Source organism: Anolis sagrei, chromosome X, assembly GCF_037176765.1.
Source record: "Anolis sagrei isolate rAnoSag1 chromosome X, rAnoSag1.mat, whole genome shotgun sequence".
NCBI lineage: Eukaryota > Metazoa > Chordata > Lepidosauria > Squamata > Dactyloidae > Anolis > Anolis sagrei.
Genome location: NC_090034.1, coordinates 105,628,361 through 105,700,112, shown reverse-complemented (window position 1 = coordinate 105,700,112; position 71,752 = coordinate 105,628,361). Strand labels below are relative to the sequence as shown.

Sequence of the window (71,752 nt, the reverse complement as noted above, 5' to 3'; positions counted from 1 at the left end):
AAGTTTCGATTTCTTGTCCAGGTTTCTCACGTCTTCAAGGGCTACGGCCCCGGCGCTCGCTACGTCCATTTTCTGCACAAGACCAAAGACGTGGAAACAACGGACGGACTTCTCCGAACCCGAGTGACGGACAGCAGCGTTTCGGTGCAGTTGAAGGACTGAGCAAAGAGCATCATTGCACCTCGTTTAAATATGTTTTGTTTAGTGCCTTAAAATGACATTTATAACCCAATGGTGACCCTTGAGCTTGAAATCTGGATTAAAAGCAAGACACCAAACTGGAATTTTCCAGCCATATCTTTGTGTGTGTTTGTGTGTGTGTGCAGGATTGATATGTGTGTGTATTGTGATCCCTTCCAACTAACCCTTCCCCTCTGCAAATTGGAAAACTAGAGCAAAATGTGCTATAGCAGGATGTCATGAAGTTTTTGCAGTTTGATAAACTTTTCCCATTTTTATGGGGGTGAAACGTCAGGAGAGAATGCTTCTGATACATGGACAGACAGAAAATTCACTACTCACATTTGCATGTTTTTGAACTGCTAGGTTGGCAGAAGCTGGAGCTGACAGTGGGAGCTCACCCTGCTCCCCAGTTTCGAACCTTTCACCTTTCAGTCAGTGGCTGGCATGACTGCATGGAGCTCCCTTACCTTCCTATCAGAGCGGTATCTATTTATCTACTCACATTTGCATGTTTTCGAACTGCTGGGTTGGCAGAAGCTGGGGATGACAGTGGAAACTCACCTCACTTCGCAGATTTGAACCTGCCACCTTTTGGTCAGTGGCCGGCATGACTGCATGGAGCACCCTTACCTTCTCATTGGAGAGGTATCTAATGATCTACTCACATTTACATGTTTTCGAACTGCTAGGTTGGCAAAAGCTGGGGCTGACAGTGGAAGCTCACCTCACTCCCCAGATTCGAACCTGTGACCTTTCAGTCAGTGGCTGGCATGACTGCATGGAGCACCCTTACCTTCCCATCGGAGCGGAATCGATTCATCTATTCACATTTGTACATTTTCGAACTGCTAGGTTGGCAGAAGCTGGGGCTGACAGCAGGAGCTCACCCTGCTCCCTGGATTCGAACCTACCACCTTTCAGTCAGTGGCCGGCATGACTGCATGGAGCACCCTTACCTTCTCATTGGAGTGGTATCTAATGATCTACTCACATTTGCATGTTTTTGAACTGCTAGGTTGGCAGAAGCTGGGGCTGACAGTGGAAGCTCACCTCATTCCCCAGATTCGAAAATGCCACCTTTCAGTCAATGGCCGGTATGACTGCATGGAGCGGAATCAATTCATCTATTCACATTTGCATGTTTTCAAACTGCTAGGTTGGCAGAAGCTGGGGCTGACAGCAGAAGCTCACCCCACTCCTCAGATTCGAACCTGCTGCCTTTCAGTCAGTGGCCAGCATGACTGCATGGAGTGCCCTTATCTTCCAGCCGGAGCAGTACCTATTGATCTACTCACATTTCCATGTTTTTGAACTGCTAGGTTGGCAGAAGCTGGGGCTGACAGCGGGAGCTCACACTGCTCCCCAGTTTTGAACCTGCCACTTTTCAGTCAGTTGCCAGCATGATTGCATGGAGCGCTATTACCTTCCTATCGGAGCGGTATCTATTTTTCTATTCACATTTGTATGTTTTCAAACTGCTAGGTTGACAGAAGCTGGGGCTGACAGCGGAAGGTCACCTCACTCCCAGATTTCAACCTGGCACCTTTCAGTCAGAGGCCGGCATGACTGCATGGAGCACCCTTACCTTCTCAACGGAGCAGTCTACTCACATTTGTATGTTTCATATTCGTTATGTTATCATATTTGTATGATCTACTCACATTTGTATGTTTTCAAACTGCAAGGTTGGCAGAAGCTGGGGCTGACAGCAGAAGCTCACCCCACTCCCGAGATTCGAACCTGCCACCTTTCAGTCAGTGGCCAGTATGACTGAATGGAGCACCCTTACCTTCACATTTATTCACATTTACCTGTTTTTGAACTGCTAGGTTGGCAGAAGCTGGGGCTGACAGTAGGAGCTCACGCCTCTCCCTGGATTTGAACCTGCTGCGACCTTTCGGTCAACAAGTTCAGCAGCTCAGCAGTTTAACCCACTGAGCCACCGTGTTGTGTTGTGTTGCATAGTGTAATTAAAGGAGACGCTCCCATCATAACCAGCCAATATTTTTCTGCACAGAATATTCTGTTTTCCCAGTGCGGCGTTTGCGCAGAACGAACCCCAAACTGTACTTATCTGCACAGAATATTCTGTTTTCCCGGTGCGGCGTTTGCACAGAACGAGCCCCAAACGGTATTTTTCTGCACAGAATATTCTGTTTTCCCAGTGCGGCGTTTGCGCAGAACGAACCCCAAACTTGCACAGAATATTCTGTTTTCCTAGTGCGGCGTTTGCGCAGAACGAACCCCAAACTTGCACAGAATATTCTGTTTTCCTAGTGCGGCGTTTGCGCAGAACGAACCCCAAACTTGCACAGAATATTCTGTTTTCCTAGTGCGGCGTTTGCGCAGAACGAACCCCAAACTGTACTTATCTGCACAGAATATTCTGTTTTTCCAGTGCGGCGTTTGCACAGAATGAACCCCAAAAAACAAAGTGTCCCCACTGTTTCTACGTTTCCCTTCTTTCTTTGGATGAGAAAAGGGAGCAAAGACCGACCTCCCGCCTTCCCAAAGCGCTTCCGACGGAGAAGAGTGGCTCCTTCTTGGCCCCGATCCAAACCCCCCGCCCTTCCCTTCCCTTGCCAAATTTGGCAATGCCTCTGAGGAACGAGAAGCAAATTGAAAAGCGTTTTGCTTGGTGGGGATTATTGTATTCCGCTCTCGGGCTTGTTGCAAAAAAGCTCTTTCCAATTAAATGTTTACAAGCGGCGGGAGGAAAAAAAAACAAAACTACCCGTTTGCCGACCGACCTTGAGCTACATACAAAACAGAGAGACACGTTTCCAAAGTCATGTTGCTTCACTTTTAATTACGTTTAGCGGCTACAATAATAGCCGAGAATGGAGGAGGTGGAGAAAGGGGAGGTGAGTTTGCAAAGAGAATTTGAAGAAGGAAGGCCCGTCCTCAAACAGCCCCAGAAGAGAGGTGGAAGGAGGTCAAGACGGCTCAAAGCATTCAAGAAAGGTGGCCAGACTGGGCTCCTTCAGATGGGGAAAAATCCCCATCCGATCGTGCATATTGTTTCCATTTGGGAGGAGAATAAACACACCCTTACTTGTATATTTTGGCAGTGATGCGTTCTGTTCTGCAGTGGGTACCGATGGATTCTTCACTGCTGAGAGAGACGAAAGATGTAGTTTTCCATCTGTATCGCACCATCTTGGAATGGATCTGACTTGAGAAAGATGGGCTTTCTGGAGAAGTTGAGAGAAAGGTTTCATGTTTGAGATGTTACAAGGTCTGGGTGCAAATCATGACTTAGTAGAGGAGGAAGAAGATGAGTAGTTGCTCTTGTTTCTGGGAAGACAGGAGAAAGGTTTGATATTCAAGATGTTCTGGGTGCAACTCATGATGGATCAAAAGAAGGTCCCTCCTTGGTCGCCACATATTAGAAGTCTTAGTTATTAGTATATTGCACTGGGCCAGACTTTGAAGAAGAGGAAAAGAGGAAGATTAGTAGTAGTAGTAGTCGTCGTCGTCGTTGTTGTTGTTTCTGGGAAGACAGGAGAAGGATTTGATGTTATGCGTGCAAATCATGATGGATCCAAGGAAGGTCCCTTCTTGGTCACCGCACAATGGAAGCCTTTGTTATTTGTATATTGCACTGGGCCAGACTTTGAAGAAGAGGAAAAGGAGGAAGAGTAGCTGTAGTAGTAGTAGTAGTAGTAGTAGTAGTTGTTGTTGTATCTGGGAAGACTGGAGAAGGATATGATGTTCAAGATGTTCTGGGTGCAAATCATGATGGATCCAAGGAAGGTCCCTTCTTGGTCGCTGCACAATGGAAGACATAGTTATTTGTATATTGCACTGGGCTACTTTGAAGAAGAGGAAGAGGAGGAAGAGTTGTTGTTGCTGTTTCTGGGAAGACAGGAGAAGGGTTTGATGTTCAAGATGTTCTGGGTGCAAATCATGATGGGTCCAAGGAAGGTCCCTCCTTGGTTGCCACATATTGGAAGCCTTAGTTATTTGTGTATTTCACTGGGCCAGACTTTGAAGAAGAGGAAGAGGAGGAAGAGTTGTTGTTGTTGTTGTTTCTGGGAAGACAGGAGAAGAGTTTGATGTTCAAGATGTTCTGGGTGCAAATCATAATGGATCCAAGGAAGGTCCCTTCTTGGTTGCCATGCAATGGAAGCCTTAGTTATTTGTGTATTGCAATGGGCCAGACTTAGAGTTGTTGTTGTTGTTCCTGGGAAGACAAGAGAAGGTTTGATGTTTGAGACATTACAGGATCTAGGTGCAACTCATAATGGATCCAAGGAAGGTCCCTTCTGGTGGCCGCACAATAAAAGCCTTCGTTATTTGTATATTGCAATGTGCCAGACAAAGAAGAAGAAGAGTTGTTGGTGTCATTTCTGGGAAGATGAATTTAATATTTGAGACATTGCAGGGTCTGGGTGGCAAGTCTTCAACAATCCAAGCAAAGTCACTTCTTGGTTTCTGCAGGAGGAAAGCCATGGTTATCCATCTGTATCTTGCAACAGGCTTAGCTTTGGAGAAGAAGATCTCTCCATCTTGGAATGGACCAGACTCCGGAGAAAGAGGAGACTCTGGGAAGAGCTTTCCATGAGAGAAGGGTTGAATGTTCAAGATATTGCAGGGTCTGGGTGCAACTCATGATGGATCCAAGCAAGGTCCCTTCTTGGTTGCCACACAATGGAAGCCTTAAGTTATTTGTATATTGCAATGGGCCAGACTTAGAAGATGAGTTGTTGTTGTTGTTGTCGTTTCTAGGAAGACAAGAAAAAGGGTTGATGTTTGAAATATTACAGGGTCTGGTGTGACTCATGATGGATCCAAGGAAGGTCCCTTCTTGGTTGCCACACAACAGAAGCCATTGTTATCTGTATATTGCAATGGGCCAGAATTTGAAGAAGAAGAGTTGTTGTTGTCATTTCTGGGAAGATGAGATAAGAGTTCAATATTTGAGACATTGCAAGTTCTGGGTGGCAAGGCTTCATTGATCCAAACAAAGTCTCTTCTTGGTTTCTGCAAGAGGGAAGCTGTGGATATTCATCTGTATCTTGCAACAGGCCTGGCTTTGGAGAAGAAGATCTCACCATCTTGGAATGGACCAGACTCTGGAGAAAGAGGAGACTCTGGGAAGAGCTTTCCATGAGAGAAGGGTTGAATGTTCAAGATGTTGCAGGGTCTGGATGCAACTCATGACGGATCCAAGCAAGGTCCCTTCTTGGTTACCACACAATGGAAGCCTTAGGTTATCTGTATATTGCAATGGGCCAGAATTTGAAGAAGAAGAGTTGTTGTTGTCATTTCTGGGAAGATGAGATAAGAGTTCAATATTTGAGACATTGCAAGTTCTGGGTGGCAAGGCTTCATCGATCCAAACAAACTCTCTTCTTAGTTTCTGCAAGAGGAAAGCTGTGGTTATCCATTTCTATCTTGTAACAGGCCTGGCTTTGGAGAAGAAGATCTCACCATCTTGGAATGGACCAGACTCTGGGAAGAGCTTTCCATGAGGTTTAATGTTCAAGATGTTGCAGGGTCTGGGTACAAATCATGGTGGACCCAAAGAGGGTCCCTTTGTGGTTTCCAAAAGACAAAAGCCATGGTTATCCATCTATATGTTGCAGTGGGTCAGATTTCAAAGCAGAAGAGCTTTCTGCGGAAGACGAGATGTGGAGATGTTGCAGGATCTGGGTGCAAATCATAGCCTGAGGTATGATGGATGCAAGCAAAATTTCTTCTTGGTGGCTTCAATCTGAAAGCACTCTATATCTCGCAATGACTGTGAAGAAGAAGAGGGCATTTGGAGAAGGAGCTTTCTGGACAAGCTGAGAGAAGGAGTCAACGTTGGAGACATTGCAAGGTCTGGATGCAAATCATAGTGGATCCAAGCAAGGTCTCTTCTTGGTTGCTTCAAGCTGAAAACCAGAGGTACCAATCCAGCAATGGGCCAGACTTCAAGAGCATTTGGAGAAGGAGCTTTCTGGACAAGAGGAGAGAAGTTTGCAATGTTACTGGTTCTGGGTTGGGGTCGTGGTGTCCTACCTGATCCAAGCACGATCTCTTCTAGATCAGACTCAGCACCATTCCGGCCCCCCACTTTAGCTGCAGGTGCAGTAATAGGCGGAGATGGCATTGTTCCAGTCTCCGAAGATGCCCCGCCGGTACTCCTGGAGCCGTGGGAAGGCTCCAGTCTTGAACTTGCGTGTCTTGCCACCTTTGGCCTTGGAGGACCAGACGTTGAGCTCGCAGCGCTGGGCCACCACTAAGGAGGAGACCTTGTTGTTGAAGGCGGAAGGCATGTATGGCTGGTCCTCACCAGGTTGGATCTCCAAGACGTTACCGGCACAGCACTGGTCGTAGTAGGGGCTGTTCTCGGTGTAGAGGAGGGCGCAGGCTTTGGTGCCATCTTCCCGCTTCAGGTCAGCCGGAGCCGGGCATTGCGTCCAGCCCAGGGCAAAGAGGATGGGCAAGAGGAAGAGTGTGGCCGAGACCTTCATCTTGATATCTATCACCCAATGGAAATAGCTGGGCTCCAGTGGATGGGAGGTGTCTTTATATAGACCTCTTGGCAAGGCCTTCAACAGCCAAGGTTGGCCAATGGAACACGGGGCCAATGCCAAGGTTTGGGCGAAGATAAGGGTGTGAAAGATGCCAGTTGCAGGAGGGCACTGAGTCTGCTCGATCAATAATTGGGTCCATAAGAAGATGATGTTTCTTCCCCATTTCTAGGTCAAGGATGGAGAACATGCAGTCGGTGGGCTGTTTGCAGCACCAAGGCCATTGCCATTTCACACACACACAGGTAGGTAGGTAGGTAGGAATATACATATATATATATAGGGGCCCCGGTGGCGCAGTGGGTTAAAGCACTGAGCTGCTGAGCTTGTTGATCGAAAGGTCGCAGGTTCGATTCCGGGGAGCGGCGTGAGCTTCCGCTGTCAGCCCTAGCTTCTGCCAACCTAGCAGTTCAAAAACATGCAAATGTGAGTAGATCAATAGGTACCGCTCCAGCGGGAAGGTAAGGGCGCTCCATGCAGTCATGCCGGCCACATGACCTTGGAGGTGTCTATGGACAACGCTGGCTCTTTGGCTTAGAAATGGAGATGAGCACCACACCCCAGAGTCAGACATGACTGGACTTAATGTCAGGGGACAACCTTTACCTTTACCTATATATATATATATATATATATATATATATATATATATATATATCTGTGTGTGTGTGTGTGTATCCACACACATATACATACACACATTACACACACATATATATACAAACACATACACAAATACATACACATATGTACATATAGACATATACACATATATTATACAGACACATATGTACACACATACATATATATGCATATACACATACACATATACATACATATATATTATATACAGACATAGTACACACATATGTGTATACTTATATATGTATATCCTCACACATATACATGCACACACACACATACACACATGACACATATATGCATATATATTATATACATGCATAGTACATACACACATATACACACATATGTACACACAGACATACATATATATACATACACACATATAGATAGATTGATACACATATTGATTAAAAGGATTATAAGTATTGAAAAAAGATATTATTATTATTATTATTATTATTACTACTACTACTACTATACGAAAGTTCAAGAAAGAGCAGAAAAAGGAAAAGAAAGGCCTCCTTATCTTCACATATTTTGAAACTGGTACTTTATGGTTTTAATTCATCCTTTTCAGAGAGCTCTAAATTGAATTCTATTTTAAGATAATAGGTTAGATAGAGGATTAAGCAAAAGGGAAACTGAGGCAGAGCTTTGCAAGGGAGGACCTCTGTGACCCACTGCCTCAGTTTTGTAATTTTGCTCCAAATTGGCATTTCCTTAGGTTGGAAGTATGTGTTCCTCTCAACCTTTACTTATTTATTAGCTGTACCCGCCACGCGTTGGTGTGGCCAACCTTCCTTCTCTCTCTCTCTCTCTCTCTCTCTTTTCTTCCCTTTTTCTTTCCCTTCTTCTTTATTCCTTCTCTATCTTTTCTTACTTCCATTACTCTTTAGTTCCATCCTTCCTTGTCTCTTTCCTTTCTTCCTTCCCTCCGTCTTTATCTTTTTCGTTCCTTCTCTTTCCTTCCCTCTTTCACTTTTTTATTTGCTCCTTTCCTTCCTTCCTTCCTCTTCCTTCCTTCCTTCCTTCCTTCCTTCCTTCCTTCCTTCCTTCCTTCCTTCCTTCCTTCCTTCCTTCCCTCCTTCCTTTCTTTTCTCCTTCCCTCCTTCCTTGTCTCCTTCCTTCCTTGTCTCCTTCCTTCTTTCCTTCCTTCCCTTCTTCCTTGTCTCGTTCCTTTCTTTTCTCCTTCCTTCCTTCTTTGTCCCCTTCCTTCCTTGTCTCTTTCCTTCTTTCCTTGACTCCTTCCTTCCTTCTCTCCTCCCTTCCTCCCTCTCTCCCTTCTTTCTCTCCTTCCCTTCCTTCCCTCCCTTCCTTGTCTCCTTCCTTTCTTTTCTCCTTCCTTCCTTCTTTGTCTTCTTTCTTCCTTCTCTCCTCTCTCCCTCCCTCTCTTCCTTCTTTCTCTCCCTTCCTCCTTTCCTTCCTTCCTTCCTTCCTTCTTTCCTTCCTTCCTTCCTTGTCTCCTTCCTTCCTTGTCTCCTTCCTTTCTTCTCTCCTTCCCTCCTTCCTTGTCTCCTTCCTTCCTTGTCTCTTTCCTTGACTCCTTCCTTCCTTGTCTCCTTCCTTCCTCTCTCTCTCTCCCTTCTTTCTCTCCTTCCCTTCCTTCCTTTCTCCCTCCGTCCCTCCCTCCCTCCTTCTTTTTCCTTCCTTCTCTCCATCCTTCCCTCCTTCACTTTTTTATTTCCATCTCTCCTTCCTTCCTTCTCTACCTGTCTTTCCTTCCTTCCTTCCCTCCCTCTTTCTCTCTTTCGTTCCTTCTCTCCTTCCTTCCTTCTTTCTGTGTATGTTTTGTGTATGCATATATGTGTGTTTCTGTACATATATGGTTTTGTGCATGTGTTGCAATGTATTTTTTCTGTGTTTTGGCTTCTTAAGTCCCTTCTGCTGCGTTTTTCAGTGTTTTTATGAGTGATGGTCACTTGTTGGCCTGATCAGTGTCTTGTGTCCAAATTTGGTGTCAATTTACACAGTGGTTTTTGAGTTATGTTAATCCCACAAACGAACATTACATTTTTATTTATATAGATTATTTATTTATATTTACGACCTCAAGGCGGCTTTCCATACAGGCAACGATTCGATGCCTTAAAACACAATGTATACTTAAAATAAATATTACAATATAATTAAAAAGTACATTAAAAGCAATTAAAACATTTAAAAACATTACATTCAGAGTTAAACACGTAATCCACGAGCGTACTTTGAACTGTTCCAATGGTCATTGCACATTTATCTCCCCAACTGTTCCAGTATTTTTATATATATCTCTATATACATACATATCTAATCTTGGAACATTTGGCCTTTCGCTCCATTAAGTTGTATTGTTTACTCCATCTGCCTCTTCCCAGGCATCCAGGTGTAACCTTCCTTCCATGGAAAAGTAAAGCGGGCGCGTCTACACTGCAGAATTAATGCAGTTTGGCACACTTGAACTGCTATACCTCCATGTTAGGGGATCCTGGGATTTGTAGTTTTGCAAAGTCTCCTCTTGCACAAACTACAACTCTTGGGAGTCCATAGCATGGAGCCATGGTATATCCAAGTGGTACTAAACTACATTAATTCTGCAGTGTAGAGGCACCGGAGAGCATCTCTTCTTTTCTCCTGGGAGCTGTAGTTCAACAAGATCTCAATGCATGGGATTTGTACTTTTGCAAAGTCTCCTCTTGCACAAAAAAGTACAAAAAACTACAACTTTTGGGATGCCATAACATGGAACCATGGCATATCCAAGTGGTGCTAAACTGCATTAATTCTGCAGTGTAGAAGAACTTGACAGCATCTCCTCTTTTCTCCTGGGAGCTGTAGTCCAACAAGATCTCAATGCATGGGATTTGTTGTTTTGCAAAGTCTCCTCTTGCACAAAAAGTGCAAAAACCTACAACTTTTGGGATCCCATAACATGGAACCATGGCATATCCAAGTGGTGCTAAACTGCATTAATTCTGCAGTGTAGAAGAACTTGACAGCATCTCCTCTTTTCTCCTGGGAGCTGTAGTCCAACAAGATCTCAATGCATGGGATTTGTTGTTTTGCAAAGTCTCCTCTTGCACAAAAAGTGCAAAAACCTACAACTTTTGGGATCCCATAACATGGAACCATAGTATATCCAAGTAGTACTAAAGTGCATTAATTCTGCACCTGACAGCATTTCCTCTTTTCTCCTAGGAGTTGTAGTTCAACAAGATCTCAATGCCATAGTACAGTATTGGATGGTTTGTTGCAATAAGGAGAGGGTGCATCTGCAATGCAGAATTAATGCAGTTTAGTACCACTTGAAGTGCTATAACTCCAGGTTAGGGGATCCTGGGATTTGTAGTTTTGCAAAGTCTCCTCTTACTCAAAAATGCAAAAAACTACAACTTTTGGGAGTCCATAACATGCAACCGTGGGATATCCAAGTAGTACTGAACTGTATTAATTCTGGGTTGTTGTAGGTTTTTTTGGGCTGTATGGCCATGGTCTAGAGGCATTCTCTCCTGACGTTTCGCCCACACTTTGGCAAGCATCCTCAGAGGTATTAATTCTGCACCTGACAGTATCTCCTCTTTTCTCCTGGAAGTTGTAGTTCAACAAGTTCTCAATGCCATAGTACAGTATTGGATGGCCTGTTGCAATAAGGAGAGGATGCATCTGCTCTGCAGAATTAATCCAGTTCTAAACTGCCATTGGATTCCTTGCTATGGGAGATCCAGAGAGAAATAATAATAATAATAATAACAACAACAACAATAATAATAACTTTATTTGTACCCCGCTACCATCTCCCCAAGGGACTCGATGCTGTTTACATGAGGCTGAAACTATCTTTCAGCTTTGGACTACAACTCCCACTATCCTGCAAAAGAGATTCTGGAAAGCATTGCTCCAAAACAGTATTCCCCTAGCTGGAACACCCGCGCATGCGCAGAAGAGCGGCTAACGGCTGTAAGTGCAGTATTCCCCTAGCTGGAACACCCGCGCATGCGCAGAAAGAACGGCTCAAGGCTGTAGTCAGTGCAGTTTCCCCTAGCTGGAAAACCCGCGCATGCGCAGAAAGAGCGGCTCAGGGCGGTAGTCAGTGCAGTATTCCCCTAGCTGGAACACCTGCGCATGCGCAGAAGAGCGGCTAACGGCTGTAAGTGCAGTATTCCCCTAGCTGGAACACCCGCGCATGCGCCGAAAGAGCGGCTAAAGGCTGTAAGTACAGTATTCCCCTAGCTGAAACACCCGCGCATGCGCAGAAAGAGCGGCCAAGGCTGTACTGTGGCGAATCCCCGCCCCCTTGCTCGTGATTGGCTCTTCTCTTTTTCCATTCTCCGCCCCTTTTCCCCTTTCTGCGTCATTCCATAAACCTTCCCAGTTCTGACTCTTCTCTAAATTTGCATGCGTCACCCAGAATCCTTTGCGGTGCGGCGGTCGCTGAGAAATGGAGAGAGAAAAAGGACAAATATTTCGAAAATGTTATTTTTGAGCGCATAGACACTGATAATGTCGTTTAGTGAATAATCCCAAATGCTGTCCGCTTTTCACGTGGGTAGATGAATGGGGTCGCTGTGACGTGGAAGAGACCCTGTCGCCAAGGGCTGGGCCCTGCGCGATAGAGTGGGTAGCTTTGCGCAGTGGCAGTATCGTAGCCAATGAGGTTAATCCGAGGCGCGATTATTGCTAATTGAAAACTTTTCCCAATACCCCGCCATGACGACTTGAAATATAGTCGGCAATGGCAATTTTTGACAGTCTCTACGGAGACTGAATACTCTCGGTGACAAAAATAGAAGAGGTACTACTATCTGTATGGAGCAGCGCTCTCTCCTGATATTTCGCCTACTTATGGCAGGTATTTTCAGAGGTTGTGAAGCTTGTTGGGAAATGGGGTTTATGTATCTGTGGATTGATGTCTAAGGTTTGAGGAAGGAACTTCCTTGATAATACGATAGCTATGGAGCAGCACTCTCTCCTGACATTTCGCCTACTTAGGGGGCAGGTATTTTCAGAGGATGTGAAGCCTGTTGGAAAATGGGGTTTATGTATCTGTGGATTGATTGATGTCTTAGGGTTTGAGGAAGGAACTGCCTTGATAATACGATAGCTATGGAGCGGCACTCTCTCCTGACGTTTCGCCTACTTATGGCAGGTATTTTCAGAGGTTGTGAAGCCTGTTGGAAAAAGGGGTTTGTGTATCTGTGGATTGATTGATGTCTACGGTTTGAGAACTGCCTTGGTTAGCACTGAATGGCCTTGCAGCTTCAAAGGCTGGCTGCTTCCTGCCGGGGGGGGAGGAATATGTTGCTTGGAAGCGGTATATAAATTATTATTATTTAATTATTATTATTATTTAATTATTATTATTTTATTGTTATTTTATTATTGATTATTATTATTATTATTATTATTATTATTATTATTATTATTAGTGTTAGCTGGGAAAAGGCCCTTGCAGCTTCAAAGCCTGGCTGCTTCCTGCCTGGGAGAGAGGAATCTGTTGTTGGGCAGTGGTATATAAATATATTATTATTATTATTATTATTATTATTATTATTGTTAGTGTTAGCTGGGAGAATGGCCTTGCAGCTTCAAAGCCTGGGTGCCAGGAAGGGGGGGGAATCTATTTGTGGGAAGTGTTAGCTGAGGAACTCCAGACAGGAAACAGCGAGGGCCAGCTAACCCCTCCCAACAAAGGATCCCCTCCCCTAGGCAGAATGCAGCCAGGCTTTGAAGCTGCAAGACCATTCTCCCAGCTAACACTAATAATAATAATATATTTATATACTGCTTCTCAACAACAGATTCATCCCTCCCAGGAAGGAAGCAGACAGGCTTTGAAGCTGCAAGGCCATTCCCCCAGCTAACACAATAATGATAATAATGATAATAATGATAATAATGATAATAATGATAATAATGATAATAATGATAATAATGATAATAATTTATATTCTGCTTCCCCCTACCCAGGCAGGAAGGAGCCAGGCTTTGAAGCTGCGAGGCCATTCCCCCAGCTAATACTTCCCAACAACAGATTCCTTCCCCCAGGCAGGAAGCAGCCAGGCTTTGAAGCTGCAAGGGATCTAGAAGATCCACACCACACATATATAGACACATACACACACACACACACTGCACAGATATACACACCTCTCAACCTCGTCTCCTGCCTTTGGCTGTGAAGGGAGGCCATTTCTCATTCCGCTTCATATTTTCCCCATAATTGTCTCCGGAGAAGCCTGAGTTGTTCCAAGACCGCAAAGTAGTTTCCTGGCTCCTGCGCATCAGGTGGAGCCGCAAATCATCTCGAGCAAGAAAGGAAAGGAAAGGAGGAGGAGGAGAAGCCAGTGCTCCATATTTGCTCTCTTGCAGAAATGTAAACATCTGGAGAGAACCTCAAAACAAACTCGGCCTGGCTGGCCGTCTGTCGGGGGTGCTTTGACTGTGTTTTCCCTGTATCTTACAACTCCAATATGCCAATGATAACATAGTCTGTGCCCATTCAGAGGATAGGTAGCAACAACATCTGTTATAGAACTCCAATATGCAGATGATAATGTAGTCTGTGCCCATTCAGAGGATAGGTCACAACATCTGTTGTAGAACTCCAATATGCTGATGATAATGTAATCTATGCCCATTCAGAGGATATCTATATAAATAAAAATGTAATGTTCGTTTGTGGGATTAATATAACTCAAAAACCACTGGATGAATTGACACCAGATTTGGAAACCATGCACCTACCAGGCCAGTGACTGACCATCACTCATAAAAACACTGAAAAAACACAGCAGAAGGGACTTAAAAAGCAAAAAATATAAAAAATACGGTACATTACATCACACGCACAAAACCACACACACACACATACATATATATACACACACATATATTGCAACACATATGCAAAACCATACATATATATGCAAACACACATGTATACACATATACACAAATATGCATACACACACAAAACAGATATACACTGACTGGGTCACAGCAACGCGTGGCCGGGGACAGCTAATATATATATGTGTGTGTGTGTGTGTGTGTGTGTGTGTATGTGTACACACACACACACATACACTAGCCGTCCCCTGCCACACGTTGCTGTGGCTCAGTCTGTGAATATATAATATATAATAACCTCCAACAGACAAAAGTTGGTTGGTTGCATATTTCCCCCAGGCAGGAAGCAGACAGGCTTTGAAGCTGCAAGGCCATTCCCTAGCTAACACTTCTCAACAACATATTCCCCTCTCCTGGCAGGAAGCAGCCAAGCTTTGAAGCTGCAAGACCATTCCCCCAGCTAACACCTCCCAACAACAGATTCCCCTCCCCCAGGCAGGAAGCAGCTAAGCTTTGAAGCTGCAAGGTCATTCCCCCAGCTAACACCTCCCAACAGATTCCTTCCCCCAGACAGGATGCAGCCAGGCTTTGAAGCTGCAAGACCATTCAATGCTAATCAAGGTGGCCAAGTGCAACCTTCACACTTGCCTCCAACAGACAAAAAATTCTTTCCCGCACCCTGGACATCATTGCCTAGTTTCCAACAGACCTCACAACCAATATTGTTATTGCATTGTGTTGTTATTACTCCCATTGTTCAAAGCTGCCTCCGCACTGCAGAATTAATGCAGTTTGGCATCACTTTGATTGCAACGGCTCAATGCTATGGTACCTTGGGACGCTTAGTATTATCCTGGCCCTGATTTAGTTGTTTTGTCAACCCAAGAGCCGTTGCAGCCATAAGAAATGTGAAAAACTACACAAACCTATAACTCCCAAGAGCCATTTCAGCCATAAGAAACGCATGCAAGAAGATGGACTCCAATTGTCTGCAACGCAAGACCTTCCTTTGTTTGTTTGTGCATTGATTACACAAAATGAAACCCTCGTTTTCCCGCTCTTTCCAGTCCAGAAGCTTTTTGGAATGGCTAGAAACAGCCGTAACATCCATTAGAGGAAACAAAAGCCATTAAGGAGAAGCAAAAGCGGAACGGCTGTGCGGCATAAAAGCCCAAAACAAGGCCTTTAAAAGCCTCTGAAAAAATGAAGGTCTTAACAATTATTTTCTGTTGCTTGAAGTTGGCATGCCTTTGCATTCTCCTGAAGTAGTAGGAAAAAATCCTTTGCATTCCCACTCTCTCAACGGCCTTTAAAATCTCCTGGTTTCTTTCTCTCCCTCCTCCTTTGTCCTCAGCTTCCTTCAATTGCTGCAAAATGAGTTCAAAAGCAAACCTAATATCTGTGCCTTTTATCGTTTGCATTCCCACTTACTCAATGGCCTTTAAAATGTCCTGGTTTCTTTCCCGTCCTCCTCCTTTGTCCTCAGCTTCCTTCAATTGCTGCAAAATGAGTTCAAAATCAAGCCACATCTCTGTGCCTTTTAATCATTCTATGGCCTCATCTCATTCTGGCGGAAAGAATATAGTATTAACTGCCCACAGCTCCATGCTATGGAAATCCTGGGAGATGTAGTTTTGCATTCCCATTTACTCAACGGCCTTTAAAATGTCCCGGTTTCTCTCTCGTCCTCCTCCTTTGTCCTCAGCTTCCTTCAATTGCTGCAAAATGAGTTCAAAATCAAGCCACATCTCTGTGCCTTGTAATCATTCTATGGCCTCATCTCATTCTGGCGGAAAGAATATAGTATTAACTGCCCACAGCTCCATGCTATGGAAATCCTGGGAGATGTAGTTTTGCATTCCCATTTACTCAACGGCCTTTAAAATGTCCCGGTTTCTCTCTCGTCCTCCTCCTTTGTCCTCAGCTTCCTTCAATTGCTGCAAAATGAGTTCAAAAGCAAGCCTAATCTCTGTGCCTTTTAATCGTTTGCATTCCCACTTACTCAACGGCCTTTAAAATGTCCCGGTCTCTTTCTCTTCCTCCTCCTTCGTCCTCAGTTTCCTTCAATTGCTGCAAAATGAGTTCAAAAGCAAGCCTCATCTCCGTGCCTTTTAATCGTTTGCATTCCCACATACTCAACGGCCTTTAAAATGTCCCGGTTTTTTTCTCTCCCTCCTCCTTTGTCCTCAGCTTCCTTCAATTGCTGCAAAATGAGTTCAAAAGCAAGCCTCATCTCCATGCCTTTTAATCGTTTGCATTCCCACTTACTCAACGGCCTTTAAAATGTCCCGGTTTCTTTCTCTTCCTCCTCCTTCGTCCTCAGTTTCCTTCAATTGCTGCAAAATGAGTTCAAAAGCAAGCCTCATCTCCGTGCCTTTTAATCGTTTGCATTCCCACATACTCAACGGCTTTAAAATGTCCCGGTTTTTTTCTCTCCCTCCTCCTTTGTCCTCAGCTTCCTTCAATTGCTGCAAAATGAGTTCAAAAGCAAGCCTCATCTCCATGCCTTTTAATCGTTTGCATTCCCACTTACTCAACGGCCTTTAAAATGTCCCGGTTTCTTTCTCTTCCTCCTCCTTCGTCCTCAGTTTCCTTCAATTGCTGCAAAATGAGTTCAAAAGCAAGCCTCATCTCCGTGCCTTTTAATCGTTTGCATTCCCACATACTCAACGGCCTTTAAAATGTCCCGGTTTTTTTCTCTCCCTCCTCCTTTGTCCTCAGCTTCCTTCAATTGCTGCAAAAAGAGTTCAAAAGCAAGCCTAATCTCTGTGCCTTTTAATCGTTCTATGTCTTCATCTCATTCTGGTGGAAAGAATATAGTTTGGCCCCTCTTTTAACTGCCCACAGCTCCATGCTATGGAGACCCTGGGAGATGTAGTTTTGCATTCCCACTTACTCAACAGCCTTTAAAATGTCCCGGTTTCTTTCTCTCCCTCCTCCTTTGTCCTCAGCTTCCTTCAATTGCTGCAAAATGAGTTCAAAAGCAAGCCTCATCTCTGTGCCTTTTAATCGTTCTATGGCTTGGCCTCTCTTTTAACTGCCCACAGCTCCATGCTATGGAAATCCTGGGAGATGTAGTTTTGCATTCCCACTTTCTCAATGTCCTTTAAAATGTCCTGGTTTCTTTCTCTCCCTCCTCCTTTGTCCTCAGCTTCCTTCAATTGCTGCAAAATGAGTTCAAAAGCAAACCTAATATCTGTGCCTTTTATCGTTTGCATTCCCACTTACTCAATGGCCTTTAAAATGTCCTGGTTTCTTTCCCGTCCTCCTCCTTTGTCCTCAGCTTCCTTCAATTGCTGCAAAATGAGTTCAAAATCAAGCCACATCTCTGTGCCTTTTAATCATTCTATGGCCTCATCTCATTCTGGCGGAAAGAATATAGTATTAACTGCCCACAGCTCCATGCTATGGAAATCCTGGGAGATGTAGTTTTGCATTCCCATTTACTCAACGGCCTTTAAAATGTCCCGGTTTCTCTCTCGTCCTCCTCCTTTGTCCTCAGCTTCCTTCAATTGCTGCAAAATGAGTTCAAAATCAAGCCACATCTCTGTGCCTTGTAATCATTCTATGGCCTCATCTCATTCTGGCGGAAAGAATATAGTATTAACTGCCCACAGCTCCATGCTATGGAAATCCTGGGAGATGTAGTTTTGCATTCCCATTTACTCAACGGCCTTTAAAATGTCCCGGTTTCTCTCTCGTCCTCCTCCTTTGTCCTCAGCTTCCTTCAATTGCTGCAAAATGAGTTCAAAAGCAAGCCTAATCTCTGTGCCTTTTAATCGTTTGCATTCCCACTTACTCAACGGCCTTTAAAATGTCCCGGTCTCTTTCTCTTCCTCCTCCTTCGTCCTCAGTTTCCTTCAATTGCTGCAAAATGAGTTCAAAAGCAAGCCTCATCTCCGTGCCTTTTAATCGTTTGCATTCCCACATACTCAACGGCCTTTAAAATGTCCCGGTTTTTTTCTCTCCCTCCTCCTTTGTCCTCAGCTTCCTTCAATTGCTGCAAAATGAGTTCAAAAGCAAGCCTCATCTCCATGCCTTTTAATCGTTTGCATTCCCACTTACTCAACGGCCTTTAAAATGTCCCGGTTTCTTTCTCTTCCTCCTCCTTCGTCCTCAGTTTCCTTCAATTGCTGCAAAATGAGTTCAAAAGCAAGCCTCATCTCCGTGCCTTTTAATCGTTTGCATTCCCACATACTCAACGGCTTTAAAATGTCCCGGTTTTTTTCTCTCCCTCCTCCTTTGTCCTCAGCTTCCTTCAATTGCTGCAAAATGAGTTCAAAAGCAAGCCTCATCTCCATGCCTTTTAATCGTTTGCATTCCCACTTACTCAACGGCCTTTAAAATGTCCCGGTTTCTTTCTCTTCCTCCTCCTTCGTCCTCAGTTTCCTTCAATTGCTGCAAAATGAGTTCAAAAGCAAGCCTCATCTCCGTGCCTTTTAATCGTTTGCATTCCCACATACTCAACGGCCTTTAAAATGTCCCGGTTTTTTTCTCTCCCTCCTCCTTTGTCCTCAGCTTCCTTCAATTGCTGCAAAAAGAGTTCAAAAGCAAGCCTAATCTCTGTGCCTTTTAATCGTTCTATGGCTTCATCTCATTCTGATGGAAAGAATATAGTTTGGCTCCTCTTTTAACTGCCCACAGCTCCATGCTATGGAGATCCTGGGAGGTGTAGTTTTGCATTCCCACTTACTCAATGGCCTTTAAAATGTCCTGGTTTCTCTCTCGTCCTCCTCCTTCGTCCTCAGTTTCCTTCAATTGCTGCAAAATGAGTTCAAAAGCAAGCCTCATCTCCGTGCCTTTTAATCGTTTGCATTCCCACTTACTCAACGGCCTTTAAAATGTCCCGGTCTCTTTCTCTCCCTCCTCCTTTGTCCTCAGTTTCCTTCAATTGCTGCAAAAAGAGTTCAAAAGCAAGCCTAATCTCTGTGCCTTTTAATCGTTCTATGGCGTCATCTCATTCTGGTGGAAAGAATATAGTTTGGCCCCTCTTTTAACTGCCCACAGCTCCATGCTATGGAGACCCTGGGAGATGTAGTTTTGCATTCCCACTTACTCAACAGCCTTTAAAATGTCCCGGTTTCTTTCTCTCCCTCCTCCTTTGTCCTCAGCTTCCTTCAATTGCTGCAAAATGAGTTCAAAAGCAAGCCTCATCTCTGTGCCTTTTAATCGTTCTATGGCTTGGCCTCTCTTTTAACTGCCCACAGCTCCATGCTATGGAAATCCTGGGAGATGTAGTTTTGCATTCCCACTTTCTCAATGTCCTTTAAAATGTCCTGGTTTCTCTCTCGTCCTCCTCCTTTGTCCTCAGCTTCCTTCAATTGCTGCAAAATGAGTTCAAAAGCAAGCCACATCTCTGTGCCTTTTAATTGTTATATGGCTTGGCCTCTCTTTTACCTCCCCATAGCTCCATGCTATGGAGACCCTGGGAGATGTAGTTTAGCATTCCCACTTACTCAACGGCCTTTAAAATGTCCCGGTTTCTCTCTCGTCCTCCTCCTCCTTTGTCCTCAGCTTCCTTCAATTGCTGCAAAATGAGTTCAAAAGCAAGCCTCATCTCTGTGCCTTTTCATCATTCTATGGCTTGGCCTCTCTTAACTGCCCACAGCTCCATGCTATGGAAATCCTGGGAGATGTAGTTTTACTAAGGGTGCATCTTCCACTGTAGAATGAATGCAGTTTGGCGTCACTTCCGACTGCTCAAGGCTAAGTGGTATGGGAATCCTGCAAATTGTAGTTAGCACTCTTTGGCAGAGAAGGCGAAAAACCACATAAAACTATAACTCCCAGGGTTTTCTATAGCAGTTAAAGAGCAATCGAACTGCATCCATTCCACAGTGTAGACGCACCCTGAGTTGCACCTTGTCTGGAGAGGAAGGTAAGAAATAATTATAATAGTAATCCAGTTATTGCCACAATTATAGATCTTATTATTGATACAATTATAGACACTTATTGATTCCATTATTGATAGATATCATTTAATACCATTTATCATACCATTTTTGAAACCATTAATGATACAATTTTAGATCTCATTATTGATACAATTATATTGGTAATGTTATTGATACCATTACTGATACCATTAGATACCACTAATCATTATTGATAATATTATTGATACTATTGTAATACTGACTAAACAATACTATTATTGATGTAATTAATCATACAATTATTGGGACCATTATAGATAAGTTTATTGATACCACTATTGATGCCATTATATTGGTAATGTTATTGATACCATTATTGATGCCATCAGATACCACTAAACATTATTGATACCATTGTAAATACTTCCTGATAGATATTTATTACTGATATTATTAATCATACAATTATTGGAACCATTATAGATATGTTTATTGATACCACTATTGATACCATTATATTGGTAATGTTATTGATACCATTATTGATGCTGTCAGATACCATTAAACATTATTGATAGCATTATTGATACCATTGTAAATACTTCCTGATAGATATTTATTACTGATATTATTAATCATACAATTATTGGAACCATTATAGATACATTTATTAATACCATTGTTGATACCATAATATTGGTAATGTTATTGATACCATTATTGATGCTGTCAGATATCATTATTGAAACCATTATTGATACAACTGTAAATACTTCCTGATCGATACTATTATTGATATCATATCATACCATTAGTGAAACTATTATAGATACGTGTGTAGATATCATTCATCATGCCATTAGTGGTATCATTATTGATCTCATTATCGATACTATTATATTAGTAATGTTATTGATACAATTATTGATGCCATTAGATACCATTCGTCATTGTTGAAACTACTGTAAATACTAACTGATAGATACTATTACTGATATATTAATCATACCATTATTGAAACTATTATAGATACCTTAATTGATACCATTTGCCATACCATCATAGATAGCATTATTATAGATCTCACTATTGATACCATTATAGATGCTTATTGATAGCATTATGGGTAGGTGCCATTATTGATAGTACTATAGATCTCATTATTGATAGCATTATTAATCGATACCATTATTGAAACCATTATTGATCTCATTATAGATTCTTATTGATAGTATTATTGATATACTATACCATTATTAATAGATACCATTATAGAAACCTGTATTGATCTCATTATAGATTCCATTATAGATACTTATTGATAGTATTATTGATACACTATAACATTATTAATAGATACTATTACTGAAACAATTATTGATCTCATTATAGATTCTTATTGATAGCATTATTGATATACTATAGCATTATTAACAGATACAATTACTGAAGCCAGTATTGATTCTTAATGATAGTATAGATTCTTATTGATAGTATTATTGATCTACTGTACCATTATTAATAGATACCATTATAGAAACCACTATTGATCTCATTATAGATCTCATTATTGATTCCATTATAGATACTTATTGATAGTAGTATTTACACTATAGCATTATTAATAGATACCATTATTGAAACCATTATTGATCTCATTATAGATACTTATCGATAGTATTTTTGATATACTATAGCATTATTAATAGATACCATGATTGAAACCACTATTGATCTCATCATAGATCTCATTATTGATTCCATTATAGATATTTATTGATAGTATTATCGATACCATTGCTCATACCATTCTTGAAACCATTATAGATATTTGACATTATTGATGCCATTACTGATACCCTTATTGATAGCAGTAATATTGATAAGTAATAATTTAGGGAGTTATAGCTGATGATGTCCACATTGCTTTGTGGTTTGCCTTGGGCAGAGTCACACTCTCTCAGCCTCAGAGGACGGCAACATATATTGACAAGAAAACACTCTGATTACATCGCTGTGAATCGGACATGACTTGGAGGCACGCGACAGCAACAACGAAGTCTACGCAACAGTCTTAGTAGCAAAGCCATTGATTAACCCTCTTCTCAGCTGTCTAAACAGCCCCCCCCCCCGAGATCCCCGCTCGGCACCCAAAAGCGGCTGAAAATGATTCCAGTTTAATGTCAGTATTAATCACCCAGGAGCTAACGACGCCTTGATGGGATTAATAATTTTCCCCCTCCGACATGTAATTCAATTAAACACCTTCACTTGCTTCTTCTTCTTCTTCTTTTTGTGTTTTTCATTTACATGAATTAGAATCATTCTGCCATCTGTTGCCAAAACACCGAGGAAGGAGCAAAGCCAAGAAAAGAAGGCCGGAGAAAGATTATTATGATTATGATTCGCATTATTATTGATAACCATGCTAGATCAATACCATTGTAGATACCATGATATCGATATCGCTACTGATGCCATTAATTAGACCATGAATCGTGTCATTTTATTGATAATATTATTGCTATTATTATGGATCATAACATTACTGAAACTATTATAGAAACCATTGTAGTTACTTATTGATATCATTATTGATAGATACTGTTATTGATACCATTATACTTATTGATACTATTATTGTCATACATACCATTACTGAAACTATTCTAGATATCATTATTGATGAATAACAATACTGATACCATGAATCATATCATTGATCATGCCATTACAGAAACCATTATATTGGCAATTCTATCAGTTCCGCAATTGATATCATTGATTATACTATTACTAAAACCATTATTCAAACCATTATGGATAAGATTATATATATGTATTGATACCATTATTGACACCATTATAGCTAACATTATCAATACCATTATAAATATGCATTGATACCATTACTGGTAGATACCATTATTGATTTGGTTATTGAAACCATTAATCTGACTATTAATCATACAGTTATTGAAACCATTATTGATACCATTAATCCTACCATTAATGATATCATTGATCATACTGTTATTGAAACAATTATTCAAACCATTATAGATATGATTATATATATGTATTGATACCGTTATTAATACTACTAATACCATTATTGAAACCATTATTGATAACATTACCAATACCATTATAGATATGCATTGATACCATTATTGGTAGATACCATTATTGATACAGTTATTGAAACCATTATTGATACCATTAATCCTACCATTACTGATATCATTGATCATACTGTTATTGAAACCATTATTCAAACCATTATAGATATGATTATATATATGTATTGATACCATTATTGATACCACTAATACCATTATTGGAACCATTATTGATAACATAATCAATACCATTATAGATATGCATTGATAACATTAATTTTACTATTAGTCATACTATTATAGCTACCATTATTGATACAGTTATTGAAACCATTATTGATACTATTAATCCTACCCTTACTGATATCATTGATCATACTGTTACTGAAACTATTATTCAAACCATTATAGAGACGATTATATATATGCATTGATACCATTATTGGTAGATACCATTATTGATTTGGTTACTGTTACCATTAATCTTACTATTAATCATACTATTATAGCTACCATTATTGATACAGTTATTGAAACCATTATTGATACCATTAATCCTACCATTAATGATATCATTGATCATACTGTTATTGAAACCATTATTCAAACCATTATAGATATGATTATATATATGTATTGATAACATTATTGATATCACTAATACCATTATTGAAACCATTATTGATAACATTACCAATACCATTATAGATATGCATTGATACCATTATTGGTAGATACCATTATTGATTTGGTTATTGATACCATTAATCTTACTATTAATCATACCATTATAGCTATTGATACATTTATTGAAACCATTATTGATACCATTAATCCTACCATTAATGCTTTTCTGGAGTCTTTTTATGGCTTCATAAATTAGTTAAATTAGCCTCCCCACACATAGATGGTACCTAATTTTCCTACTAGACAGATGCAACTGTCTTTCAGGTTGCAAAGGTCGACAACAAGCTACACAATTGGTCAGAAGCTCACTCCGACCTGGGCTGGCTTCGAACTCATGAACTTTTGGTCAGAGTGATCTTAATGCAGCTGACACTCAGCCAGCTGCGCTACAATCCCGGTTATTGATAACATTATTGGTGCCATTGGAGATACTAACTTATTCATATTATTATTGATAGATACAATATTGATTGGTTATTGATACCACTAATCTTACTATTAACCATATCATTATAGCTACCATTATTGATACAGATATTGAAACTATTATTGATACCATTAATCCTACCATTAATGATACCATTATATTGATATTGTTATTGATACCATTATTGATGCCTTTGGATACGATTAATCATTATCGACATCATTGTTGATACCATTGTAGCACTGTGAACCCAAACACTGATCGATCTGGACCAAACTTGGCACACAGCCCTGATATACTGAAATTTGATTTCTGGAGGGGTTTGGAAGGAATCAAACTTGCTTTCTAGGAGCTGTAGTTCACCCACAACCAGAGAAACCATGACCTCTTGTCATCGAGGGCATCCTAGGCCCCTGCCTTCAAGCTGTTGTGACCACCAGCAGGGAGTTCCACAGTTCCTGGATGCAAAGATTGGGCCAAACTGATAAAATGTGTCCCAACAGCAAGCTCAACCAGGGACTCTACACTGCCATGTGTTCTCTCCTTTCACTTCCTTGCTAGCCCCAACTATGTAAAAAATCCCCCAATAAAGATAAATGAAATTGCAACTTTTGACCCTTTAGCTTGATGCTTTGTGTCTCTTCTTGCCTGAAACTATTCCAATGCATGAAACTAACCTTTTCCAGGCTGCGGGAGACTGCAGGCCTGCCCGGAATGCCTTCCTGGCATTCCGGAGAGGCCGAATCTGGGCTCCTCCAAACCGCGGATACGGAAACCCTCAGGGGCCCCCGTATCCGCGAGATGCTGGATCGCCTCCATTTTGGTGCATATTTTTCCTAGCTTAATTCTAACACTATCCGCTATTTCGCTTTTTGCATTTCGGGCTTCTACACCCAGGGAATAATCTTTTAAGGAAATAAAAATTGCTGAAATCAGGCTTCTCCTAGCTCGCCAAAGTAGCAATCCCTCTTTGGTGGGGTTTCAGGTTCCCTCCTCCTGGGGAAGACCCTCCTAAAGTTCCTATTGACTTCACTCCACTGATGGTGGACCTGGACCAAACTTGGCACGCAGAATCCCCATGACTAACTCAACTTGTCTCCCATGCTCTTTAACATCTACATGAAACCGCTGGGAGAGGTCATCCGGAGTTTTGGAGTTGGGTGCCACCTCTACGCAGATGACACACAACTCTACTACTCTTTTCCACCCAATTCCAAGGAGGCCTATCGGGTGCTGGACGAGTGCCTGGCCGCTGTGCCTGTCTGGATGAGGAGGAACAAACTGAAGATCAATCCTGACAAGACAGAGGTCCTCCTGGTCGATCCTAAACCTGACAGGGGTATAGGGTGGCAACCCGTGTCGGATGGGGTTACACTCCCCCTGAAGTCACAGGTCCGCAGTTTGGGAGTCCTCTTGGATTCATCGCTTATGTTTGAGGCTCAGGTGTTGGCGGTGTCTGGGAGGGCTTTCGCACAATTAAGACTCGTGCGCAACTGTGACTGTACCTCGCGAAGGTTGATCTGGCTGGGGTGGTCCATGCCTTGGTCACCTCTAAATTGGATTACTATAATGTGCTCTACGTGGGGCTGCCCTTGAAAATGGCTCGGAAATTCCAACTGGTCCAACGGGCAGCGGCCAGGATGTTAACTGGTGCTCCCTAAAGAGAGAGGTCAACCCTCCTGTTCAAAGAGCTCCACTGGCTGCCATTTATTTTCCGAGCCCAATTTAAGGTGCAGGTGCTTACCTACAAAGCCCTGAACGGTTTGGGACCAGCCTACCTGCGTGACCGCATCTCCGTCTATGAACTCACACGTTTACTTCGTTCATCTGGAGAAGCCCTGCTTGTGATTCCACCTGCATCGCAAGCGCGCTTGGTGGGGACTCAAGACAGGGCCTTTTCTGTGGTGGCCCCCCAACTCTGGAACGCCCTCCCCAAAGATCTTAGACAGGCCCGTACATTGGCAGTCTTCAGAAAGAACTTAAAGACCTGGCTGTTCCGATGTGCCTTCCCTGAATAGGAAATCCCCAATACCAAATTTGTATTGTTATGTTGTGTTTGAGGCCTTGGCCTTTGTAAGCCGCATCGAGTCCTTCGGGAGATGCTAGCGGGGTACAAATAAAGTTAATAATAATATAATAATAATAATAATAACAACAACAATAATAATAATAATTGCTGGAGGGGTTTGAGGAGACTGGTCCACCATAGTGGGAGTTGCAGTTTACCCTACAGCCAGAGAGCACACTGAACCTCACTGAGGATGCGTCTACAGCAAACTTGCCCAACATAAACAACGTTAAGTACTGATGGAGTTTCTGGGGGTTGATCTTGCATGATGGGAGTTGTAGTTCACCCACAACCTTATGCATTCGGTACCATTAAAAATGACTTTTTCCAAATAACCCAAGCTGTTGTTGTTCATTCATTCAGTCGCCTCCGACTCTTTGTGACCTCATGGACCAGCCCACGCCAGAGCTCCCTGCCGGCCGTCACCACCCCCAGGGTCTCCTTCAAGGTCAGTCCAGTCACTTCAAGGATGCCATCCATCCATCTTGCCCTTGGTCGGCCCCTCTTCCTTTTGCCTTCCACTTTCCCCAGCATCATTCCTTTCTCTAGGCTTTGCTGTCTCCTCATGGTGTGGCCAAAGTACTTCAACTTTGTCTCTAGTCTCCTTCCTTCCAGTGAGCAGCCGGGCTTTCTTTCCTGGAGGATGGACTGGTTGGATCTTCTCGCGGTCCAAGGCACTCTCATAACTTTCCTCAGCAAAAAAGCATCGATCTGCCTAGTAGACAATAATTATCATCATCGTCTCGAAAGAAATATATGACATATGATGCAAGAGTTTTTGCTCAATAATTTATTAATAGGAACATAAGAAAACATCATATTATATAAAAATAGATAATATATTTTCAAAAAACATTTCATAAAAAAAATAGTAATACAGAACAAGAGTATCATTCTTTCAAGTAGCTAACACTGGTCAGAATCAACATTGGTTTGAAGGCACACAAACAATAACAACAATCATGATGGTGCAATACCAGGCCTTTCCAGCAGGGGGCTGCCTTGCATGGTCATTCCTGGTCCAAGTGATTAAGTTTCCACTGTTTGCAAATTGTCTCTCTATTTCTTTTTAAATAATAATAATAATAGCCACTCCGGGCAAACAGGCGCTGAAGCGTGGATAAATAACACTTTTATGAATACGATCCACTTTAAATAATGACGCCTCCCCTCCCTCCCTCTTGAACTTGTTAATTCCAGGCTCGAGGAAATTAAAATAAATTACATAAATAAAACGGCTCTCTGTCTTTGGCAATAGCATTCCATCACAATAAATAAATACGCCTAAGGAAAATGCAACTCCTGCCGGAGGAGTGTTGCATTTGGAAGGAAAGTGGGAGATAGGAAAATGAGAGGATTTCGGGGGGACATTTTGGGGGGTGCGTGGATTGAACATAAATAATATTGAAAATACTGGAAACACACACAAAACAAGTAGCTTTTGGGACTAATTCGGTGTACAAAGCTCAGCTTTTTGGACCGTTTTGATCTCCCAAAATCCAGGGGCCTTCTAGATGTGTTGAACTACAACTCCCAAGAGTAGATATCATAAGAAAGGATTGTTTGGAATCTCCAGATTTAGAGTCTCTTTGCAACGGAAGGAAGATAAATAGAGAAAGGACATGCTTCCCTTGCCTTTGGGTAGATCTCAATGTCAATATATCTCAATTGTAGCTATTTATTGCAGTTTCGATCCCTGGTTTGCATTTTTGGACCATGCACTACCTCATTTTCCCGATTGGTCTCTATCACCATCTAATGTCCAATGCATGTAATACATCCTTTCGGACCATTCACTGCCTCTTTTTGTTCCTATTGCTCTCTATTGCCATCTAGTGTTCAATGCAATGCAATGCAATGCATCATTTTGGACCATTCACTGCCTCTTTTTGTTCCTATTGCTCTCTATCACCATCTAGTGTTCAATGCATGCAATGCATCCTTTCGGACCATTCACTACCTCTTTTTGTCCCTATTGCTCTCTATAGCCATCTAGTGTTCAATGCATGCAATACATCATTTTGGACCATTCACTGCCTCTTTTGTTCCTAACCTATTGCTCTCTATTGCCATCTAGTGTTCAATGCATGCAATACATCATTTTGGACCATTCACTGCCTCTTTTTGTTCCTATTGCTCTCTATTGCCATCTAGTGTTCAATGCATGCAATGCATCCTTTTGGTCCATTCACTGTCTATTTTTCCTCTATTGTTCTCTATTGCCATCTAGCGTTCAATGTATGCAATGCATCATTTTGGACCATTCACTGCCTCTTTTTGTTTCTATTGCTCTCTATTGCCATCTAGTGTCCAAAGAATGCAATGCATCCTTTTGGATAATGCACTACCTCTTTTTCCCATTGCTCTCTATCGCCATCTAGTGTTTAGTGCATGCAATGCACCTTGGTAGAAATAATATAACAGTTTTGAAGAGCTGGGTGGGGATGTTGGGAGTTGTAGTCCTATCAGTGGTGTAAGAAGGCTCCTGGATTGGGGAAATCTGATGGAAGAGGGTTTTGGGAATATGTTGACCCCGCAATTTCTCAACGGACAATCCTATTCTTGTTGGTGCAGCAAAGAGCAGGATGGGTCTTGGGGTCTTTGGATGCCGCAAATAGGCCTCAGTTGTTAGAATGATGGCGGTGATGATGATGATGATGATGATGATGATGATGCAGGCTGATGTTTTTGATCTCTTGGAGCAGGCTGAGGATATTCATCCCTACTGCGACCTCTAGGCATTTCGGAGATTGCTAGAATGGAGAAGGAGAGAAGGAGAAACTTTGATTATGCATCTATCTACTGCAGTTAGACTCCCCTTTAGAGTGCTATGGAACCGTGGGAGTTGTAGTTTCCTTTCTAGGCCTTCCTTACCTCGGTGTTGCTGCTGTTAAATTGCTGCAGCCCTTCCTTGAATCCCTGCAAATAGCCGGACTCCTGATGTTGGGAAGGTCTGTGTTGCATCTGAATGAGAGAGAAGAAAATGGATTTTAAGCTATGGACAGATTTTGCAAGGATGTGGTGAGATCCTTGGAAAGCCCCATTGCAGCGCTATCACCCCCACTTTAATTGCCATGGAAACCTGGGATTTGTAGTTTGAGAAAGGCCCAGCATTCTAAATGCCTCTCCCTGGAAAACCCAGGATGCCATTGCACGGGGCTCAAGTACAATGTCCCCAACTTCCCCAGTAACTGAAAATGGAAAATGAATGCAATAGAAAGACAGAGTTGCAAGCGCCATCTACACTGCAGAATGAAAGCAGTTTGACACCGAGATCGGACTCTGTAAAGGATAGTTCAAAATCAGGGAATTCATAGTTTTGCCAAGGACACCAGGCTGGAATGATCCATTAGAATGATTCCATATCCAGAACAGAAGGAAAACAAGGAATCTAGCCCCCTGAGATAGACTGAGATGTTATTTCTAAAGATTAAAACAATAACTTTGGTCCGGCTCGAGGGCTTAAGCTATCGCTGGGCAAACATTAGTCATTTTGGGTTGTTGTAGGTTTTTTTGGGCTATATGGCCATATTCTAGAGGCATTCTCTCCTGACGTTTTGCCTGCATCTATGGCAAGCATCCTCAGAGGTAGTGAGGTCTGTTGGAACTAGGAAAAGGGGTTTATATATCTGTGGAATGACCAGGGTGGGACAAAGGACTCTTGTCTGCTGGAGCTAGGTGGGAATGTTTCAACTGACCACTTGATTAGCATTTCATAGAATCAAAGAGTTGGAAGAGGCCTCCTGGGCCATCCAGTCCAACCCCATTCTGCCAAGAAGCAGGAATATTGCATTCAAATCACCCCTGACAGATGGCCATCCAGCCTCTGTTTAAAAGCTTCCAAAGAAGGAGCCTCCACCACACTCCGGGGCAGAGAGTTCCACTGCTGAACGGCTCTCACAGTCAGGAAGTTCTTCCTCATGTTCAGGTGGAATCTCCTCTCTTGTAGTTTGAAGCCATTGTTTCATGTCCTAGTCTCCAGGGAAGCAGAAAACAAGCTTGCTCCCTCCTCCCTGTGGCTTCCTCTCACATATTTATACATGGCTATCATGTCTCCTCTCAGCCTTCTCTTCTTCAGGCTAAACATGCCCAGCTCCTTAAGCCGCTCCTCATAGGGCTTGTTCTCCAGACCTTTGATCAGGCCAGGCCTGGCAGTACCTGGGGCAATCTTTTGTTGAGAGGTGATTAGATGTCCTTGTTTGTTTCCTGTACAAACTGTTAGAGTTTTTTAAGTCATTTTAATCCTGTCATCTTTCTGTTCCTTTCATTATTTCCCTCCTCTCTGCCTCCTCCCCTCTCAATGGCTGAGAGGCCGAAGCGGCACTAGCCCTCTGACTGGACAGAGCGCAGCCTTGCTAGCCGCACATCCCAGCCAGCTGATGATGCCAACCAATCAGTGAAAAGCTGGCAAGGGGGGCGGGAGCGGGAAATTTGAATTTGACAGCTCTGTATTTCCTATAAAAACGATAATATTTTGCCTTGTGATTTATGTCGATTTGTTGGCAGGCTACTGCAATCGTCATCCTTTCCAGCTGGAATGAAATAAAAACCTCGGTGGCTTTCTCTTCAACTTGGTGAGATTTATTCTGGAATACCGGCTTCTTTTCTCACCAGGCAACCCACAATGGCTTGGATCTCTCTATCCACAGCCACTCTAAATGGCTCAACCACATAACTGCCAAGGCTCAGTGCTATGGCATCCTGGGATGTGTAGTTTTGCAAGGCCTTACTTTGCAAGAAGGTTGCCACAAACTATGTTGAATCGGCTGAGACTAGATATGTCGTTGAAACACTATGGCAAAATGTTTCCCTCCCACAGAAACAAAGTTTTGGCAGTTTAATAAACTTTTTGCACATGTTTATGATATACCCAATTAGGGAATTGCATTGATAACCTAGGAATAAATAGCGTGTTACATAGTTTAATGTGTTTCTTTACTCACACAGACTTTGAGTTCGTCTCTGTAAGGCAGCAAGAACTCCAGCACCTTGGAGGTGTCTTTGGCGAAAGTGGTCTCACTCTGGTTTTGCAGGACGGGGATGACGAGGTTCAGCTGGAGCCCCATGGCTTCCATCCTCTCCCATTTCTGCAAGAAGGAGGAGGAAGAGGAGAGAAAGAAAATTCAGGACAGGATCCTTCATAGCTTTACAGCATTGTGATATCTTTGGACTCCAAAGCCCAGAATAACCCCTTGTTAAGTTGCATCTATACTGCTGGATTTAATGCAGTTTGACGCCACTTGAACTGCAATGACTCCATGCGTGGAATCCTGGTAGTGGGAGTTTCACAAAGGCAAAGGGTGTCGGTGTTTTGACAAACTGAAAATCCCAGGATTGCATAGCATGGCACCGTGGAAGTTAAAAGTTGGTCATGGGAGAACTGTGTGCCAAGTTTGGTTCAATTCCATCGTTGGTGGGGTTCAGAATGCTCTTTGATTGTAGGTGAACTATACATCCCAGCAACTACAACTCCCAAATGTCAAGATTCAATTTCCCCCAAACTCCACCAGTGTTAACATTTGGGCATATTGAGTATTTGTGTAGAGTTTGGCCCAGATCCATCATTGTTTGTGTCCACAGTGCTCTCTGGATGTAGGCGAACTACAACTCCAAAACCAAAGGACACGGAGCAGCAAACCCTTCTAGTGTTTTCTGTTGGTCATGGGAGAAAAAATAGAAAGAGAAAAAATAGGACAAGTGCAAAGAAGCTAGAATGGATTCCAAAGAACTTCTAAATGTGCTAAAACACAAAAGAGACATGCACAAGAAGTGGAAAAAGGGAGAAATCACCAAAGAAGAATTCAAACAAATAGCCAACACCTGTAGGGAAAAGGTCCGTGAGGCTAAAGCACAAAATGAGCTCAGGCTTGCCGGGGACATTAAAAACAATAAAAAGGGCTTCTTTTCTTATGTCAGTAGAAAAAGGAAAAACAAGGAGGCGATAGGGCCTCTTCGAGGAGAAGATGGGGCAATCCTGACAGGGGGTAGGAAAAAGGCAGAACTACTTAATGCCTTCTTTGCCTCGGTCTTCTCACAAAAAGAAAGTTATCTTCAACCTCAGCAAGACGGAGTGAATGAGGGATTAGAGGACATCCAACCTGAAATTGGGAAACAAGTCGTCCAAGAATACCTAAAAGAATACCCAGGGCCAGATCAACTACACCCAAGAGTATTGAAGGAACATTGGGTTGTTAGGTGTCCTGTGTCCAAATTTGGTGTCAATTCATCCAGTGGTTTTGGAGTTCTGTTAATCCCACAAACGAACATTACATTTTTATTTATATAGATTAACCATAGCTAATAATGATAACAATAAAACAACAACAACAATAATAATCTTTATCCTGCACTTTCTCTGTTGTGAAGCTTTCCAAAAAGGCGTCGATTACTCACTGTCAGATTGTCCATTTTGGGCAGCTGGAGATACTTTTCGGAGCAATTTTGCCAGGGCTCCACTCCATTAAACCTCAAATCCTCCTGGAATTAGAAAAAGAGTATATGTTACCAAAAAATATGAGGAAATGCATTTATGGATTGGATTAACTCCATGCAAGCCAACCCCGTCCCACTTACGTATTTGTTCCGTATTGTCCGGAATGCGCCCCGGTTCTCTGGGGTTTTGGGGAGGAAACAGGTCCTCCGTGGTGCGCCGTCAACGTCGTTGTTTTCCAGGGAGACCAAAAGGGCCACAGAGGCCAGGAGGCACAGTCTGGCAACAGCTGGAACAGAAAATAGATTTGGGAATGAGAAAGAAGGCTCTCTGCATTGGGAGAGTCACACGCTCTCAGCCTCGGAAAACTACAGTTCCCCTGACCCTATTGCAGAGAGCCATGGCGACAGGAGTGGTGCCGCACTGTGTCCGTCCCACAGTGTAGTTGCACCTTTTTGATTGATGTGCAAAATACTGCATACAAAACAAACTCTAAGTTGTGTGCATACAAAACAGAAATAAAGTTTTGTGTTTAGGCTTGAGTCCCATTTCCAAAATACAGTATTTAGCATGTATATCAAGATACACACATGTATAAGCCACACCGAGTCCCTTGGGGAGATGGTAGCGGGGTATAAATACAGTATTATTATTATTATTATTATTATTATTATTATTTGTGCATGTGTACAACTGTGTGTGTACAGTTGTGTGTGTGACTGTATATTAGGCATGTATATCAAGATACACACGCACATGTATGCACCCACATGTGTATATATATATATTTACAAATATAAATAATATTTGTGTGTGAGTGTATATTATTAGGCATGTATATCAAGATATACATACATGTCTATGCACACACGTGTGTATATATATGTGTGTGTATGTATATGTATATATAAGATGTGTGCATGAGTGTATATTATTAGGCATGTATATCAAGATACACATGTGTATACCTACACACGTGTGTGTATGTATATCTATATATAATATGTGTGCATGAGTGTATATTATTAGGCATGTATATCAAGATACACATACATGTCTATGCACACACGTTTGTATATATATGTGTGTGTGTATGTATATGTATATATGATGTGTGTATGAGTGCATATTATTAGGCATGTATGTCAAGATACACATGCATGTTTATGCACACACACATGTGTATATATATATGTGTGTATGTATATGTATATAAAATATGTGTGTATGAGTGTATATTATTAGGCATGTATATTGATATGCACATACATATGTGCACACTTGCACACATGTGTGTATATATGTATGTGTGTATGTATATGCATATATAATATGCGTATATGAATGTATATTATTAGGCATGCATATCACGATACACACACGTTTGTGCACACATGTACATATATTTGTGTTTATGTATGTATATATATAATATGTATATATGCGTGTATATTATTAGGTATGTATATCAAGATACACACATATGTGTGTGCACACATGTATATATATATGTATGTATGTATATGCATATATAATATGTATATATGCGTGTATATTATTAGGTATGTATATCAAGATACACACATGTGTGTGTACACATGTATATATGTGTGTATGTATATGTATATAATATGTATATATGAGTGTATAATATTAGGTATGTATATCAAGATAGACCTGCATGTGTGTGCACACATGTATATATGTGTGTGTATGTATATGTATATATAATATGTCTATATGAGTGTATATTATTAAGCATGTATATCCCTCCCTTCCTTGTCTCTTTTCTTTCTCCCTGTGATCACAATGTCCTCCAAGCTGCATGAATGCCATTTCCACTGCCAAGGCCATTCTCATGCTGGAGGTGAACCTACATGTGTGTAGGTTCAACTGGGACAGTTGGGGCGGATACCAAAACAGGATGCCTGTGTCCCTTTGGGCTCAATGGACTGGGTGCCTCCATTGTCGAGGGAGCGGTGCATTGAAGTGCCTTCTTCTTGAGCCTGGTAATCCCAAGTTCAGAGGGGAGGCATGGCAGATAATCCAGTTTGCAGAGAGGCGGCGAAAGGGGACGCAAACCCCGTCCGTGACAAATTAATCCAGAGCAAGAGGGAAAGTGCCGCTCACCTCCAGCATGAGAATGGCCTTGGCAGTGCGAATGGCATTAATGCAGCTTGGAAGACGTTGTGATCACAGGGAGAAAGAAAAGAGACAAGGAAGGGAGGGATTTGGATGTCTGTGGAGCAGATGGATTGGTTTTAGGTCCATTCAAGGCCTCCATAGACAGTCATAGTGGGCTAGCACCTCGGCCTCCTTGGCTACTCGCTTTTGTAGGCTATTCCATGGATGTCTGGGGTGCATCCACACTGTGGTATTAATGCAGTTTGATGCCACTTGATACCTCAATGCTATGGGATCTTGGGAGTTGTAGTTTCCCAGGGCTTTCCCTGGGTGCATCTACACTGTGGAATGGATGCACTTGTAAACCCACTTTAATTGTCATTCCTCAATGCTATGGCATCCTGAGAGTTGTAGTTTCCCAGGGTCTTCCCTGGGTGCATCCACACTGTGGAATCAATGCACTTTGAAATCCACTTTAATTGTCATGGCTCAGTGCTATGGCATCCTGGGAGTTGTAGTTTCTCAGGGTCTTCCCTGGGTGCATCTACATTGTGGAATTCATGCACTTTGTAACTCACTTTAATTGCCATTGCTCAATGCTGTGGCATCCTGGGAGTTGTAGTTTCCCAGGGTCTTCCCTGGGTGCATCCACACTGTGGAATTAATGCACTTTGAAACCCACTTTAACTGCCATTCCTCAATGCTATGACATCCTGGGAGTTGTAGTTTCTCAGGGTCTTCCCTGGGTGCATCTACATTGTGGAATTCATGCACTTTGTAACTCACTTTAATTGCCATTGCTCAATGCTGTGGCATCCTGGGAGTTGTAGTTTCCCAGGGTCTTCCCTGGGTGCATCCACACTGTGGAATTAATGCACTTTGAAACCCACTTTAACTGCCATTCCTCAATGCTATGACATCCTGGGAGTTGTAGTTTCTCAGGGTCTTCCCTGGGTGCATCCACACTGTGGAATTAATGCACTTTGAACCCCACTTTAATTGCCATTCCTCAATGCTATGGCATCCTGGGAGTTGTAGTTTCTCAGGGTCTTCCCTGGGTGCATCCACACTGTGGAATGAATGCACTTAGAAACCCACTTTAATTGCCATTGCTCAATGCTATGGCATCCTGGGAGTCGTAGTTTCTCAGGGTCCTGGGAGTTGTAGTTTCTCAGGGTCTTCCCTGGGTGCATCTACACTGTGGAAGTAATGCACTTTGAAACCCACTTTAATTGTCATGGCTCAATGCTATGGCATCCTGGGAGTTGTAGTTTCCCAGGGTCTTCCCTGGGTGCATCCACACTGTGGAATGAACGCACTTTGAAACTCACTTTAATTGTCATGGCTCAATGCATTGGCATCCTGGGAGTTGTAGTTTCACAAGGTCTTCCATTTTCCCTGGGTGCATCCACACTGTGGAATTAATGCCATTTGATGCCCACTCTAATTGCCACGGCTCAATGCCCTCACATTCTGGCAGTTGTACATTGCACTCTTGGGCAGGGAAGGCTCATGATCTTGGAAACTACAACTCCATTATATATATATATATAGAGAGAGATTATTATTACTTTTTCGTTCTCCAGATTTTTGGAAATTTCGGCCTCTGTTACCCTGCCTAACTTGGCCAAAGGAGGTCCCACATTTAGGAATGGCCAAATTTGGGAACCTATTGCCTCAAATAATTCAATGGCAGGGAATATGTGATAATATCTCCCTTTTCCGCCGGTTTCCGCACTACAGAAACCGCTTTGTCCGGTTCTCTTTAGTGTCAAGGAAGAGTAATGGCTCTGCGCTCCCTTTATGGCAGCCCTTGACAAATCCAAAGAGCCTCTCGGCGCATAATCGCCTTCCCTCTTGAGCCGAGCATGGCCTCGGCCTCTTCTTCCCAAAGGGATTGCATGCGCAGGAGGCCCCTGATCCATCCCAAGGGAGGCTTTTCCTCCAGATTTGTGTCCAAATTCTGGATGTATCTCCATAGTCTGGCCATAAGATGTCACAGGGAGGGCAGCCCTATGCGCTGGCGCATTGTCTGTGGATTGGCCTTGTGGGAGATCCAAATCCCAGGAAGGTTGAGCACAGGGTTTGACCCACAAAGGATGGAATTGGGACATGCTGTGACTTAGATTGGCACATGTCAACACATGCTTGTGTCCAGCTGTACCACAAAGGCTGCTGATAGGTAAAGTGGCCTTCTGTGAGGTCACTGGGTTGGCTGTTTTCCTTTCTCTTGCTGTCTTTTTCTCCATCCCTTCTTCCCTCCATTCCATCTTTTTTTCCTTTTCTTTCTTTTTCTTTCCTCATACCTTCTGCCCCCTTTTCTCTTCCTTTCCTTCCTTCCATTACTCCCTTCTCCTTTCCTTTCTTTCCCTTCTTTTTCTCCTTTCCCTCCCTTCATCCCTTCCTTCTTCTCTTCCTTCCTTTTTCTTTCCTCCTCTCGTACCTTTCCCCCTTTTCTTTCTTTTCCTTTCTTCCTTTTCTTTTTCTCTTTTCCCTTCTTTCACCTCTTCTTTGTCTTCCTCTCTTGTACCTTTCCCCTTCCTTCCTTCTTTCTTTTCTTTCTTTTTATTCCTCATACCTTCTGCTCTTTTTTCTCTTCCTTTCCTTCTTTCCCTCGCTCCCTTCTCCTTACCTTTCTTTCCCTTCTTTTTCTCCCTCCCTTCATCCCTTCCTTCTTCTCTTCCTTCCTTTTTCTGTCCTCCTCTCGTACCTTCCCCCTTTCCTTTCTTTTCCTTTCTTCCCTTTCTCTTTTCCCTTCTTTCATCTCTTCTTTCTCTTCCTCTCTTGTACCTTTCCCCTTCCTTCCTTCCTTCCTTCCTTCCTTCCTTCTTTCTTCCTTTTCTTCCTTTTTCTTTCCTCATACCTTCTGCCCCTTTTTTCTCTTCCTTTCCTTCCTTCCATCCATCACTCCCTTCTCCTTTCCTTTCTTTCTCTTCTTTTTTCTCCTTTCCCTCCCTTCATCCTTTCCTTCTTCTCTTCCTTTCTTTTTCTTTCCTCCTCTCATATCTTTCTCCCTTTTCTTTATTTTCCTTTCTTCCTTTTCTTCTTTTTCTGTATTCCCTCACTCCATTCTCTTTTCCTTTCTTCCCTTTCTTTTTCTCATTTCCCTTCTTTCATCTCTTCTTTCTGTCCCTCTCTTGTACTTTTCTCCTTCCTTCCTTCCTTCCTTCCTTCCTTCCTTCCTTCCTTCCTTTCTTCCTTTCTTTCCTCCTTTCCCCTTATCCGCATGTCACCTTTCTATCCCAGTGCCATCACAGAGTGGCCACTTCACCTTGCGACAGCCACTCCTTCACCTAGCAACAGTAAATCTAGTGACATCACAGTGGCCACTTCACCTACCGACAGTGATTCCTTCACCCAGCAGCAGTTAATCTACTTGACACCACAGTGGCCACTTCACCTAGCAACAGTCACTCCATCACCTAGCAACAGTCAATCCAGTGACATCACAGAGTGGCCACTTCACCTAGGGACAGCCACTCCTTCACCTAGCAGCAGCCAATCTAGTGCCATCACAGAGTGGCCACTTCACCTAGCAACAATCACTCCTTCACTAGCAACAGGCAATCCAGTGATGTCTCAGAGTGGCCACTTCACCTAGCGACAGCCACTCCGTCACCTAGCAACAGTCAATTCAATGACATCACAGAGTGGCCACTTTACCTAGGGACAGCCACTCCTTCACCTAGCAACAGTAAATCCAGTGACATCACAGTGGCCACTTCACCTACTGACAGTGATTCCTTCTAGCAGCAGGTTAATCTAGTTGACAACACAATGGACACTTCACCTAGCAACAGTCACTCCATCACGTAGCAACAGTCAATCCAGTGACATCACAGTGGACACTTCACCTAGGGACAGCCACTCCTTCACCTAGCAGCAGTCAATCTAGTGCCATCACAGAGTGGCCACTTTACCTAGGGACAGCCACTCCTTCACCTAGCAGCAGTCAATCCATTGACATTCACGGAGTGGCCACTTAACCTAGCAACAGCCACTTCTTCACGTAACAACAGTCAATCCAGGGCCATCAGGGTGACCACTTCACCACAGTCACTCCTTCACCTATCAACAGTCAATCCAGTGACATTCACAGAGTGGCCACTTCACCTAGAAACAGCCACTTCTTCACGTAACAACAGTCAATCCAGGGCCATCAGGGTGACCACTTCACCACAGTCACTCCTTCACCTATCAACAGTCAATCCAGTGACGTCACAGAGTGGTCACTTCACCTAGCATCAGCCACTCTGTCACCTAGCAGCAGTCAATTCAGTGACGTCACAGAGTGGCCACTTCACCTAGCGACAGCCACTTCAACACCTAGCAACAGGCAATCCAGTGACATCACAGAGTGGCCACTTCACCTAGCGTCAGCCACTCTGTCACCTAGCAGCAGTCAATTCAGTGACATGACAGAGGGCCACTTCACCTAGCAACAGCCTAGCAACAGCCTTTGTGCTACAAACAGACAAGGAAACAGGCATACTTTGACACACACTCACACACATATATGTGTGTGATAACGACCATAATAACATTATTCTTTATGCTATATATTGCTCTCTCTATATATAGAGAGAGAGAAAGAAAGGGATGGAGGGAAGGAGGGAAGGAGGGATATTCTATATATTCTATATATGTTATATTTACATATGTGTGTGTGTGTGTGTGTGTGTGTATATATATATATATATATATATATATATATATATATATATTCTGGATGTGCATGTACTACTTTTGTGATTCCTTTGCACTGAGCTATAGTGTAAAAAGTGGTATCAAACTGCATTAACTCTACAGTGTGGACTCACTCTAGTTAGCCTTGGCTTTCAGTTGCCATGTAGCGCATTTCACCCCCAAAAGGAGAATAATCCCGAAGCCGGCTAATTGCACCTTTCCTGCTGCGAGGCAAATCTCTGATAAATAAAATATTGGAAAGAACCATGGGATGGATATATATATATATATATAATATTTCTGAGAGGCGCCTGGAGATAATTGCCTTGACTCCGCAGTCCCAAAAAATGCCATTTGTCACTGTTTGGGCCTTCAATTATTTCCCTGTAACTACATTTGCATGGCGAAGTTGAGTAATTGGCCAATTAGCATCCGGTGGAAAGGGGGATGGATCACCAACTGCAATGTGGGATTAAACTGCATTAAGTCTACAGTGTAGATGCACCCATAGTCCACTCAAAAACTCTAATCCAACAGATATGGGCAGGTTTCCAATTCTAGCTGCATTGGCTGAATTCCCGTCCCTCTCAGACATATTTCTACTCTCTTCCTCGCATTTTCGTCAATTATGTTTTTTTAATGGCCAATTAATTAAATTAATTAGCGGCGACATACGTCGGGGTGTGAGTAAACACGAATGCAAATTTGCCCGCTGTCCAGATAAATGCTCCGAGAGCTCGTCTTCTGCTATTTTCTGTGTGCAGAGAAATCTCCCATTGGGCCGGCATCTACACTGTAGGATTAATGCAGTTTGACACCGCTTTAAATGCTCTGGGATCCTGGGAGTTGTAGTTTGACACGGTCTTTATCTTCTACCAAGGATGGTTGGTGCCTCACCAAATGATTATTATATTTATGACAGCATGGAAAACTCACAGCAACCCAATGTTTATTTGTTCCCCGCCTCCCTCTCTGGATCGAGACCTTGGCAAACTACAACTCCCATGGTCTGGCAAAGGCCAGGCCATTGGGGCAACTGATCCGTGTTGATTATTATATTTATGACAGTCCAGAAAACTCACAAAAACCCAATGATGATTATTTGTTCCCCGTCTCCCTCTCTGGATTGAGACCTTGGCAAACTACAACTCCCATGGTCTGACAAAGGCCAGGCCATTGGGGCAACTGATCTGTGTCAGATTTTAGTCAATGATCTTAAAAGTTCTATGCATTGCATAGAACCTCTCAGTAGGTTCAGCACCATGGAAAGCTCCCCTAATGTTCAAACTGTCCAAAACTACAACTCCCAGGATTCCATAGCATTGAACCATGGCAGTTAAAGTGTATTGATTTCCACAGTATAGAAACTTAGCCAAACTTTGCCAAAAAGTAGGTAAAGTTATGAATGCGGAAACCCTCCCAATAGGTTCAGCACCATGGAAAGCTCCCCTAATGTTCAAACTCTGCAAAACTACAACTCCCAGGATTCCATAGCATTGAGCCATGGCAAGTAAAGTGTTTTGATTTTTACAGTATAGAAACTTAGCCAAACTTTGCAAAAAAGTAGGCAAAGTTATGAATGCAGAAACCCTCCCAATAGATTCAGCACCATGGAAAGCTCCCCTAATGTTCAAACTCTGCAAAACTACAACTCCCAGGACTCCATAGCATTGAGCCGTGGCAGTTAAAGTGTATTGATTTCTACAGTATAGAAATTGAGCCAACCGAGAAATTGGGAAGACAGAGGATTAATTGTCCAAATAATAATAATAATAATAATAATAATAATAATAATAATAATGTTTTACTTGGGATTTTGTGATACGAAATCCAGTATATAGGTCTCATTTGCTGTGACATACTGTACTTTTGTGTCAACAACAACAACAACAACAACAACAATAGTGTTCGATTTAGGATTTTGTGATACGAAATCCAGCATATAGATCTCATTTGCTGTGACATACTGTGCTTTTGTGTCAACAACAACAACAACAACAACAATAATAATAGTGTTCAGCTTGGGATTTTGTGATACGAAATCCAGCATATAGGTCTCGTTTGCTGTGACATATTGTGCTTTTGTGTCAATAATAATAATAATAATAATAATAATAATAATAGTGTTCAACTTGGGATTTTGTGATACGAAATCCAGCATATAGATCTTGCTTGCTGTGACATACTGCGCATTTGTGTCAATAATAATAATAATAATAATAATAATTGTGTGATCCAATACAACAGCCAGCAGAGTGATCTTGTCTCCTGTAGACTCATCTTGCTATGCTTCAAATAATAATAATAATAATAATAATAATAATAATAATAAAAATAATCCCAAATATTTGTTATTATTAGCTTCTTCCTTGGAGGCTTTTAAACAGAAGGTGGATGGCCATCTGTTGAGGGTGTTTTGATTGTGCCTTTCTTGCATGAAGGCAGAATGGGGTTGGACTGGATGGTCCATGGGGTTTCTAATAACCAATAACCAATAATCAATAATCAATAATGATAATACAATTCCAAAACAAGGCAATCAAAACAATCCAAGAGAGAACAGTTTCAGGTGGATGGCCATCTGTTGGGGGTGTTTTGATTGTGCCTTTCCTGCATGAAGGCAGAATGGGGTTGGACTGGATGTTCCATGGGGTCTCTAATAATCAATAACCAATAATCAATAATCAATAATGATAATACAATTCCAAAACAATACAATCAAAACAATCCAAGAGAGAACGGTTTCAGGTGGATGGCCATCTGTTGGGGGTGTTTTGATTGTGCCTTTCCTGCATTAAGGCAGAATGGGGTTGGACTGGATGGTCCATGGGGTCTCTAGTAATAATAATAAATAATCAATAATGATAATACAATTCCAAAACAAGGCAATCAAAATAATCCAAGAGAGAACGGTTTCAGGTGGATGGCCATCTGTTGGGGGTGTTTTGATTGTGCCTTTCCTGCATTAAGGCAGAATGGGGTTGGACTGGATGGTCCATGGGGTCTCTAGTAATAATAATCAATAACCAATAATCAATAATGATAATACAATTCCAAAACAAGGCAATCAAAACAATCCAAGAGAGAACGGTTTCAGGTGGATGGCCATCTGTTGGGGGTGTTTTGATTGTGCCTTTCCTGCATGAAGGCAGAATGGGGTTGGACTGGATGTTCCATGGGGTCTCTAATAATCAATAACCAATAATCAATAATCAATAATGATAATACAATTCCAAAACAATACAATCAAAACAATCCAAGAGAGAACGGTTTCAGGTGGATGGCCATCTGTTGGGGGTGTATTGATTGTGCCTTTCCTGCATGAAGGCAGAATGGGGTTGGACCGGATGGTCCATGGGGTCTCTAATAACCAATAACCAATAATCAATAATGATAATACAATTCCAAAACAAGGCAATCAAAACAATCCAAGAGAGAACGGTTTCAGGTGGATGGCCATCTGTTGGGGGTGTTTTGATTGTGCCTTTCCTGCATGAAGGCAGAATGGGGTTGGACTGGATGGTCCATGGGGTCTCTAATAACCAATAACCAATAATCAATAATCAATAATGATAATACAATTCCAAAACAAGGCAATCAAAATAATCCAAGGGGGAAAGGTTTCCTACCTGCAATCATGTTTCCAAGAAGGCTTTTCGTGCTTTTCTCTGATCCAAGGCTGGGTCTCTTGGAGATGTGGGTTCTGCCTTTTCTGGTCCGGGGACCGCATTTTTATATACTCTTCCCTGCTTTCCATTTGTAATGTAATGAAAATTAAAATCTGGGCCCAGCTCATGTTGATGCCAAGGAGCAGGATTCCCCCACGTGAGGTTTGGAAAGCAAAGCAGCGAAAAGGAAAACCGTACAGGTAAAGGGAGTCCAGGTGGCAGCCAGGAGAAATTCCTGATGATGAAACAGCTCAGGTGAGGTCATGAGCGCAATTCGAAACTATGCCCCGGGACAGAGGAGGTGTGTCCAACCAAGTGGGTGCACCTTCCGTACATTTGTGGCACAAAGAGCACAACACGGGCACCCTCTGCTCTTGCAGGCACCCTTCTTGGGGTTCCACAATGACTCTGTCTAGGGACTTTGGTCTCCTTTTTCTCCCCCTCCTGAGGCTGGAGGGGAGCGTCACTGGTTTGCGGCCTAGACTCAGCGAAAGTTGTGGCTTTTTTAGTTTTGTGTTCTTGTTTTCGTTCTCGTAGGATCAAGACTGAAGAGCTCCTTTGCAGGCCAAGGTCAAAAAGGAGGAAGGTGGAAATCTCGGGGAGGAAGAACCAAACAGGTTGGAAGTCTTTCTCTTTTTTTCTGTTTTCGTTTATTCAACTCTTTCTCAGACTGGATGGGATTGTAGTGTAGTTTTCATTCTTGTGTCTCCCTCTTTGTCTTCCTTCCTTCCTTCCTTCCTTCCTTCCTTCCTTCCTTCCTTCCTTCCTTCCTTCCTTCCTTCCTTCCTTCCTTCCTTCCTTGTCTCCTTTCTTTCTTGTCTCCTTCCTTCCTTGTCCTTTTTGTTCTTTACTTGTTTCCTTCCTTCCTTCTTTGTCTCTTTCCTTCTTTCCTTGACTCCTTCCTTCCTTCCTTCCTTCCTTCCTTCCTTCCTTCCTTCCTTCCTTCCTCTAGCTCTCCCTCTTCCTTCTTTCTCTCCTTCCCTTCTTTACTTGCTTCCTTCCTTCCTTCCTTCTTTCCTTCCTTCCTTCCTTCCTTCCTTCCTTCCTTCCTTCCTTCCTTCCTTCCTCTAGCTCTCCCTCTTCCTTCTTTCTCTCCTTCCCTTCTTTACTTGCTTCCATCCTTCCTTCCTTTTCTTCCTTTCTTGTCTCCTTCCTTCCTTATCTCTTTCCTTCCTTGTCTCTTTCCTTTTTTCCTTGACTCCCTCCTTCCTTCTCTCCTTCCTTCTCTCCTTCCTTCTCTCCTTCCTCCCTCCCTCTCTTCCTTCTTTCTCTCCCTTCCTTCCTTCCTTTTCTTCCTTTCTTGTCTCCTTCCTTCCTTATCTTTTTCCTTCCTTGTCTCTTTCCTTCTTTCCTTGACTCCCTCCTTCCTTCTCTCCTTCCTCCCTCCCTCCCTTCCTCTCTTCCTTCTTTCTCTCCCTTCCTTCCTTCCTTTTCTTCCTTTCTTGTCTCCTTCCTTCCTTATCTCTTTCCTTCCTTGTCTCTTTCCTTCTTTCCTTGACTTCCTCCTTCCTTCTCTCCTTCCTTCTCTCCTTCCTCCCTCCCTCTCTTCCTTCTTTCTCTCCCTTCCTTCCTTCCTTTTCTTCCTTTCTTGTCTCCTTCCTTCCTTATCTCTTTCCTTCCTTGTCTCTTTCCTTCTTTCCTTGACTCCCTCCTTCCTTCTCTCCTTCCTTCTCTCCTTCCTCCCTCCCTCTCTTCCTTCTTTCTCTCCCTTCCTTCCTTCCTTTTCTTTCTTTCTTGTCTCCTTCCTTCCTTATCTCTTTCCTTCCTTGTCTCTTTCCTTCTTTCCTTGACTCCCTCCTTCCTTCTCTCCTTCCTTCTCTCCTCCCTCCCTCCCTCTCTTCCTTCTTTCTCTCCCTTCCTTCCTTCCTTTTCTTCCTTTCTTGTCTCCTTCCTTCCTTGTCTCTTTCCTTCTTTCCTTGACTCCCTCCTTCCTTCTCTCCTTCCTTCTCTCCTCCCTCTCTTCCTCTCTTCCTTCTTTCTCTCCCTTCCTTCCTTCCTTTTCTTCCTTTCTTGTCTCCTTCCTTCCTTCTCTCTTTCCTTCCTTGTCTCTTTCCTTCTTTCCTTGACTCCCTCCTTCCTTCTCTCCTTCCTTCTCTCCTCCCTCCCTCTCTTCCTCTCTTCCTTCTTCCTCTCTCTCCCTTCCTTCCTTCCTTCCTTCCTTCCTTCCTTCCTTCCTTCCTTCCTTCCTTCCTGTCTCCTTCCTTCCTTCATTGTCTCTTTCCTACTTTCCTTGATTCCTTCCTTCTTTCACTCCTTCCCTCCTTTCCTTTCCTTTCCTTTCCTTTCCTTTCCTTTCCTTTCCTTTCCTTTCTTTTCCCATTCATAAAATCATGCAATTAGAAGGGACTCTTCTGACCATCTAGTCCAAAGTAGAAAACCACTCCCCTTTCCTTTGTTTTCTTTTCTCCTTCCATTCCTTCCTTTGTTTTTTCTTTTTCCCCCTCCCTTTCTCTCCTTCTTCCCTTCCCCTTCCCCTTCATCTTCCTTCCTTCCCTCTTGTGGCCCTCTAGTCCAAAGCAGGAACCCAGTCCTTCCTTCCTGCCTGCCTTCTTTCTTTCTTTCTTTCTTTCTTTCTTTCTTTCTTTCCTTCTTCCCTTCCCTTCCTTCTTTCTTTTTCCTCTCCTTCCCCTTCCTTCCTTCCTTCCTTCCTTCCTTCTTTCCTTCCTTCTTTCCTTCTTTCTCCTCCTTCCCCTTCCTTCCTTCCTTCCTTCCTTCCACTCCCTCCCTCCCACTCTCTTCTTTCTTTCTTTCTTTCTTTCTTTCTTTCTTTCTTGTCCAAGGCAGAAACCCACTTCCTCTTTCTTTTCTTTTTTCCTTCTCTTCCCTTTTGCTTATTCATAAAAATATACAATTGGAGGGTCCCTTGTGGTCATCTAGCCTAACCCACTCCTGATAGAGTTGGAGGAAACACTAAGGGTCACCCAGTCCACTCTTATTCCTCCAGGCAGGAATGCACAATCTAAGCCCTCCTTCCTTCTTTTAATAATTTTTTTTCTCATGCTCTTATGATAGAACCAATTAGGAAATGACATTTATAACAGAGATTGTGTTACATAGTGTAATGTCTATGAAATAACAACAAGGATATGGCCCTGCCTAGTGTAATCTTTTGTATTTAATTAATTAATTAATTAATTTACTGCACTTGTAGACCGCCGTTCTCAGCCCTAGGGCGACTCACGGCGGTGTACAACATATAAAAACAGGTACAATTTGCAACATAAGCAATATCACAAACAACAATAAACAACATCACTATCAATAATACAATTACACTAAATCATTCATGACGTCTCATCATTGAATCACAATCCAAATCTCGTTATCCATGTTCCGTTCCAATCGTCATTGCCAATTGTTGCAGCATTTACTCAAACGCCTTCTCAAACAACCACGTCTTTAGTCTCTTGCGGAATGTCATAAGGGAGGGCGCTAGTCTGATGTCCACAGGGAGGGTGTTCCACAGCCGGGGGGCCACCACCGAGAAGGCCCTCTCTCTCGTCCCCGCCAGGCGTGCCTGTGAGGCAGGCGGGATCGAGAGAAGGGCCTCCCCGGACAATCTCAAAGTCCTCGTGGGCTCATAGGCCGAGATGCGCTCAGACAGGTATTTTGGGCCGGAACCGTTTAGGGCTTTGTAGGCCAACACCAGCACCTTGAATTGGGCCCGGTAGCAGATCGGCAGCCAGTACAACAAGGGCGTTGTATGCTCCCTGCGTCCCGCTCCTGTTAGTAACATGGCTGCCGCGCGCTGGACTAGCAGGAGCTTCCGGGCCGTCTTCAAGGGCAGCCCCACGTAGAGAGCGTTGCAGTAGTCAAGGCGGGATGTGACCAGAGTGTTTGCTTTTAATGTTTGCTTTTAGATTGTTGTGTCGTTATTATTTTGGTTTGGCATTTCATGTATTTTATTTTCTGGTTTTGTTGTGCTTTTGTGTTATATTGTGTGTACTTTACTGATGGGCGTGGCCTCATGAAAGCTGCACCGAGTCCCCTTGGGGGAGATGGAGTGGAGTATTAATACAGTATTACTACTACTACTATTACTACTATTATTATTATATGCTGAAGAAATAATAATAGTAATAATAATAATAATAATATGGTGGGAAAACTTGAATAAGAGTGTTGGTGAAACAACAAAAGCAAAACAACAATAATAATATGCTGGGTAAATAATAACACATTTCAAAAAACAACAGTATCAATTTATTTATTTTTATTTATTTCGAGTACTTCTACCCCGCTCTTCTCAACCCCGGGGGGGGGGGGGGGGACGACGACTCAGGGCGGCTTACAAAAAGGCACAATTCGATGCCTATACAAAATACACATACGTACAAAACAGCAGTTATAACTATTATCACAGTTAAAACAGTCGGTATATAACACAATCAATAACACTAATCTCATGCTCAGCGTTCGTCTTTCAGAGTAACATAATTCCATTCCACTTAGTCAATTCCTGTCCATCATCAAAGTCCTTTCTTTATCTGCCAGATTGCCCAAACGCCTGGTCCCAAATCCATGTTTTCAATTTTTTCCTAAAGGAAAGGAGGGATGTCACTAATTTCCCCGGGGAGTGAATTCCACAGGTGGGGGGCCACCACCGAGAAGGCCCTGCTCCTCATCCCTGCCAATCCCACTTGTGATAGAGGCAGGGTCGAGAGCAGGGCCTCCCCAGAAGATCTCAGACTCCGAGATGGGACGTAAAGGGAGATCCGTTCGGGCAGATACACTGGGCCGGAACCGTATAGGGTTTTGTAGGTCAAAACCAGCACTTTGAATTGTGCTTGGAACTGGATCGGCAGCCAGTGGAGCCGACACAACAGGGGGGTGGTATGCTCCCTGTGTGACGCTCCGGTGAGCAGTCTGGCTGCCTCCCGCTGGACTAGTTGGAGTTTCTGAACAGTCTTCAAAGGCAACCCCACGTAGAGTGCGTTGCAGTAATCTATCCAGGATGTAACAAGAGCATGGACCACCGTGGCCAGATCCGACTTCCCAAGGTACGGGTGCAGCTGGCGCACAAGTTTTAATTGTGCAAAAGCTCCCTTGACCACCTGGGCTTCCAGGCTCAGCGATGAGTCCAGGATGACTCCCAAGCTGCGAACCTGCATCTTCAGGGGGAGTGGAACCCCATCCAACACAGGCTGTGACCCTATGCCCTGTTCGGCCTTACGACTGACCAGTAGGACCTCTGTCTTGTCTGGATTCAATTTCATCAATGATATGCTGATGATCCTTTCCATTGTACTAAACCCTTGAATGAGATCTTGAGCCGAATCCCTGGTGGAGAATCCATCCTCGTGTCTCCTGCCAGGAGATAACCCTGAAACAGGCAAACCTAGTGCCATTACGCTGAGCGATGGGATGCGTAGTTGTCCTCTGTGGGCCGCTCGACAAATGAGACCGCTGTCCTTTGGCTCCTTGCCTCCTTATCTCTGCTTTCCTCCTGCTTTCCCTGTCTCATCTTGTCGGAGCGCGAGAGGCTGAGGCTCCCAGGACGAGAGATACCAGCCCTTTATGGCACTCTTTTGTGGGCATCGTTATCCTTCCCGGGCAAAGGACTCTCTTTGGGGAAACCTGTCAGTCGGATCCCTTCTCCCCGGCGGCAAAGGGTTATTAGGGCCTCTAATAAGTCAGAAAATTGCCCGTTTCTCCTGTATTTTTCAATGCAAATTTGAAGCAGGAAAGAACGTAGCAATGCCTATATAATAATAATAATAATAATAATAATAATAATAATAATAATAATAATAGGCACAGTGGCCTATTATTATTATATTATTAGCGCAGTGGCGCAGTGGGTTAATGCACTGAGATGCTGAGCTTGCTGAGGTTCGAATCCGGGGAGCGGCATGAGCTTCCGCTGTCAGCCCCAGCTTCTGCCAACCTAGCAGTTCGAAAACATGCAAATGTGAGTAGATCAATAGGTACCGCTCCAGCAGGAAGGTAAGGGCGCTCCATGCAGTCATGCTGGCCACATGACCTTGGAGGTGTCTATGAACAACGCCAGCACTTCTCCACTTAGAAATGGAGATGGAGCAGGGTGAGCTTTCACTGTCAGCCCCAGTTTCTGCCAACCTAGCAGTTCGATAACATGCAAATGTGAGTAGACCAATAGGTACCGCTCCAGCAGGAAGGTAAGGGCGCTGCATGCAGTCATGCTGGCCACATGACCTTGGAAGTGTCTATGAACAACACCAGCACTTTGGCTTAGAAATGGATATGGAGCGGCATGAGATTCCGCTGTCAGCCCCAGCTTCTGCCAACCTAGCAGTTCGAAAACATGCAAATACGAGTAGATCAATAGGTACCGCTCCGGCAGGAAGGTAACGGTGTTCTATGCAGTCATGCTGGCCACATGACCTTGGAGGTGTCTATGAACAATGCCAGCACTTCAGCTTAGAAATGGAGATGGAGCGGCGTGAGCTTCCGCTGTCAGTCCCAGCTTCTGCCAACCTAGCAGTTCGAAAACATGCAAATGTGAGTAGATCAATAGGTACCACTCCAGCAGGAAGGTAACGGCGTTCCATGCAGTCATGCTGGCCACATGACCTTGGAGGTGTCTATGTACAACGCCAGCACTTCGGCTTAGAAATGGAAATGGAGCGGCGTGAGCTTCTGCTGTCAGCCCCAGCTTCTGCCAACCTAGCAGTTCGAAAACATGCAAATGTGAGTAGATCAATAGCTACCGCTCCAGCAGGAAGGTAAGGGCGTTCCATGCAGTCATGCCGGCCACATGACCTTGGAAGTGTCTACGGATAACGCCAGCACTTCGGCTTAGAAATGAAGATGGAGCGGCGTGAGCTTCCGCTGTCAGCCCCAGCTTCTGCCAACCTAGCAGTTTGAAAACATGCAAATGTGAGTAGATCAATAGGTACCGCTCCAGCGCGTATTTAATGGCACTCCATGCAGTCATGCCAGTGGCCACATGACATTGGAGGTGTCTATGAACAACGCCAGCACTTCGGCTTAGAAATGGAGATGGAGCGGCGTGAGCTTCTGCTGTCAGCCCCAGCTTCTGCCAACCTAGCAGTTCGAAAACATGCAAATGTGAGTAGATCAATAGGTACCGCTCCAGCAGGAAGGTAAGGGCGCTCTATGCAGTCATGCCGGCCACATGACCTTGGAGGTGTCTATGGGATCCCAATTCTGTGATTCTATGATAGATATAGATACATACATAAATCAAAACAGGAAGTTGGACTAGATGCCTTTGAGGTCCCAACTTTGTGATTTGATGATAGATATTGACATAGATATTGATACCTAAATATATAGATACAGGAAGTTGGACTAGATGGCCTTTGGGATCCCTTCCAACTCTGTGATTTGATGATAGATATTGATATAGATATACACATCGAAACAGAGGGTTGGACTAGATGGCCTTTGGGGTCCCAACTTTGTGATTCGATTATAGATAGGTAAAGATATTGATATAGATACATATAGAGATACAAGGAGTTGGACTAGATGGCCTTTGGGGTCCCTTCCAACTGTGATTCGATGATACAACGCCAGCACTTCGGCTTAGAAATGGAGATGGAGCGGCGTGAGCTTTCGCTGTCAGCCCAGCTTCTGTCAACCTAGCAGTTTGAAAACATGCAAATGTGAGTAGATCAATAGGTACCGCTCCGGCAGGAAGGTAAGGGCACTCCATGCAGTCATGCCAGTGGCCACATGACCTTGGAGGTGTCTACGGACAACGCCGGCTCTTCAGCTTAGAAATGGAGATGAGCACCACACCCCAAAGTCGGACATGACTGGACTTCATGTCAGGGGACAACCTTTACCTTTATCATCTTATTATTATTATTATTATTATTATTATTATTATTATTATTATTATCACAACAAGATGAGTCCACAGCAGACACTCTGTTGGCTATTGTATTGGATCACACATAGAACACTTCCTATTGTTGTTGTTGTTGTTGTTGTTGTTGTATTCTCAAAGGTTTTCACGGCTGGAATCACTGGCTTGCTGTGAGTTTTCCGTGCTGTCTGACCATGTTCAGGGAAGCATTCCCTCCTGACGTTTTGCCCACATCTATGGCAGGCATCCTCGGATAATGACTCTCAAAGAACCAAAAATTACTTTTATTTTATGGCATCTTAGCAATCCTCATAGGTGCCGGTGAACGGAGAGCATACTTGTTTGCAAACAATGCTATACTTGATTCTATTTTATTATTTGTTTACATGTTTAAATGGTATTGTTTTTATTGCTGTGAGTCGCTTTGACCCAAATGCACTGCTTCCAAGATGCAAGCTTTCTTCTCCTTGGAATTCTTTGAGAGCATCCCAATCCCTGTGTATTTCTAATTTCCTATTCCTGGACTGCAACTCCCAGCAATCCTCCAGATAGATAGATTAGATAGAGATAGGTAGGAAGTTAGGTATGTAGATAAATCGATCAGGAGGACTGCTGGGAGTTGCAGTCCAAGAATAGGTAGAGAAGGAAGAAAGGAGAGAAAGAGGAAGGGAAAGGAAAGGAAAGGGGAGAAGGAAGGGAAGAGGAAAAGAAGGAAGGAAGGAAGGAAGGAAGGAAGGAAAGAGAGAAAGAATGAAAGAACGAGACATAGGAAAGGATGGAGAAAAAGAGGGAGGGAAAGAGGGAAGGAAGGAGAGAAGAAACGAAGGAAAGAAAGAGGTAGAGAACGAAGGAAGAAGAGAAAGAGGTAGAGAAAGAAGAAGGGAAAGCAAAAGTGGAGAAGAAAGGAAAAAAAAGAAAGAAGGAAGGAAAAAAGGAAAGAAAAACAAGGGAAGGAATGAAAGCGGGAGGGAAAGAAGGAGAGAAGGAAGGAAAGAAGGAAGGAAGGAAAGACAGAAAGAATGAAGGGAGGAAGGAGACATAGGAAAGGATGGAGAAAAGGGGGGAGGGAAAAAGGGAAGGAAGGAAGGAAAGAAGAAAGAAAGAGGTAGAGAAGGAAGTGAGATAAAGAAGAAGGGAAAGTAGAAGTGGGGAAGGAAGAAAAAAGGGAAAGAAGGAAGGAAGGAGAAAAGGAAAGAAAAATGAGGGAAGGAATGAAAGTGGGAGGGAAAGAAGGAGAGAAGGAAGGAAAGAAGGGAGCAAGGAGAGAAAGAACGAAGGGAGGAACGATACATAGGAAAGGATGGAGAAAAGGAGGGAGGGAAAGAGGGAAGGAAGGAGAGAAGAAAGGAAGGAAAGAAAGAGGTAGAGAAGGAAGGAAGAAGAGAAAGAGGTAGAGAAAGAAGAAGGGAAAGTAAAAGTGGAGAAGGAAGGAAAAAAGGAAAGAAGGAAGGAAAAAAGGAAAGAAAAACGAGGGAAGGAATGAAAGCGGGAAGGAAGGAAGGAAGGAAGGAAGGAGAGAAGGAAGGAAGAAGTGAAAGAATGAAGGGAGGAAGGAGACATAGGAAAGGATGGAGAAAAGGAGGGAGGGAAAAGGGGAGGAAGGAAAGAAGAAAGGAAGGAAAGAAAGAGGTAGAGAAGGAAGTGAGATAAAGAAGAAGGGAAAGTAGAAGTGGGGAAGGAAGAAAAAAGGGAAAGAAGGAAGGAAGGAGAAAAGGAAAGAAAAATGAGCGAAGGAATGAAAGTGGGAGGGAAAGAAGGAGAGAAGGAAGGAAAGAAGGGAGCAAGGAGAGAAAGAACGAAGGGAGGAACGATACATAGGAAAGGATGGAGAAAAGGAGGGAGGGAAAGAGGGAAGGAAGGAGAGAAGAAAGGAAGGAAAGAAAAGGTAGAGAAGGAAGGATGAAGAGAAAGAGATAGAGAAAGAAGAAGGGAAAGTAAAAGTGGAGAAGGAAGGAAAGAAGGAAGGAAAAAAGGAAAGAAAAACGGGAGGAATGAAAGCGGGAAGGAAGGAAGGAGAGAAGGAAGGAAGAAGTGAAAGAATGAAGGGAGGAAAGAGACATAGGAAAGGATGGAGAAAAGGAGGGAGGGAAAGAGGGAAGGAAGGAGAGAAGAAAGGAAGGAAAGAGAGGTAGAGAAGGAAGGAAGAAGAGAAAGAGGTAGAGAAGGAAGGAAGGAGAGGAAGAAGGGAAAGTAAAAGTGGGGAAGGAAGGAAAAAGGGAAAGAATGGAGGAAGGAGAAAGGAAAGAAAAACGAGGGAAGGAATGAAAGCGGGAGGGAAGGAAGGAGAGAAGAAAGGAAGGAAAGAGAGAAGGAAGGAAGGAAGGATGGAAGGGGAAGGGAAGAAGGGAAGGGAAGGGAAAAGGGGAAAGAAGGAAGGAGAAAAGGAAAGAAAAACGAGGGAAGGAATGAAAGCGGGAAGGAAGGAAGGAAGGAGAGAAGGAAGGAAGAAGTGAAAGAATGAAGGGAGGAAAGAGACATAGGAAAGGATGGAGAAAAGGAGGGAGGGAAAAGGGGAGGAAGGAAAGAAGAAAGGAAGGAAAGAAAGAGGTAGAGAAGGAAGTGAGATAAAGAAGAAGGGAAAGTAGAAGTGGGGAAGGAAGAAAAAAGGGAAAGAAGGAAGGAAGGAGAAAAGGAAAGAAAAATGAGGGAAGGAATGAAAGTGGGAGGGAAAGAAGGAGAGAAGGAAGGAAAGAAGGGAGCAAGGAGAGAAAGAACGAAGGGAGGAACGATACATAGGAAAGGATGGAGAAAAGGAGGGAGGGAAAGAGGGAAGGAAGGAGAGAAGAAAGGAAGGAAAGAAAGAGGTAGAGAAGGAAGGAAGAAGAGAAAGAGGTAGAGAAAGAAGAAGGGAAAGTAAAAGTGGAGAAGGAAGGAAAAAAGGAAAGAAGGAAGGAAAAAAGGAAAGAAAAAAGAGGGGAGGAATGAAAGCGGGAAGGAAGGAAGGAGAGAAGGAAGGAAGAAGTGAAAGAATGAAGGGAGGAAAGAGACATAGGAAAGGATGGAGAAAAGGAGGGAGGGAAAAGGGGAGGAAGGAAAGAAGAAAGGAAGGAAAGAAAGAGGTAGAGAAGGAAGTGAGATAAAGAAGAAGGGAAAGTAGAAGTGGGGAAGGAAGAAAAAAGGGAAAAGGAAGGAAGGAAGGGAGGAAGGAAAGAAAGAAAGAAGGAAGGGAGGAACGAGACATAGGAAAGGATGGAGAAAAGGAGGGAGGGAAAGAGGGAAGGAAGGAGAGAAGAAAGGAAGGAAAGAAAGAGGTAGAGAAGGAAGGAAAAAAAGAAAGATATAGAGAAGGAAGGAAGAAGAGAAACTAGGAGGGAAAGCAAAAGTGGAGAAGGAAGGAAAAAGGAAAGAAAAACGAGGGAAGGAATGAAAGCGCGAGGGAAGGAAGGAGAGAAAGAAGGTAAAAAAGGAATGAAAGACAGAAAGAAAGAATGAAGGGAGGAAAGAGACATAGGAAAGGATGGAGAAAAGGAGGCGGGGAAAGAGGGATGAAAGGAGAGAAGAAAGGAAGGAAAGAAAGAGGTAGAGAACGAAGAAGAGAAAGAGGTAGAGAAGGAAGGAGATAAATAAGAAGGAAAAGGAAAAGTGGGGAAGGAAGGAAAAAGGGAAAGAATGGAGGAAGGAGAAAAGGAAAGAAAAACGAGGGAAGGAATGAAAGCGGGAAGGAAGGAAGGAGAGAAGGAAGGAAGGAAGGAAGGAAGGAAGGAAGGAAGGAAGGAAGGAAGGAAGGAGAGAGTGGGAGGGTGGGAGAGAAAGAAGGAAGGAAGGAAGGAAGGGGAAGGGAAGAAGGGAAGGGAAAAAGGGAAAGAAGGAAGGAGAAAAGGAAAGAAAAACGAGGGAAGGAATGAAAGCGGGAGGGAAGGAAGGAGAGAAGGTAGGAAGGAAAAAGAGAGGTAGAGAAGGTAGGAAGAAGAGAAAGTGGAAGGGAAAGCAAAAGTGGGGAAGGAAGGAAAAAGTGAAAGAAGGAAGAAGAAAAGGAAAGAAAAACGAGGGAAGGAATGAAAGCAGGAGGGGAGGAAGGAGAGAAGGAAGGACGGAACGAGACATAGGAAAGGATGGAGAAAAGGAGGGAGGGAAAGAGGGAAGGAAGGAGATAAGAAAGGAAGGAAAGAAAGAGGTAGAAAAGGAAGGAAGAAGAGAAAGAAGTAGAGGAGGAAGGAAGAAAAGAAAGAGGTAGAGAACGGAGGAAGAAGGGAAAGGAGAATGGACAGAAAAAAAGGATGATGATAAGGAAGGAAAGAGGGAGGGAAGGAAGGAAAGAAAGGAGGAGAGAAAGAGGGAGGGAATAAAACAGAAATAGATGTTTTCCTGAACCTCGCTGCCTTCCTCCTCCAACTTGTACATCTTGCAACTCTTGCTCCATGTATTAATAATAAGTAATAATAAATAGTATGTAACATTTACGTAAGTAACTACACTCTTTCTCTCTCTACTCTGTAAATCTAAAATACATTAATATATTTATTAGTATTAATAATAAATAATAATAACAACAATTCTCTTTCTTCTCTTAACGAGACTCCATACATCCATACATTAACATCCCTGAACAACATTTGCATAACTAACGACACAATCTCTCTCTCTGTCCTAAATGTAAATATATAATACGTATATATTATTAATAACAATTAATAAGTAATCATCATCATTCAATCTCTTAATGAGACTCAGATGCCTTATCCATAAAATAAACATCTTTGAACAACATTTGCATAACTAGCGACACAATTTCTCCCTCTACTCTAAATGTAAATATAAAATACATATATATATATTATTAATTGATATTAATTAACAATAATAATCCTGTCTCTTAATGAGACTCAGATGCCTATTCATACATACTTGAACAACTTTTACATAATTAACTACGTGATTCCTCTCTCTACTTTGAATCTAAATCTTATATATATATATATATATATATATAATTAATAATAATTATTAAATAATAATAATCGTTCAATTTCTTATCTTAATGAGGCTCAGATGCCTATCGTACATAAACGTACTTGAACAACATTTACATAAATAACTTCATGCATTTTCTCTCCAAAAATCATATACTATTAGTAATAATTAATAATAATAATTTTCTTCCGTCTCTTAATGACACTTAGATGCTTATCCAAACATAAACATATTTGAACAACATTTACATGCCACACCATTTCTAACTAAACATAAATATGAAGTAGGCATACGTTTTAGGAGACTGTTGTTGGTATTTTCATCTTTTTTCCATTGTTGAGAATGAATGCAGTTCGACTCCACTTGAACTGCCGCAGCTCCATGTTATGAAATCCTGGGAGTTGTAGTTTGGAGAGACCACAACTCTCAAGGTCTCATAGCACGGAGCCATGGCAGTTCAAGCAAGGCCGAACTGCATCCATTTGAGTATATATAGCAGCACGTTTAGGAAAACTACAACTTCCAGGGCCCTTTAGTAAAACTACAACTCCCAGGGTGTCATAGCATGGAGCCATGGCTGTTCAAGTGGGGTCAAATGACATCAATTTGAGTATATATATCTGCACCTTTAGTAAAACTAAAATTCCCAGGGTTCTTTAGTAAAACTGCAACTCCCAGGGTCCTTTAGTAAAACTACAACTTGCAGGTGTCATAGCATGGAGCCATGGCAGTTCAAGTGGGGTCAAACACCATCCATTTGACTATATATAGCTGCACTTTAGGAAAACTATAACTTCTAGGGTCCTTTAGTAAAACTACAGCTCCCAGGGTGCCATAGCATGGAGCCTCGCAGTTCAAGTGGAGCCAAACAACATCCATTTGAGTATATGTATCTGCACCTTTAGGAAAACGACAACTTCCAGGGTTCTTTAGTGAAACTACAACTCTCGGGGTGTCATAGCATGAAGCCATGGTAGTTCAAGTGGAGTCAAATGACATCAATTTGAGTATATATATCTGCACCTTTAGGAAAACTACAACTCCCAGGGTGTCATGTAGGGTCAATGCATCTATTTGAGTATATATACCTGTAACTTTAGGAAAACTGCAACTTCCAGGGTCCTTTAGTAAAACTACAACTCCCAGGGTGCCATAGCATGGAGCCTCGCAGTTCAAGTGGAGCCAAATCACATCAATTTGAGTATACATAGATGAACCTTTAGTAAAACTACAACTCCCAGGGTCCTTTAGTAAAAGTACAAGTCCCTGGGTCCTTTAATGAAACTACAACTCCTCGAACCTCATAGCATGGAGCTATGGCAGTTCAAGTGGGCACAAACTGCATCTGTTTGAGTATATATAGCCGCACCTTTAGGAAAACTACAATTCCCAGGTTCTTTTGGTAAAACTCCCAGGGTGTCATAGCATGGAGCCATGGCAGTTCAAGCGGGCTCCAACTACATCATATATATATTGAACTGCCATGGCTTCACGCTATGACACCCTGGGAGTTTTTCTAAAAGACCCTGGGAATTGTAGTTTTAGATATATATAGTCCTTTCTATTCCTGGGCTTTAGTTCTTGAGCTGCGGCTGGCTTGCAGTCAGAAAGAGGAAACCGTCTGCTGTGGTTGAACAGGGTTTCCCCGAAATATGGAGTTTTCCTTGTCTAGACGCAGCACGCATGGCTGATCCAGGTCAAGTGAAAGGTCACCCCAGTTTTCGCTTGCATTTCCTTGCAGACAGAAGAAGGAGAGTCATGACAAGCCGGCTTGGTAGACAAGGCACTCACTGGGAGTTGTAGTTCAAAAAGGTCTCATGCCCAAGGTCTGCCTCCCTCCTTACTTCCCATTGTACTCTTCAATGCATGACATAAACTATCACTTTTATGGATTGCTGTGAGTTTTCTGGAGTGTCTGGCCATGTTCCAGAAGCATTCTCTCCTGATGTTTTGCCCACATCAGAGGTTGTGAGGTCTGTTGTAAACTAGGAAAGTGGGGTTTATATACCTGTGGGTGTGAGAAAGAACACTTGTCTGTTGGAAGAAAGTGTGAATGTTGCAATTGACCACATTGATTAGCATTGAATGGCTTTGCAGCTTCAAAGCCTGGCTATTTCTTGCCTGGGGGATTCTTTGTTGGGAGGTGTTAGCTGTCCCTGATCGTTTCCTGTCTGGAGAGAAAGAACTCTTGTCTGTTGGAGGCAGATGTGAATGTTGCAATTGGCCACCTTGATTAGTATTGAATGGCCTTGCAGCTTCAAAGCCTGGCTGCTTCCTGCCTGGGGGATACTTTGTTGGGAGGTGCTAGCTGGTCCTGATTGTTTCCTGTCTGGCATTCCCCAGACAGTGAGGTTTATATATCTGTGGAATAATGTCCAGGGTGGGAGAAAAAACTCCTGTCTGCTTGAGGCAGGTGTGAATGCTGCAATTGGCCATCTTGATTATCATTGAATGGCTTTGCAGCTTCAAAACCTGGTTACTTCTTCCCTGGGCGATCCTTTATTGGGAGGTGTTAGCTGGCCCTGATTGTTTCCTGTCTGGAATACCCCAGAAAGTGAGGTTTATATATCTGTGGAATAATGTCCAGGATGGGAGAAAGAACTCTTGGTTGCTTGAGAAAGGTGTGAATGTTGCAATTGGTCACCTTGATTAGCATTTGAATGGCCTTGCAGCTTCAAAGCCTGGCTACTTCTTGCCTGGGGGATCTTTTGTTGGGTTATCAATGTCATTTCCTTCATCCTGCAGCACATTTGGCTCTAGTTTCTCAATGACGATTTCATCATTGTGTTTCAACCAATTCGACCAATAACTTGTGGCAGCCACAAAAATGAAGTTTCTGGAGTAGAGCAAAGTTAGTTTGCCTCAGTGTGAGAGAGGCATCAGTCTGAGAGGGCCTTCAGTGGGAGAAGGCCTCAGTGGGAGAAAGGCCTCAGTGAGTTAGTAGGCCTCAGTATGGGAAGGCCTCAGTGTTAGTTCGCCTCACTGTGAGAAATGGTCAGCATTCACACTTTCTCTCTCACACACTGAGGCAAACTCAGTGTGAGAGGGCTGCACAACTAAACAGGAAAGGACCGTGCAACTAAACAGGAAATAACACTTTCAAACCAGCAACAGAAAATGTTTCACATGTTGTTACATAATGTAAACAAACACCCAAGCCATGGTGACAAGTTGGTTTTGTTCGCTTTCTTTTTGAGAGGGATTTGTGCTCAAGTAGAGCAAAGCTAGTTTGCCTCAGTGTGAGAGAGGCGTTAGTCTGAGAGGGCCTTCAGTGGGAGAAGGCCTCAGTGGGAGAAAGGCCTCAGTGAGTTAGTAGGCCTCAGTAGGAGAAGGCCTCAGTGTTAGTTCGCCTCAGTGTGAGAAATGGTCAGCATTCACACTTTCTCTCACACACACTGAGGCAAACTCAGTGTGAGAGGGCCGCACAACTAAACAGGAAATAACACTTTCAAACCAGGAACAGACAAAATTTCACATGTTGTTACATAATGTAAACAAACACCCAAGCCATGGTGACAAGGTTTTGTTCCCTTTATTTTTGAGAGGGATTTGTGCTCAAGTAGAGCAAAGTTAGTTTGCCTCAGTGTGAGAGAGGCGTCAGTCTGAGAGGGCCTTCAGTGGGAGAAGGCCTCAGTGGGAGAAAGGCCTCAGTGAGTTCGTACGCCTCAGTATGAGAAGGCCTCAGTGTTAGTTTGCCTCAGTGTGAGAGAGGCGTCAGTCTGAGAGGGCCTTCAGTGGGAGAAGGCCTCAGTAGGAGAAAGGCCTCAGTGAGTTAGTAGGCCTCAGTATGAGAAGGCCTCAGTGTTAGTTCGCCTCAGTATGAGAAATGGTCAACATTCACACTTTCTCTCACACACACTGAGGCAAACTCAGTGTGAGAGGGTCGTGCAACTAAACAGGAAAGGACCGTGCAACTAAACAGGAAATAACACTTTCAAACCAGAAACAGAAAATGTTTCACATGTTGTTACACAATGTAAACAAACACCCAAGCCATAGGGACAAGTTGGTTTTGTTCGCTTTCTTTTTGAGAGGGATTTGTGCTCAAGTAGAGCAAAGTTAGCTTGCTTGCCTCAGTGTGAGAGAGGCGTCAGTCTGAGAGGGCCTTCAGTGGGAGAAGGCCTCAGTGGGAGAAAGGCCTCAGTGAGTTAATAGGCCTCAGTATGAGAAGGCCTCAGTGTTAGTTCGCCTCAGTGTGAGAAATGGTCAACATTCACACTTTCTCTCACACACACTGAGGCAAACTCAGTGTGAGAGGGTCGTGCAACTAAACAGGAAAGGACCGTGCAACTAAACAGGAAATAACACTTTCAAACCAGAAACAGAAAATGTTTCACATGTTGTTACACAATGTAAACAAACACCCAAGCCATAGGGACAAGTTGGTTTTGTTCGCTTTCTTTTTGAGAGGGATTTGTGCTCAAGTAGAGCAAAGTTAGCTTGCTTGCCTCAGTGTGAGAGAGGCGTCAGTCTGAGAGGGCCTTCAGTGGGAGAAAGCCTCAGTGGGAGAAAGGCCTCAGTGAGTTAGTAGGCCTCAGCATGAGAAGGCCTCAGTGTTAGTTTGCCTCAGTGTGAGAAATGGTCAACATTCACACACTCTCTCTCACACACACTGAGGCAAACTCAGTGTGAGAGGGCTGCACAACTAAACAGGAAATAACACTTTCAAACCAGGAACAGACAATGTTTCACATGTTGTTACATAATGTAAACAAACACCCAAGCCATGGCAACAAGTTGTTTTGTTCACTTTCTTTTTGGGAGGGATTTGTGCTCAAGATGCTTTGCTACTCATTCTTCCCCTGTTGTCTTGTTGCAGGGAGTTCCACAGGTTGCTTTTTTTGGACAATGGAAGGGAGTCGATCGATATGCCAGGAGCAGCCCTGCCCTTGGTTTGCTATTGAATAACCGAGAGGGGATTATACATTTACCCAAAGCCTGACCCGGCTGACCTCAATCTCTTTCCCTGCCAAGTCAGAAGTGAAAGACTTATTGATCGGAGATGGTTCATTTCTGTCCTGGGCTCAAAAGCCAACAAAATAGGTGAATATCCCCTATTTGAGGTTTGGGAAGCTTATCTTTTGTATGGTATCCCTTATTGTAAAGTTGGAAAATGTGCCCTTTTGACGCACTGGCAGATTTAGAAAAGTTTGTCCTTTTCTCAGATTTGGAAAGCCTGTCTTTTGTGAGGATTGACAGGTGCCCTTTACTGTCATGAATACCCCTTGTTTGAAAGTTGGGAAACCTGTCCTTTTATAAGACTGGGCAGATTTGGAAGGATTTTCCATTTCTCATATTTGGAAAGTGTCCCTTATGGTAAGGTATTTCCCTGATTTGAAAGTTGGATACTGTTGGAGAGAGTGGGCTTATTAACCAAAGACCCTCCCCATAAATGCACAGCAGAGTAAATTATTACCAGCAGCGTGACCGAGCACCAGTAGCGCAAAGTGATAAAACAAACAAAAACACACAGACTAATGTTATCTCTTCCATAGGAGGCTTTTCTTTGTAGCAAAATAATATGGTTGCAATATTTACAAAAACAAGGTTTCCATAACACAAATAAAGTCCTTTATACTTCCTTCTTTCCTTCCATGCTGGGCTTCTTTCTCATGCTTTGCTCTCACAGAGCCTCTTCTCACACTAAACTTACACAGGAGCTTCACACAGTACCTTTTTACACACAGCAGTCTTCACATAGGAGCTTTACACACAAGGCTTTCACCCTGGGGCTTCTCTCACATAGAAGCTTCTCAAAACAGGTCTTCTCATACTGAGGCCTATGAACTCACTGAGGTCTTTCTCCCACTGAGGCCTTCTCACACTGAGGGCTCTCTCAGACTGATGCCTTTTTCACACTGAGGCAAACTAACACTGAGGCCTTTTAACTCACTGAGATCTTTCTCCCACTGAGGTCTTCCCACACTGAGGGCTTTCTCAGACTTACACCTCTCTCATACTGAGGCGAGCAAATACTGAGGCCTTCTAACTCATAGAGGCCTTTCTCCCACTTTCCACACTGAGGGCTCTCTCAGACTGATGCCTCTCTCACACTGAGGCCTTCTCACTCTGAGGGCTTTCTCAGACTGATGCCTCTCTTACACTGAGGCGAACGAACACTGAGGTCTTTTAACTTACTGAGACTTTTTTTTCCCACTGAGGTCTTCCCACACTGAGAGCTCTCTCAGACTGATGCCTCTCTCACACTGAGACGAACTAACACTGAGTCCTTCTCAAACTGAGGCTTATTAACCCACTGAGGCCTTCTCATACTGAGGGCTATCTCAGACTCCTCTCTCACACTGAGGTGAACTAATACTGAGGCCTCATACTGAGGCCTACTAACTCACTGATGTCTTCTCACCCTGAGGGCTCTCTCAGACTGATGCCTTTCTCACACTGAGATGAACTAACACTGAGGCCTTCTTAAACTGAGGCCTATTAACCCACTGAGGCCTTCTCATACTGAGGGCTCTCTCAGATGCCTCTCTCACACAGAGGCAAACTAACACTGAGGCCTTCTCATACTGAGGCCTACTAACTCATTTAGGCCTTCTCACACTGAGGGCTCTCTCAGACTGACACCTCTTTCACACAGAGGTGAACTAACACTGAGCCCTTCTCATATTGAGGCTTACTAACTCATTGAAGCCTTTCTCCCATGGAGGCCTTCTCACACTGAGGGCTCAGACTGAGGGCTACTAAGTTACAGGCAAACCAGTGCTTATATTGAATTACAGCTTAAGCGGCTGAGTGGAAAAAGGAAAGGGCCTGAGGCTGTTAGGAATTATGGAAGTTGAAGTCCAAAACACCTGGAGGGCCCAAGTTTGCTCATGCCTGTTTTATAGGGTTGGTAGATTTGGAAAGCTTCACCTTGTCTCAGATTTGGAAATCTTTATAGGACTGACAGGGGTCCCTTATTGCAGTGGTACAATGGGTTATACCCTTGTGCCCGCAGGACTGTACACCAACAGGTCGGAGGTTCGAATCCGGGGAGAGCGCGGAAGTGCTCCCTCTGTCAGCTCCAGCTCCCCATATGGGGACATGAGAAAAGCCTCCCACAAGGATGGTAAAACATCAAAACATTTGAGCAATGTCCCCTGGGCAGTGTCCTTGCAGACGGCCAATTCTCTCACACCAGAAGTGACTTGCAGTTTCTCAATTTGCTCCTGACACAAAAAATAAATAAATGCCTCTTATTTGAAAGTTGGGAAACATTCCTCTTTTGTAAGTTTGGCAAGATTTGGCCTCAGTGAGTTAGTATGCCTCAGTATGAGAAAGCCTCAGTGTTAGTTCGCCTCAGTGTGCCTTTCCTTTTCTAATTTGGAAAGCTTTTTTCCTTTTCTGATATCTGGAACGCTTCTCTGAACAAAATACCCCCCAAAGGCCTCAGTGTTAGTTTGCCTCAGTGTGAAAGAGGTGTCAGTCTGAGAGAGCCCTCAGTGTGAGAAGGCCTCGATGAATTAGTAGGCCTCAGTATGAGAAAGCCTCAGTGTTAGTTCGCCTCTGTGTGCCTTTCCTTTTCTGATTTGGAAAGCTTTTTTCCCTTTTCTGACATCTGGAGCTCTTCTCTGAACGAGATGCCCCTCAAAGGCCTCAGTGTTAGTTTGCCTCAGTGTGAAAGAGGTGTCAGTCTGAGAGAGTCCTCAGTGTGAGAAGGCCTCAGTGAGTTAGTAGGCCTCAGTATGAGAAAGCCTCAGTGTGCCTTTCCTTTTCTGATTTGGAAAGCTTTTTTTCCTTTTCTGACATCTGGAATGCTTCTCTGAACAAGATATCCCCCCAAAGGCCTCAGTGTTAGTTTGCCTCAGTGTGAAAGAGGTGTCAGTTTGAGAGAGCCCTCAGTGTGAGAAGGCCTCAGTGAGTTAGTAGGCCTCAGTATGAGAGTTAGTTCCCCTCAGTGTGCCTTTCCTTTTCTGATTTGGAAAGCTTTTTTCCTTTTCCGACATCTGGAACACTTCTCTGAACAGGATACTCCCCCGAAAGGCCGCAGGATTAGTTTGCCTCAGTGTGAAAGAGGTGTCAGTCTGAGAGAGCCCTCAGTGTGAGAAGGCCTCAGTGAGTTAGTAGGCCTCAGTATGAGAAAGCCTCAGTATTAGTACGCCTCAGTGTGCCTTTCATTTTCTGATTTGGAAAGCTTTTTTTCCTTTTCTGACATCTGGAGCACTTCTCTGAACAAGATGCCCCCAAAAGTCCTATATTTTGGTTGCAGAAATGAATGCACAGCATAATTTCCACTCCAATATGTTCATTTCACAGAAATGCGAGCAGAAATCCATGTGCCGAAGGGAGCAGAAACCCATCCGTTGGCATTTCAGCGACGTCCTGATTGCCAGACTCTGATCTTACTCCTTTATTGCAATGCTTTCTAACCTGGCGATGCTTTTGCAAACCTCTCCTGTTGCAACTCAGCATCCGCTGCTTCCTTCCTTTGCCGGAATCGCCCACCTGTTCAGCTTCCTCCTCCCTGCGTGGCACATTGTTTCCGAAGTCATCGCAGGTGATTTATGGCATGCACTAAGGTGGGAGGGTGTTATAGTTTTGCACATCGGCTTCAAAGACCGAGAAGGATAAGGTTGGATAGGATGGCATGCGGTGGGTGGATGGCGCCGTGATACGTCTTGACAGATGTCCCCAAGAGTCATCCGCCGAATCCAGACTGTTACGTCTCAAGGCGGAGAGAAGATGCTGGAGAGAGAGACAGAAAGAAGAGAATGAAAAGTGCTGACAGGGACGCTATCTCTTCCCTTTCCTTCCCCGCCGTGTGCCGAGAACAGAGACACAAATCCCTTTAACACCATGCAGTTTTAATTCCTGCTGCCATAGGACTTCTCACTCTTGAGTCTCCATCTTTCCTAACCTGGAGCAAAATGAACTCTTTGCAAGAGTAGACGGACTGCATGATGGACCTTATCACATTGGGAACAGGAGCTTCCCAGTGACGCAATGGGTTAAACCCTTGTGCCTCTCTAACTACACAGATATCTATAAGTACAATGTAAATATAAAGCCTATAAAGCCCTGAACGGTTCTGGCCCAGTTTACTTGTCTGAACGTATCTCCTGCTATGATCCACCTAGGGCTGTGAGATCATCTTTGTTGTCCCCCCATTATCATAGAATCCTAGAATCAAAGAGTTGGAAGAGACCTCCTGGGCCATCCAGTCCACCCCCATTCTGCCAAGAAGCAGGAATATTGCATTCAAAGCACCCCTGACAGATGGCCATCCAGCCTCTGTTTAAAAGCTTCCAAAGAAGGAGCCTCCACCACACTCCAGGACAGAGAGTTCCACTGCTGAACAGCTCTCACAGTCAGGAAGTTCTTCCTCGTGTTCAGATGGAATCTCCTCTCTTGTAGTTTGAAGCCATTGTTCCATTGCGTCCTAGTCTCCAAGGAAGCAGAAAATAAGCTTGCTCCCTCCTCCTCCCTGTGGCTTCCTCTCACATATTAATACATGGCCCTTATCATGTCTCCTCTCAGCCTTCTCTTCTTCAGGCTAAACATGCCCAGCTCCTTAAGCCGCTCCTCATAGGGCTTGTTCCCCAGACCCTTGATCATTTTAGTCGCCCTCCTCTGGACACATTCCAGCTTGTCAATATCTCTCTTGAATTGTGGTGCCCAGAATTGGACACAATATTCCAGGTGTGGTCTAACCAAAGTCCAGGTGTGGTCTAACCAAAGTTAGGTGGGGACAAGGGACAGGGCCTTTTCTGTGGTGGCCCCTCGGCTGTGGAACTCCCTCCCAAGTGAAATTAGATCTGCTACATCGCTCTTGACCTTTCGGAAACAAATAATAATAATAATAATAATAATAATAATAATAATAATGGGTTGTTGTAGGTTTTTTCGGGCTATATGGCCATGGTCTAGTGGCATTCTCTCCTGACGTTTCGCCTGCATCTATGGCAAGCATCCTCAGAAGTAGTGAGGATGCTTGCCATAGATGCAGATGAAACGTCAGGAGAGAATGCCTCTAGACCATGGCCATATAGCCCGAAAAAACCTACAATAACCCAGTGATTCCAGCCATGAAAGCCTTCGACAATACAATAATAATAATAATAATAATAATAATAATAATAATCTTTATTTATACCCCACCACCATCTCCCCAATGGGGACTCGGGTGGCTTACATGAGGCCAAGCCCGGACAACGTATTACAGCAAAATAAAACCAAAACATAAGCAACAAAATTACATTTAAAGAAAACATATGAATACAGTAACAAAATAACATTACAATAAACACAATCACAGTGACAGTGGGCGGGCCACATGTGCAGGATAAAATGTTAAAAAACTTGAATGAGATAAGAATAGTAGCAAGTTATTTGCAGGGAGCTCATAAAGACACACAGAGTTGTGAAACTAAACTTCCCATTTGGGGGGGGGGGGGGGCGGGGCGTGTACTCCAGTGACTGAAGCGTTGAGGGAAGCAGTAGTGTCATGTTGTGCACCTACTCGCCAAAGGCGCAGCAGAAGAGTCAGGTTTTAAGGTCCTTTTAAAAGGTTTCTAGTGCAGGGCTTTCCTGATCTCTCCAGGTAATGAGTTCCAGAGTCGAGGAGCCACAGAGGAGGAGGCTCTCTTGTTGGAGTTGTCTGCAATTTGTAATGTAGATTTCAAAGTATGTATGTATGTTTAAAATGCAGTAGCTATGTGCTGAGTGTATTCCTGTGTGGAAAGAGTTAACTGAACCATGGAGGGAACGGCATTCCTGGAGAGGTCATAAATCAAGTGTATAGAACTAATGGACACAGTCTCCTGTGTCATACGTCACTCTGGAATGCAAGAGGTGTGGACTAGTACTGATAACTGAGTTCGTGTGTTCGCGATGTGACTATCGGACGGGGAAGAAGAAGTTTACGATGTACTGAGCGCTAAGTAGCTTCTAATGTATATAGTTGTGAAATAAAGTAGTTTATAGCCTAATGTATACATTTATTTGTATACATAATATACATTTATATACATTATATACATTTGTCTATTTACATTAAACCCTTGTGTCAGCAGGACTGCTGACTGAAAAGTTGGCAGTTCGAATCCGGGGAGTGGGGTGAGCTCCCATCTGTGAGCTCCAGCTTCTCATATGAGGACATAAGAGAAACCTCCCACAGGATGGCAAAAAATCCGGACATCCCTTGGGCAAAATTCTTGCAGATGGCCAATTATCTCACACCAGAAGCGACTTGCAGTTTTTCAAGTCGCTCCTGGCACCAAAGAAATAAAAAAGCACATTGAGATATATAGACAGTTCCTAAATTACAAATGTTCAACTTACAAATGACTCGTAGTGAAGAATGGGGCTGAGACAACAGGAAGTGAGAGAAATCTATCTCTCTGAAGGGAAATCCACTTCTGAAAGAGTTATTATCATGAGGAAAAGAGGTCTTAATTAGAGTTTCTTGCCAATCCTTGTTTCCACAACAAGCCAAACTTTCCAAAATCCAATTATCTCAGGGAGAGAAAGGGAGGTGAAGTATTCTGAACAGGGGCACAGGCAGCAAAACAAACACTACAGGGATGTGTTCACCCTATGCTATCCAAAGCGAAATATACAAGGCTTTGGTTAGACCTCACCTGGACTATTGTGTCCAGTTCTGGGCACCACAATTCAAGAGAGATATTGACAAGCTGGAATGTGTCCAGAGGAAAGCGACTAAAATGATCCAGGGTCTGGAGAACAAGCCCTATGAGGAGCGGCTTAAGGAGCTGGGCATGCTTAGCCTGAAGAAGAGAAGGCTGAGAGGAGATATGATAGCCATGTATAAATATGTGAGAGGAAGCCACAGGGAGGAGGGAGCAAGCTTGTTTTCTGCTGCCCTGGAGACTAGGACGCGAAACAATGGCTTCAAACTACAAGAAAGGAGATTCCATCTGGACAGGAGGAAGAACTTCCTGACTGTGAGAGCCGTTCAGCAGTGGAACTCTCTGCCCCGGAGTGTGGTGGAGGCTCCTTCTTTGGAAGCTTTTAAACAGAGGCTGGATGGCCATCTGTCAGGGGTGATTTGAATGCAATATTCCTGCTTCTTGGCAGGATGGGGTTGGACTGGATGGCCCATAAGGTCTCTTCCAACTCTTTGATTCTATGATTCTAAAGAGCATTCTGAACTCCACCAATGATGGAATTGGGCCAAACTTAGACAAGAATCTTTCCAGCAAGGCTTCCATGAAACAAGGACACGAACTACACTTGATTCTGAATGATGCTTCATCTGACTATCTTTCCCATACTTGGAACTTTTATCCCCTCGTTAAGGTATCCCAAGCACTCAGAAATTGGTTTCGCTTTAATTGAGATTCCCTTATCTTTTTCTGTCAGATTCTGGCACACCGCCGAAGGCACTGTCCGGTCTGCCTGTTTCAACAGTTTCTCAAGTCGCTCCTGACACGATGAAAAAAAACCAAAACGAATCCCTTGCCTCATATCTATTTACTCATTAAATTTTGCAGCTGGGCCAGTTGTTTTCAAGCCCCAAATCCTGGGAACTCTCTAGCAACAATTCAGGGAATACACCATCATCCCCACACCCTTCAGGGACATTCTCATGGGAAACTACACTTTGCACAAGGGCCTCCTGGTCCTTCTCTGCATCAGTATCACTAACCAAACCATTGCCATCTTGAAATTCATTGGCATCACTTCCCACATCCAAAGCACCCTGATCCTGAAACGCAATCACAGGCTAAACTCCAACAACTTGCAAAATCTGGGAAAATATCCCTTATGGGTTATGCCGTATCAGAGTTCCGCTTGAATTCCTTCCAGGCCTTCTTTCGGAGTCTCCCGGAGTCCCTGCTCCGTCTCCTCCCTGCGCGGCATTTAATGGCTCTGCAATTGCCTGCCTGTCTTCCCATCGGGCTCCGAACCTGAAGGGTTCATTTGGCTAAAGACACCCTTGCGATCAACACAACCTATCATCAGCAGTTGAAGTGGCAGCATGAGGCCGGGCGGAATGACACTTCGCGCAGTGGACTCAAAGGGAGCTTGGAAACATTCCCTGGATCATAGAATCAAAGAGTTGGAAGAGACCTCATGGGCCATCCAGTCCAACCCCATTCTGCCAAGAAGCAGGAATATTGCATTCAAGTCACCCCTGACAGATGGCCATCCAGCCTCTGTTTAAAAGCTTCCAAAGAAGGAGCCTCCACCACACTCCGGTGCAGAGAGTTCCACTGCTGAACGGCTCTCACAGTCAGGAAGTTCTTCCTAATGTTCAGATGGAATCTCCTTTCTTGTAGTCTGAAGCCATTGTTCCACGTCCTAGTCTCCAGGGAAGCAGAAAACAAGCTTGCTCCCCCCTCCCTGTGGCTTCCTCTCACATATTTATACAGCTGCTGAGCGCTGGACCATTTGAAGCTTCCGAGCAGTCTTCAAGGGCAACCCCATGTAGAGAGCGTTGCAGTAGTCTAGACGGGATGTAACCAGAGCGTGGACCACCATGGCCAAGTCAGACTTCCCAAAGTATGGGCACAGCTGGCATGCAAGTTTTAATTGTGCAAAAGCTCCCCTGACCACCGCCGAAACCTGGGGATACAGGCTCAGCGATGAGTCCAGAGTCACTCCCAAGCTGCGAACCTGCATCTTCAGGGGGAGTGTGACCCCATCCAGCACAGGCTGTAACCCTATGCCCTGTTCGGCCTTTCGACTGACCAGGAGTACCTCTGTCTTGTCTGGATTCAATTTCAATTTGTTCGCCCTCATCCAGACCGTAACAGCGGCCAAGCACCGGTTCAGGACCTCAACAGCCTCTTTCTATCATGTCTCCTGTCAGCCTTCTCTTCTTCAGGCTAAATATGCCCAGCTCCTTAAGCCGCTCCTCATAGGGCTTGTTCTCCAGACCCTTGATCATTTTAGTCGCCCTCCTCTGGACACATTCCAGCTTGTCAATATCTCTCTTGAATTGTGGTGCCCAGAATTGGACACAATATTCCAGGTGTGGTCTAACCAAGGCAGAATAGAGCATGGGGAGCATGACTTCCCTAGATCTAGACACTAGGCTCCTCTTGATGCAGGCCAAAATCCCATTGGCTTTTTTTGCCGCCACATCACATTGTTGGCTCATGTTTAACTTGTTGTCCACGAGGACTCCAAGATCTTTTTCACACGTACTGCTCTCGAGCCAGGCATCCCCCAATCTGTATCTTTGCATTTCGTTTTTCCTGCCTAAGTGGAGTATCTTGCATTTGTCCCTGTTGAACTTCATTTTGTTAGTTTTGGCCCATCATCTCTCTAATCTGTCAAGATCGTTTTGAATCCTGCTCCTGTCCTCTGGAGCCTTGGCTATCCCTCCCAATTTGGTGTTGTCTGCAAACTTGATGATCATGCCTTCTAGCCCTTCATCTCAGTCATTAATAAAGATGTTGAACAGGACCGGGCCCAGGACGGAACCCTGCGGATGGCACTCCACTCGTCACTTCTTTCCAGGATGAAGAGGAAGCATCAGACTACAGCTCCCAGCATCCTCCCTAGTTCCCAGGACCAGGGGATATGAGTTGTTGTCATCCAGACATTCAGAGACTTGTAGTCAAATGAGGAACAATTAGAAGCCGGATGGACCTATAGATCTCCATCAGGCATGGGCAAACTTCGGCCCTCCAGATGTTTTGGACTTCAACTCCCACAATTCCCATGCCTGGGCTACATCCTCTTCTTAGTCCCAACCCAATGTGTTCTGCCTCAGACACATCTCTCTGCACAACCTCCAGTTTTCTTCATTTGGAGTACAATCTGTATTAATTATTTACGGCTCCGCTTTAATTCGTTACTAGTTTGCGTACATAATGTTGCCATTCGAGGCAAGGTTTTGCACAGAACAATCCATGCATAAATCCCCTGCAGAAATGACGATCACGGCATGCTATTTCTTCTCTCTTGAAGCAACTTATGCAATTAGATTCCTATATAGGGCAGGCACCTAATCGGATGCAGTATGCACCTATAGGCAGGCATTCCCTATTTTCCAGTTGCATGTAGCTGTTCCAGCATGGGTCTTATAACCATTTGAGGGATCTAGACAAAACTTGATGCACAACATCTAACTTAAAACACTTGAGGGTTTAGGGGATGATGGGAGGTGTAGTGCACCCATAGACCTGGCACACGTATCCATCATGACCAATGTAAAATACTGGCACAGTGTGTGTGTGTGTGTGTGTGTGTGTGAGAGAGAGAGAGAATGGCAAAGGATGATGGGAGTTGTAGTCCCCTTCTATCCACAAAGCAATACAAATCCCACCAATGATGGGTCTGGACTAAACTTGGCACTCAGACCCATCATGATCCATGTTGGGCTTCGGAGGGTGGACTGATAGGGGATGATGGGAGTTGGAGTCCCCACACATCCTCAGAGCAATGTGAATCCTGCCAATGATGGGTCTGGACTAAACTTGACACACAGACTCATCATGGCCAATGTAAAATATTGTTGGGGTTTAGCATGGGGGAATTAACCCAGAATGATGGGAGTTGTAGCACAGCCAAATCCAGAGAGCCATGTGAAACCCATTTATGATGGATCTGGACCACGCTTGGTGCACATGCTCATCGTGACTTACAATACTGGTGGGATTTGGAGTGGGGGTGATAATAGATGATGGGAGTTGTAGTCCACTCACATCTGGAGAGCCACGTGAAACCCACCAAGGATGGATCTGGACCAAACTTGGTACTCATACCCATCATGGCATGAAGCACTGGTGATGTTTGGGGAGATGATGTGAGTTGTAGTCCAGCCACATCCAAAGAGCCATTTGAG

At 43.5% G+C, this 71,752-nt stretch overlaps 3 protein-coding genes, 1 long non-coding RNA gene and 1 other non-coding gene across 5 annotated transcripts in view; 3 read left to right on the top strand and 2 right to left on the bottom strand.

Annotated features, from left to right (window-relative positions):
- The window catches only part of LOC132780256 (F-box only protein 50), a 16,568-nt gene extending 16,284 nt beyond the window's left edge, over nucleotides 1-284 (top strand). Inside the window, exon 6 of the mRNA XM_067473514.1 lies at nucleotides 22-284. Coding sequence (XP_067329615.1) covers nucleotides 22-162 — 141 coding nt within the window. The 3' untranslated portion in view covers nucleotides 163-284. The remainder of the gene's footprint in view (nucleotides 1-21) is intronic.
- Nucleotides 285-5,802: 5,518 nt separating this feature from the next.
- LOC137097982 (syncollin-like) lies at nucleotides 5,803-6,661 on the bottom strand. The gene has a single exon (XM_067473513.1). It carries the CDS (start codon nucleotides 6,645-6,647, stop codon nucleotides 6,249-6,251), a length of 399 nt encoding a protein of 132 aa, XP_067329614.1. The 5' UTR covers nucleotides 6,648-6,661; the 3' UTR covers nucleotides 5,803-6,248.
- Nucleotides 6,662-11,948: 5,287 nt separating this feature from the next.
- On the top strand, nucleotides 11,949-12,089 carry LOC132782203 (U4 spliceosomal RNA). The gene has a single exon (XR_009632041.1). It is a non-coding gene; the product is annotated as a U4 spliceosomal RNA (small nuclear RNA).
- Nucleotides 12,090-28,981: 16,892 nt separating this feature from the next.
- Nucleotides 28,982-34,775, bottom strand: LOC137094876 (uncharacterized). The gene is made up of 6 exons (XM_067460796.1): nucleotides 34,706-34,775; nucleotides 32,934-33,079; nucleotides 32,754-32,837; nucleotides 31,304-31,447; nucleotides 29,235-29,324; nucleotides 28,982-29,113 (listed from the first exon to the last, which is right to left on the bottom strand). The coding sequence occupies exons 1-6, from the start codon at nucleotides 34,773-34,775 to the stop codon at nucleotides 28,982-28,984; spliced, it is 666 nt and encodes a 221-aa protein (XP_067316897.1).
- An 8,824-nt stretch (nucleotides 34,776-43,599) lies between these two features.
- Nucleotides 43,600-65,324, top strand: LOC132780265 (uncharacterized). The gene is made up of 3 exons (XR_009631895.2): nucleotides 43,600-43,885; nucleotides 60,815-61,038; nucleotides 64,252-65,324. It is a non-coding gene; the product is annotated as an uncharacterized lncRNA (long non-coding RNA).
- Nucleotides 65,325-71,752: the final 6,428 nt, after the last annotated feature.

Excerpts from the sequence above, each read along its gene's own strand:
- LOC137097982 (XM_067473513.1), bottom strand. The coding sequence starts at position 6,647 with ATGAAGGTCTCGGCCACACTCTTCCTCTTGCCCATCCTCTTTGCCCTG.
- LOC137094876 (XM_067460796.1), bottom strand. The coding sequence starts at position 34,775 with ATGCACCGCTCCCTCGACAATGGAGGCACCCAGTCCATTGAGCCCAAA. Across the intron at positions 32,838-32,933 it reads GGACAATACGGAACAAATAC|GAGGATTTGAGGTTTAATGG; the intron begins GTAAGTGGGACG and ends TTCTAATTCCAG. Across the intron at positions 29,114-29,234 it reads TTAACAGCAGCAACACCGAG|CAATCTCCGAAATGCCTAGA; the intron begins GTAAGGAAGGCC and ends TCTCCATTCTAG.